Here is a 72,089-nt window from a genome sequence, read left to right on the forward strand (position 1 = left end):
CGCATCTCTGCTCTGTACTCCGGCCACTCACTCATTCATATTTCCCTCAGAGCTGTGATTGGCTGCAACCATCGGGCCAATCACCACTCTGGGTGGAAAATATGAGTGAATGATGTTCTATTCACATCACTGGCCAGAGTACAGAGCAGAGATGTGAGCGCTGTATAGAGCCGCATCTCTGCTATATTATGGACGCTTGCATCGGGTGTCAGGACTGACACCCGGAGCGATATGTCTATAGTACAGGTACTACTACTCTCAACATGGAACAGTGTGTTCCATGCTGGGAGTAGTAGTACTACCTAAAAAACAGAGAGAAAAAAGTGAAAACACACACACTTTATTAAAAAATAATAAAAATTTTGTTATAAAATATATGCATTTCGTTTAAAAAAAATTTTTCCATCACTGCTGCATCTTTTTTTTTTTTTCTTTTTTTTTGGTACCCAACAAATTTTGGGTACCGAAAAAAAAACTGCCAAGGTGCAATTTCCACACAAATGAAAACACGCCAGAAAAAATGCCAGACGCAGGGCGTTTTTTCAGGCATTTTTTTTATCCCAAAAAACGCAGCACAAAAAACAAGTGGAATCCTAGTCTTAGGGAAAAAAAGTAGCATTTTTATACTGCATGTTTCCTTGCATTTTTATAGTGTATTTTCCCTGCAAAAAAAAAAAAAAAAACGCTACAGCTAGAAGATTTCTGGAAGCCAACAATGAAATTAAAATCCCATCACAGATTTATTTTTTATTTTTTGGTTTGCAGCATTTTTACTTTGGTATAGTCTTTCTCATAGTATATGAAGAACTCAAGAAGAAGAATGTGTTAAAAATGCACATATTTAAAGAAAGTTCAACAAAAAAAGAGGTATAAAATGGATGAAATTTAAGCCATAAAAGGACTAAACTTTTTTTTACTGTCTTTTTTAATTTTCTTTATTTTGTCACCAAGTTTTTTCACCTTAGTTTTTTAGCTCGTAAATATGGTGCACTTTTCAAGCCCCATTATAACGCAATATCCATACAATATTGTATGCAGTACAATGCATGAATACTTTGAATAGCAAACATCATCCTAAACTATGAATGAATACACAATACAGTACAAACTGTAGAAACAGCCTGTGCTCATTTAAACTTGTTATATTCATCAAGCCATGAAGAACGTCTGTGAAGTTCCACATCTGCAGATTCTCAGCACACTCTTCTGATGACTATCTATTCTAGGACTTTCATCTTTGTATTTATTATTTCAACACTAAAAACTATGTGCTGATCTATGCTTTGACCTCAACAATTAAAGGGGTATTCCAGGAAAAAACTTTTTTTTATATATCAACTGGCTCCAGAAAGTTAAACAGATTTGTAAATTACTTATATTAAAAAATCTTAATCCTTTCAGTACTTATGAGCTTCTGAAGTTAAGGTTGTTCTTTTCTGTCTAAATCCTCTCTGATGACACCTGTCTCGGGAAACACCCAGTTTAGAAGCAAATCCCCATAGCAAACCTCTTCTAAACTGGGCGGTTCCCGAGACAGATGTCATCAGAGAGCACTTAGACAGAAAAGAACAACCTTAACTTCAGAAGCTCATAAGTACTTAAAGGATTAAGATTTTTTAATAGAAGTAATTTACAAATCTGTTTAACTTTCTGGAGCCAGTTGATATATATAAAAAAGTTTTTTCCTGGAATACCCCTTTAAATCAAGGCAGACAAAGACCAGATCACATCTGGAGAGTGCAGTGATACTTGCTATGGCACCAATGTTTTTATTCCAAATACTATTATTTTATTTGCTATATTATTTTTTCATTGTTGTAAAAGATTTATAGGACTATTACGGATTTACATAGAGCTACTAGGTGCAGAATGCTGATCTTATTTAGCCAGTGAATGTGTAACAGAGAAAAGGCCAGTGCTTCATCAAGGCCTAAACTTGTATTAGAAATTACCAAGTGTACCATATCAAGTATATATAATACAATGACTCAGTGTACATATAACCATAAATTAAAGAAGCATTCCTTGAATGCTTTTTCTCTGCTCATGTAGTACAACATAGCCCATTATTAGAAAATAGTGTAGAGGTTCTTGTGTATACCTTGAACTTACCTGGTTTAGCTGATGTGGCAAGCATGAACTTTCAGCCATAGTGATTCTTATTTTTCTGCCTACGTTTCCTATGAAAAGGGGGTAGAGTCTCAACAATGCTGTTCCCCTAATGAGATCATCTGGCAAGACTCCACTCCTAAACTGCTGAGACTCATAAGTGGGTTGGAGTCAGTTCACATTATACACAGATTTGATGTGTTTTCTTATTTAAAGTGTGTTTCTTTTTAGATATCTTGCTTAAAGGGTGAAAGTGATTTAATCTTTAATCACAATTGAGGTGTTTTAGAAAGATTTGAAGTCTTCACTTGTTGCATTTATACTGCATTTTTGTAGAATTTTTACCATGTCTATGCCTTGTTTTTGCAGAGATTTTCCTAAATCAAAGTTAAATTTGCACAGTTACAGTAAAATAGCACAATTTACCCGACTCTTGATTTTGGGAATACCACAGCAAAAACACAACCTAAGAGGAGATGTATTAGGAGGGGTCTGTGAGCAGCCAAAAGGGATCTGATAAGTGATTATATCATTCTGTAGTTCATAGGAAGTCAGCTGACCCAGCACTGACCACTTCTTCTGAAACACTGTGGTTTTCTGTGGGTCAGGCTCATGATCACGTCACCCAGTTACAGCAATAAAATGCATGGATGCAACTGTGCAATAATGAAACCGATGGCGCTGTAGAATTAGTGAGTAAGCATGATATGGGCAAAAAAAATTGCCAAAACAATAAGGCAGCTTCCTTCATAGTACTGCTCAACTCCATAATATATATACATATAAATAAACTAGGAAATATAGGTGCATTCTGCAAAGTTGCCTTTCTATAGTTTCCAGCTTAAACTGTAGCATCACGGCTGCAAAATCTGGTGCCAAAGCTATCATGGTAATTGAAACCAATTTAAAGGAGAAGTCTCATGCCTGGAATTACAGGAATACTTATCCCCTATCTGCAGGATCAGTTTTAGATTGTGGGGAGGGGGATTTCAAGCATGAGACTTCTCCTTTAAAGAGAACCTGTCATCAAACCATATTTTCTAAACTAACTCAGATTATATTCCCTAACTACTCCTAACAACCCTCCTGCCCTTAAAAAAAATTCTGAGCTTTAAAAAGCTGTGTATCATACCTTTCCCCTTGCTCTCATTGTGTGAGCTCCCGGCAGGAGAAAGTGCGCATTCCCAGTAGGCGCAATGTCACTAAAGCCTGGGAGAGCTGTGCCTCGCCATGCCCTGCATGCACTTCCTGAGTTTGGTCTCCTGCTAGGCTGGGATGAGACCAAACTAACTGTTTGACTTGCACAGGGAACAGGAGCCACCTAGTGGCCATTTTTGCAAACACATTTAAAACATATAAAGGTTGAGAATGTTAACATGAAGGAAATAGCAAAGTATCTTACAATTACATAAGGAACAATATATTAAAAGTTTAGTTTGGTGACAGGTACTCTTAAAGTATTTACAGTTTATATGACTACTTAGGTTGAACAACCCATAATACCGCCCTTAATCCAGACTTCTAGATACAGATATAGCTAACCAGTGGCAAACCACATAGTGACATAACACCAACCTGATAAAATCTATAGTAACACTGAGACTACACCTACCAAAACAGGAAACCCAACAAGACAAGACACCATGTATCTAGCAGCAGTTTTGTTTTTAAAGGAAGGAATAGCATTGTACCCATCAATATAATATAAATTGTTGTTTTGTTCCGTTCTCAGGTGTAAAGGCAAATTAAAAACACCAGTTATATAAGTAATAAAATTGTATACAGTGTTGCTTGAAAGTTTGTGAACTTTTCTATTTCTGCATAACTTTAACCAAAAACGACATCAGATTTTTACACGCCTCCCAAAAGTAGATCAAGAGAACCACATAAGTAACTAAGTAAAACATATAAGACTTGAAAAGAAAAATAATCTAATATCACAGAAGGGAACGGAGCATCTGACTAGAAGAGAGAACTGCCTACAGGATGTATCCCATAGCAAAAAGCAAAAAAACAAGAGAGCATCCAGTCTATATTGGTAGGGCTGCCTTTCAAAAGTGATTTGATTTCTGATAATTACTTGTATTTGCAAATATATGTAATTTCACATAATGCATCAGTTTACACCTATTTATCTTCATGGTAAAGCAAAAAAACCAAACAGGATTATCAAACCCTGTGTAAAGTTCTCAGGTCAGGTATAGGTCCCCTGGACTTTTGGTGCTGTTGAGCCATAACGTATAGTGTAAAGTGTAATCTACACAGAAGAGAAAGCCACAGTAATAAACCTCAGGCATAACTATGGCCTAGAGATTACATTTCCAGATATCTCAGCAGTCTTCCAGACATTTGTATTGATTATTTCTTCTATGAGTCATGTTTCTTTAAAACACAATGAAACATAAATGTCTGATAAGGTAGGGTGACACGGAGTCCATTAAAGAATGATTTTCCAAATGTACTCAGTGTATTCAAAGGGGATCTTAATATGCTATGTCCAGGGCAGGGCTGTGGAGTCGGAGTCGAGGAGTCGGAGTCGGACGAAATTTTGGGTACCTGGAGTCGGAGTCGGCAAACAATGCACCGACTCCGACTCCTACTAAATTTAGATTGGAATAAAAAAAAAAAAAGCAAGTTTAAATGTCCCAATTCACAAAAAGTTATAATTAATGAGTTCTCTACTTTAAGAATAAAGACCAATGCATGCAGTGCCTCACATAACCGCAAAACGAACACATTAAGTGACCGTGAAGAAGCATGCTTTTCATGTGCTTTACTATATGGCACACAACGCACAATTAGGAGCGGCAATACTTATACCTTCCATAGTGTTGTGTTCTGCTGGTATAGGGAACCCATGGGTAACCTAGCCTCTCACTGATAAGGGGTTAAGGAAATATGTTTTTTGCAGGACTAGAGACACTTGTATAAGTGAAGGGAATGGAGGGTCAATAGTCCAAAACTGAAGCTGTAAACCATTGGAAAAACTGCTGCCATTCAGCTAAGGCTGTTAAAACTTGTAAACTCGATTGTTAGCTTAAAGGGGTACTCCGCACCTAGACATCTTATCCCCTATCCAAAGGATAGGGGATAAGATGTCAGATCGCCGGGGTCCCGCTGCGGCACCGTGCTATCATTACTGCACAGAGCGAGTTTGCTCTGTGCGTAATGACGGGCGATGCAGGGGTTGGAGCACCGTTACGTCATGGCTCTGCCCCTCGTGATGTCACGGCCAGCCCCCTCAATACAAGTCTATGGGAGGGGGCATGGCGGTCTTCACGCCCCCTGCCATAGACTTGCATTAAGGGGGCGGGCCGTGATGTCATGAGGGGCGGAGCTATGACATTACGCTGCTCCATCCACTGTATCACTCTGTATCCGTCCCCCAAACTCGCTCTGTGTAGTAATGAAAGCGCGGTGCTGCAGCGGCGATCCTGGGGGTCACCAGCAGCGGGACCCCGGGGATAAGATGTCTAGGGGCGGAGTACCCCTTTAAACTTTAAACATGACTATGGGATTCTACTAGGGAAATCATGTTTTATAATAAATGCCCCTTCCTTGATCCTCCCACATCCCTATCTTCAGCAGCAGATCAGCACACAAACTGTTCAATACAGTAGACTGTTGGCTTCCCAGCCAGTAGTCCTGTGGTAATGACAGGTATGTTACCTTTCTTTCCTTCAAAGAATGTATAAAATACATTCGCATATTAATACAGAGGAGTCAGGGAGTCGGAGTCGGAGTCGGAGTTGGAAGAACAGAAAACTCCGGAGTCGGAACATTTATCTACCTACTCCACAGCCCTGGTCCAGGGGCATCGCCAGGGGGGGCTAATGGGGCTATAGCCCTGGGTGTCCCGCCAATAGCACCGGGTTGCAAAACTACAACTCCCAGCATGTCCAAAAAGAGAAAGGCTGTTTGAGCATGCTGAGAGTTGTAGTTTTTCAATTGCTTGAGGTACTTTGGTTGGGGAATGCTGCCTTTTGAAGCCTTTTAGGGCAGTGTTCCACAACCAGGGTGCCTACAGGTGTTGTAAAACTACAAAGGCTGTTTGAGCATGCTGAGAGTTATAGCTTTGCAACAGCTGAAGGCACCCTGGTTGGGAAACACTCATCTACTGTCATACCGGCCTACTTAACTTATCTACACCAAGGGGGAATTTTTTATAGTGTGGAGGCCTATAGATTGGGAGATTGTGTAGAGGGGGGCACTAGAAAAAGGCAGAGTCTAACATGTTTGTCCTGCAGATGTCAAAGAGATGAAGTTTTAACTGGAGGAAGCTGTCATGTTGGTCTGATCCGAATGGAGAAGAAAAAGAAAGAGGACGCCGCTGATCAGAAAAGATGTAATTGTGAGTCCCTAAATGTAATTTTATGTCTACGTTCACACGTACGTATTTTCTGCTGCAGATTTGCTTTAGTAGATTTTGCTGTCCACTGACTTTAAGGAGTAGCAAAATCTGCAGCAGAAAATATGCAAGTGTGAACGTACCCTTAATCACTTATGGAGTCCAACTCCAGGTTTCGGTGTTCAAATCAGGTGCTTTGTTTTATGGTGCAATAAATCTTCAGCCCTGATTTGAACACCACCAAATATATTTCAGATGGATTGGGGTATGTGTATATATCTCGAAGGTCAAATGCTAATGCACTGCTTAGCCCCAAAGATAAAGATGCTATATGGTCTCCCAAATTACATAAACACTTAGAAAGGATATGGAGTCATTTACCAAAAATATATTTTCATATAACATATTTTATTTAAACACATAGGTTAAAAGATGGGGAGGATTCCACCCAGGGGGGGCTGCAAAGAAGACACTGGTGTCGCTCAGGTAGCCATTATATGTCTATGCAGGAAATCTCAGCTAACACAATAATGTATTGAATATACTTAAGAGCCCAGTCACAGTGCAAAAACAGCATCATACATTGAACCATCGACGTGGGTCATAAGGCACTATACATTACCACAAGTAGTAACAAGACCGGCACCAAAGCGACACCACCCCAACGCTGGGTTTCGGCAAATGCCTTTGTCGAGAGGGGGACAAAGGCATTTGCCGAAACAAAGGCATTTGCCCCTCGACAAAGGCATTTGCCGAAACTCCAGCGTTGGGGTGGTGTCGCTACGGTGCCTGTCTTGTTACTACTTGTGGTAATATATAGTGCCTTATGTCCCACGTCGATGGTTTAATGTATGATGCGTTTTTTTGCACTGTGACTGGGCTCTTAAGTATACATTATTGTGTTATAAGATAAATTATATGTGGATGTACTCAATCTGTGTGGAGGTCCGAGAACTTTCACCTGGTGGTATCCTCAACCCACCTTAAATATTTAGAAAAATAGAAAGTAGAGAAATGGCGTACCTCCCATTATATTTAATTATATCTGCCTATATACATATACCCACACTCACATAATCCACACAATGCATACAACATCCCATTTTTTCAATCCAATCCAGACTTTCCATTCACCCTCATTACACACTTCCAGTCCAAGGAACCATTCCTGTTTTTTCTAATTCCCACCAAATTTGGCTACTTAAACCCAGACATCTGCTTACCCTCCATGATCACTCAGGATGGACCACGTAGGTCCGAAACGCGTCTGATCTCAGCTTGTCACCCACCACAGTCACTACAATCACTAATCAGAGCATCAACCAACATCCAGGACAACATCACCCTGCGATTTGCTGCACCTCTAACTCCGGGACCGGCACCACACTTTCCACCACTGCCGCTACCACCACCACCATTTGCACTCTCTTACAGCAGAAGCCGCAAGCCACAGACACCATGAGGACCGAGGACAGGAGCACTGGAGGCCTGACTTAGGAGATGGCGAATATAGCTGACGACTGGCCTGTCAGGAGACAGACCGCATCGCCTAACCACTACATCGCCGGAACCACCAGGTCACCAGAGACTCACCAGTCACCCACGGTCGGGTAAGCGGTACATAGTACCGAACGGCTTTTTGCTTTCTGCGGCCGCCGAGCAGCTTTACATCTACTGCTAGTATTATTACCATCTGCTGGCCGTGACCGCCGAGTCACCACCAGGGAGTTTGTGACCGCCTTGTCACTGCATCACTGTACCAGGCGAGAGAGTTCGCCGAAACGCGCCTGTGATCCACATTTTGTGTCCGTGTGTTTATATGCAATAAACAGCTTCCTTGCGTTGGACCTGCAGTGCTGGATTCTTCGTTTCGTTTGGGCCTGCATCACTGTACCACTACCGATGTACTATTGAAACAATCTTAACACAAATTGAATCACCCAATTCAGGATTATAAACTGTTCGAACCAAAGAACAGTGGACTAATATATCTTTAAGGACATTCTGTGTGGCATTAATATATATATATATATATATATATATATATATATATATATATATATAATTTATTTTAACCCTATATTAACCTTTTTTTTATCTTTGTATTTTCTTTACCCCATGTACATTTTTTGGAGGGGATTGCAAGGGCCCTGCATATCCCTTTCCTGCATGTATGTTTTTTTATGTTTTATATGCTTTATAGAACTTAATAAATCACCATTGTACCCTGGACAGCTTTTGATTATTCAGTCATACAGATACATTACGGAGCTACATTATTTACCAGTTTTTCACCAGACAAGAACATAGTAACATTCGGGACATTAGATACATTCTCACTGACACTTATACTGTTATCTAAACATCTACATTTACTATTGTCTCCTGACCATCCTCACACTATCTCTATTACTGTTACCACACATAACCCCACCACCTATCCATTTTTCTTTACACATTACACACGCCACTGATTGTATACTCAACAGATACAACTACTGATACAGTTACATTCCATTTCCCACAGTTACATTAAACATTCTACACATCACCTGCTTCACATGTTACTGATACAGTTACTGATACAGTTACACTCCACATCCCACAGTTATACCACACACTATACATACAAATTGGTATATACTGTAAAACATTCTATTTCACCAATACTTTTTTTCTATATAAATCTATACCACTTCTCAGGTCTAAATACTATGTATTAATTCTCACACACTATACATAGATTAATTTCCCCTACATAAACCAACCCACAGTCCTTGAGTACCTCGCCATTTCGCTACATTATTGTGTTAGCTGAGATTTCCTGCATAGACATATAATGGCTACCTGAGCGACACCTGTGTCTTCTCCCCCATGGTCTTTTGTATATTTTACAGTGGGGATCAAAAGTTTGGGCACCCCAGGTAAAAATTTGTATTAATGTGCATTAAGAAGCCACAGAAAGATGGGAAGAATCTCCAAAAGGCATCAAATTACAGATTAGACATTGTCACACACTGCTCTTTTAAGGTCTATCCACGATTTTCAATTATATTAAGGTCAGGAGATTGTGAAGGCCATGGCAAAACCTTCAGTTTACGCCTCTTGATGTAATCCCCCGTGGATTTCGAGGTGTGTTTAGGATCATTATCCATTTGGAGAAGCCATCCTCTCTTTAACTTCAGCTTTTTCACAGATGGCATCAAGTTAGCATCCAAAGTTTGCTGAAATTTTATTGAATCCATTTTTTTCTTCTACTCGTGAGATGTTCCCTGTGCCACTGGCTGCAATACAACCCCAAAGCATGATTGATCCACCCCCATGCTTAACAGTTGGACAGAGGTTCTTTTCATAAAATTTTGTTCCCCTTCTTCTCCAAACGTACCTTTGTTCTTTCCGGCCAAAAAGTTCAATTTTAACCCCTTAAGGACCACGGGTTTTTTCATTTTTGCACTTTCGTTTTTTCTTCCTCACCTTTTAAAAATCATAACCCTTTCAATTTTGCACCTAAAAATCAATATGATGGCTTATTTTTTGCGCCACCAATTCTACTTTGCAGTGACATCAGTCATTTTACCCAAAAATCTACAGTGAAACAGAAAAAAAATCATTGTGCGACGAAATTGAAGAAAAAACGCCATTTTGTTACTTTTTGGGGCTTCCGTTTCTACGCAGTACATTTTTCGGTAAAAATGACACCTTATCTTTATTCTGTAGGTCCATACGATTAAAATGATACCCTACTTATATAGGTTTGATTTTTTTGTACTTCTGTAAAAAATCATAACCACATGCAGAAAAAATTATACGTTTAAAATTGTCATCTTCTGACCCCTATAACTTTTTATTTTCCGCATATGGGGCGGTAAGAGGGCTCATTTTTTGTGCCGTGATCTGAAGTTTTTAGAGGTACCATTTTTTTATTGATCGGACTTTTTGATTGCTTTTTATTCATTTTTTCATGATATAAAAAGCGACCAAAAATACGTTATTTTGGACTTTGGAATTTTTTGGAGCTTACGCCATTGACCGTGCGCAATTAGCCCCGGGTCCTGGCATCAGATACATGCCGGGAACGACCCGATATGACGCGGGGTCACCGCCTGACCCCGCGTTACATCGCTGGAGCCGGCCAAGGACGTAAATATACGTCCTTGGTCGTTAAGGGGTTAACCTCATCGGTCCACAGAACTTGTTTCCAAAATGCATCAGACTTATCTATATGTTAATTTGCAAAGTTCAAACGCTGATTTTTGTGGTGAGGACGTAGAAGAGGTTTTCTTCTGATGACTCTTCCATGAAGACCATATTAGTACAAGTATCTCTTTATAGTGGAATAGTGTACCACAACTCCAGTGTCTGCCAGATCTCTTTCTGGAGGGATTGTGCAGTCAAATGTGGGTTTTGAATTGTTTTTCTCACAATTCTGCGATCTGTTCTGTCTGATATTTTTCTTGGTCTTCCAGATCTTGCTTTAACTTCCACTGTTCCTGATGACTGCCATTTGTTAATTACATTCCGAACAGAGGATATTGACATCTGTAAACATTTTGCTATCTTCTTATAGCGTTTTCCAGCTTTGTGAGCGTCAACTATTTTCAGTTTCAGATTTCTTAGAAGAACCCATGGTGCTGATTGTTGGGGCAAGGTCAGATGAGTCTGGGGATTTAAAACCTTTGAGATTGACATCACCTGGTCTTCCCAGATGATGATTGAGAACAATCCATGACACTAGCCGATCTCAGCTTTGCAAAGGGGGTAGTGCAAGCTGTAAATTCTGCAGGGTGCCCAAACTTTTGCAGATGCCATTTTTTTGTTTTCTGTTATTTTGAAAATGTAAATGATGTGTTACGCTGAGCGCTCAGGGCCCCCTGCTGGCCTCAGAGCGCTCACAGCATGTGTCCCCAGGCAGCACTCCGGCGTCACAGCGTGTGCATCCCCGCTCTCTAGGGCGCGCGTGCACCGGGACTCTTAGATCTAAAGGACCAGTGCACAGGTGATTGGTGCCTGGTCCAATGTGGTTCATTAAGGGTTAAGCTTTGTGAGAGGGAGTGCTGTTTGGACTTAACTAGGCATCACCTGTGCACTGCCTACAAGTACCGTTTCCTCCCACAGCCTTCTGCAGGATCTTTGTTGCCTTTGTGACTGAGAGAAAGCATTTCTTGTTCCTGTGTTACCCTGCCTGTTGCCGTTCCCGTTGCTACTGACTTCCGCCTGTGAACCTGAGCCGCCTGCCCTGACCATTTGCTATGTCTGACTACACCTTTGCCTTATCCTCTTGTACCTTGCCTTATCTAAGCAGCCAGAGAGGTTGAGTCGCTACTGGGTGGAACGACCTGGGGGTTACTTGCCACAGCAAGTCCATCCCGCTTTGCAGCGGGCTCTGGTGAAAACCAGTAACTCCTTAGACTCCGTTCCCCTGGTATGGCCCACGTCATCACCTCTCTGGCACAGCGGATCCACCACCAGCCTCCTCTACCAGCTACCAGCCCGGATCCTGACATGATGGAAATAAAATCTAACTTTTGTTGACACATATATAAGAATGTCTAATCTGTAATTTGGTGCATTTTGGAGATTTTCCATCTTTCCTTGGCTTCTTCATGCACATTAATATAAATTTTTACCTGCCCAAACTTTTGAATATGTATGGTGATAATATTTCTCATTGTATACTGGTATACTGTGCCCGATTAGGTGTGAATGAGTGTGTGATTAGGGGTGTGATTGGGGTGTGGTTAGGGGCGTGGCTTGGACTATGGGCTCAAGCCCCCGATCTTTTCAGACCTAGCAATGCCCCTGGCTATGTCAACATTTTTTTGCTTTGTTTAGGAATATCTATAGAACATAAGTAGTTCTCAAGTTATCCAAAAGTCAGCGATGAAGCGTTTGGCATATGTATATCCTTAAAAAGGTGCAAACTGGATCAAAAAGTGGCAAGTGACATTATCTCTTGTTGTTTTGAATGTTGAAATGAAATAAAATCTAACATCAACATGTAAACTACTTGTGTACTGTGGATATTCCTATGCAGTGAATTTGGGGCTTCAAATTCTTTCCGTGCTGCGCCAATCATTTCTAGACTTCTGCAGATTGAATATAAAAAAACTTTGTTGCAAGTTCTCAGCCCGCCATTCAATACAGGCTGGCCAAGGCAATGAATTAGTGTGAATGGCAGAAGATCTAATGTACATAGAGACAGCCAGACAATTCCCAGACACAAATATAAAGAATAATAACATGCCCAATCCTTTCTTCCCACAGGAAGTAATCTTCTGCCAGAGTGTGGCTTATTCCTGTTATCCTATTGAAATTAAAATGTCTGCAAGGCCCAGCGTAGAGGCATAGCTATGGACAGTAGGAGCTTGAAGGGAGGGGAGTGATGTTACTTACATGGTGAATTTAGATAGAAAAAAAACAGACATGGTCACACATGTACAACGTGCACCTTCATCTTAGGCTTCTAAGAAGCATTTATTAAACTAACAGGTCATTAGGATACTTTATCATCATTAAGTGTAAGCCCGCTAGCCACGGCCACCTGTAAGTAACGGGTCCCTAACATCCCTAGCATAAAATGGCACCGCACTGAGTGGCGACCACCACCACCACAACACCAGTGCCCACAGGTGGAATGGCCCACTGTCAGACCAGCCCCAATGCTGCCTGGTGCGGTGCCATTTTATGCTAGGGATGTTAGGGACCCGCTACAACCTGTTAGTTTAACGAATGTTGCTGAGAAGCCTTAGATCAAGGTGCATGTTGTACATGTACGACCAAGTCTGTTTTTTTCTCTACTTGAATTTACATGTTACTTACATGGGACTGCTCAAAAGAGGCTGTTGGGAGGGGTAGTGATTTTATTTACATGGGACTGTATGTTACTGGTAGGGGAGTGATGTTATTTACATTGGACTATTTGTTAAACGGAAGGGGGATTGCTGTTTTTCACATGCGACTGTATGTTAGTGGTAGGGGAGTGATGTTATTTACAGTGGATTGTAATGTTGAATGAAGGCGGAATGTGATGTTATTTACATGGGACTATGTGTTTGGGAGCCTGAAGGGAGTGATGTTATTTTTATGGGACTGTTTATTAGGTTATAGGGAAGGTAGATGGTATTTACATGGGGCTGTCTGCTGGAGGAGGTTGTGACTGGCTTGTGCTGCTGTCTGCCTGCTAGAGGGAGGGATGCAGTAAATGGAGTTAGGGTGGTTTTACATAGACATATGTGGTGTCCCAGTACGGGAGTTGTTACCCCGTACCCTTGTCGACCTGTCAGGCAGCCTCCGTCCAGTTTCCCCTGGGTCCCCCTTACACCTGTCCCTTCATGTACAAATGTTTTGCTATTTGTTATGCTGTAAAGTATGTAAAGAAGTGTTATAACTTTAAGAAATATTCCCAAGTGATCTTCAGTTGTCATGTGACTTATCAAGTGATTGTTAACCAGGAGGTATCAGTGACCAGGTGTCTTAAGGGTGACCAATGGGACCCCACCAGAGTCTCCCTCATAAAAGCCATTGGAGGAATCTCTTCTCTCAAGTCCTGCAGCCACCAGCTACAAGTAAGCTAGTCACAGCATTGTCAGTCACAAGTCAAGTCAGTCACAGTCATCTGTCCTGCACTAAATTGTCCAAAACCAAAGTCCCAGCAAGCCCTAAAGGTCTCTGAAGTCACTGGTCACCTCCGTGGGCCTGGCTACACTGTATAAACTGTACCATCTGTCCCTCAGTAAAGTTACCCTTGTCCGTAACTTGGCATCGGAGTCATTATTGCCCCCCGTGGCTAGCCCAGGATCCAGCGGTATACCTTCGGGTGGTATTGAGGATAAACCACACCCTGGCATCACGAATACAAGGGGTTAATGCCATCTGCCCCTAGGGTAATATCATCTGCTCTGTATCTCACACCCCATACCACACATATGACTGTGGGTCATACAGAGATGATATCAGAACATACAGAGGCCATATGTACATCCAGAGGTCATATCAAAACATGCAGAGGCCATATGGACATCCAGAAGTTATATAAGCTCCAAATGAGTTCATATGTACATCCAGAGTTCATATCAGTCTCTGAGGCCACATGTAAATGCAGAGCTTATATCAGCCCCTACAGAGGCCATGTGTACATACAGAGGTCAGCTTCTGCAGGGCATGACGTGACCTCAGTAGAGGCTAGAGATGAGCAACATTTTGAAAAATTAGATTACATTTTCAGAAGAAATTTGGTTCGGTCCAAATTTATTTGCGATGAATCGCTATTATAAAATGGCTATTTCTGGGCTACAGAGAGCCTCAATAGGGGTGTAGAACACTTTGCCATAGGGAGTGTGCTGGGGTAGTAAAATAATACTGTTATTCAGTATGACATGCAGATCACAGGTGTCACTATTAGAATCACTGCCGCACAGTGGCACAATGACAAAGCCTGGTAATTGGAATGAGCAAACTTTAAATTCTTTTTTGAGGACCCATTGAAGGGCAAGTCTGGCGCCAGGTCCAGTAGTAATTCCAGCTCCAATAGCTAGAGGGAGGTTGTGTGTCTTTTAAGCTCCAGACTTCCAGGAACTAGGCCAAAGCCAGCAGAGTTTCCAACTAGCATCTTCCCAGGAGTGTGGCAGCCTCCTGGGAAGGGCCTCCTACATGGAGTCCCGGGCCTCCACTTCCCATTCTAGGCTGGCGGGGGGTGGAGAGCAACCTGCTACAGCCAGCATTCCGGCCGGTGGGAGAAAATCAAGCAGAGTCTGCAGTAATACAGGCTCTGCTTCCTAGGCTAAGACAAAGAAAAAGCCAAGTAAGAAGATTGTGGTTGATATGGAGATGTGGGGGAACAGAGGGCCCAGAGAACCTACAGACAACTTTTGTTTCCGCATGACTGTAAGATTCAAAGAATGTTCCAAAAAGTTCCAAAAAGAAGAGGCCAGAACTTAAAATCTGCATGGAGGCTCTAAAACTGGAGATTAAAAAGCTGGAGGAGAGGAGGCAAGAGCTTGTGGAAGGCAGCAGCATTTTCAGGGAGAAGCTGCTGAATGATGACAGATTCGCCACCATAAAAACCCCAGGTAAGGAGGTTGTGGTGGAGGATGATTGGGAGAGTAGTGGCAGGGAAGATGAAGTGCTGTTGGTGAAGGAGCATGTGGAAAAACTGGTGGAGGCTATGGAAGATAGAAATGGTGGAGAAGATGGTGAAGTGGCTAGGGGAGGTGTGGGGGGTGCAGAAGCTAATGCAGTGGCTAGCAATAGTGTGGCTGCTGGTGTCTGTGTCACCCCCATCCCTGCTTTTCCCCTCAGTGAAGGTAATGGCAGTAAAGAAGGAGAAGGTGGTGAAGTGGCTGGGGGTAGTAAGGGGGGTGCAGAAGCTAAAACAGTGAATGTCGAGGCTGTGCCTGTTGGTGCCCGAGTCACCCCCCACTCCCAGTTTTCCTCTCAGTGAGGATCATCTGGATGCAATCCGGAGGGTCACCCTGCCTTCCTCCTTGGATGATAGTGAATATGAGATGGACAGTAACAGCGGTCTCCGGGAGGGTGGGGTGCTCCAGGCCATCGTCATGCAGGAGTCCCCCACTTGGTTTGAGAACTTCTTGGTAATGAGATGGGATCTGACAAGACTGGGAAGAAGAGGAAGAAAGGAAAGACAAAACAGAAAAAAGATGAAGTAACCAAGATGTTTATTCTTCTTTCCAGCAGTCTGGACCACCTGGTCAGTGGGTTCAGGCTGCTGGGCCCCCCAAATTGCCAGACTCCATTTCTGAAGTGGAACGGGTACAGTGATGGCTCAAGATGGCTGCAAGTTCTACAGTGGGTGCCAGAGACCCCACCAAGTGTCTTGTTGGTAGGGATGGGCAGGGCATGCTCGGCATCTCTGCGCGTTCCCAGACTGGCTTACGGGGCGGTCCCCTGAGCGGCTCTGGTGCTATGCAGCATCCCTCTGTGAGGGCGGGGGCAGGGGGGATGGGGAGTCCTGGCGCCGGGGTCTCTAGACAGAATCACCCTTTCGGGTTGCAGTCCTCTCGGTGAGAAATGCAGTGCTGGTCATGGTGCTCATGGGGGGTGTCCGGGCGTCGGACCTTGTCGGTTCGGGGAGGATGGACCAGGTGTCGCAGGTCTCACCGGCTTGGGGAGCGGTCCCCTAAGTTAGGTTTCCGGCAGTGATCCTGACGCTGCAGGGCGCTCCTCTGTGAGGGGGGGGAGTGCCCAGGCAGCTGGCGCTACAGAGCTTCCTCCACCCATGGAGGGGGTTTCTTGTGTGTCAGCAGAGGGGCAGATCCTGCTCAGGTCAGTGATGCCGGCGGCAGTGTCAAGAAAGGTGGCGGGGCACCTGCGCCCATGCCAGAAGATGTCCCTGAGCCCGTGTTTTCGGAGGTATCCAACAAACCTGCTGAATAAAAAACAGAAGAAGATAGAGGCCGGACCACTAGTAAAGGTGAAGGTGTAAAGAAGAGCTGTGAATCTAATAAAGGGAAGGTGGAGGCTGGGAGTAGAATGAGTGATTGCATTGTGCAAGTGATGGGTGGCAGCAGTATGAAGGAGAGGGGTGCTAATGGAGTGAATGAGAGGGGTGCTTGTTACAATATCATGACCTGGTCGGGAGGTACGGTGATGTGACGGACATGCCTAAAAAGAATTTTGATGAGTTTGGGATCTGGTCTGGGGCCTGGACGTTTTCCGTGAAATTAAAACATTTGGGGAGCACTGTTGCCCACTGTCACGATCCCGGCTGGTAGGAGGTGGATCCTCTGTGCCAGAGAGGGATTGGCGAGGACCGTGCTAGTGGACCGGTTCTAAGTCACTACAGGTTTTCACCAGAGCCCGCCGCAAAGCGGGATGGTCTTGCTGCGGCGGTAGTGACCAGGTCGTATCCACTAGCAACGGCTCAACCTCTCTGACTGCTGAAGATAGGCGCGGTACAAGGGAGTAGACAAAGGCAAGGTCGGACGTAGCAGAAGGTCGGGGCAGGCAGCAAGGATCGTAGTCAGGGGCAACGGCAGGAGGTCTGGAACACGGGCTAGGAACAAACAAGGGAACGCTTTCACTAGGCACAAGGGCAACAAGATCCGGCAAGGGAGTGCAGGGGAAGTGAGGTATAAGTAGGGAGTGCACAGGTGGAAACTAATTAAGCTAATTGGGAAGATTGGGCCAGGCACCATCATTGGTGCACTGGCCCTTTAAATCGCAGAGACCCGGCGCGCGCGCGCCCTAGGGAGCGGGGCCGCGCGCGCCGGGACAGGACCGACGGAGAGCGAGTCAGGTACGGGGACCGGGGTGCGCATCGCGAGCGGGCGCCACCCGCATCGCGAATCGCATCCCGGCTGGAGGCGGGACCGCAGCGCACCCGGTCAGTGGATCTGACCGGGGCGCTGCAACAACGAGGATGAGGCGAGCGCTCCGGGGAGGAACGGGGACCCGGAGCGCTCGGCGTAACAGTACCCCCCCCCTTGGGTCTCCCCCTCTTCTTGGGGCCAAAGAACCTGAGGAAAAAAAACTCAATTTTTCCGTGATGAGGTCCGATGCACATTAGGAGGGGTTCCGTGCGGTAACGCACGAGACAGTCCAATCTTTCATTGTAAACACAATTGATGTAGAGGGGTCTGGCGAGACTGGTCACAGGGACGTTGAACCTGTTGATAAGAGAGGCCAAAAAAAAATTTCCTGCAGATCCGGAATCCAAGAAGGCCATAGTAGAGAAGGTAGAGGCAGATATCCGCACAGGCACAGTAAGGCGTGGAGAAGCAGAGTTGACATCAAGAGCTGTGTCACCTTTGTGCGGAGTCAGCGTACGTCTTTCCAGGCGGGGAGGACGGATAGGACAATCCTTCAGGAAGTGTTCGGTACCGGCATAGTACAGGCAAAGATTCTCCATGCGGCGTCGTGTCCTCTCTAGAGGTGTCAAGCGAGACCGGTCAACTTGCATAGCCTCCGCGGCGGGAAGCACAGGAACGGATTGCAGAGGACCAGAGGAGAGAGGAGCCGGGGAGAAAAAACGCCTCGTGCGAACAAAGTCCATATCCAGGCGGAGCTCCAGACGCCATCCGGAAGAACGCATGTCAATGCGAGTGGCAAGATGAATGAGTTCATGTAGGTTAGCAGGAGTTTCTCGTGCGGCCAGAACATCTTTAATGTTGCTGGATAGGCCTTTTTTAAAGGTCGCGCAGAGAACCTCACTATTCCAGGACAACTCGGAAGCAAGAGCACGGAACTGAATGGCGTACTCGCCAACGGAAGAAACACCCTGGGCCAGGTTCAGCAGGGCAGTCTCGGCAGAAGAGGCTCGGGCAGGTTCCTCAAAGACACTTCGAATTTCCGAGAAGAAGGAGTGTACAGAGGCAGTGACGGGGTCATTGCGGTCCCAGAGCGGTGTGGCCCATGACAGAGCTTTTCCAGACAGAAGGCTGACTACGAAAGCCACCTTAGACCTTTCAGTAGGAAACTGGTCCGACATCATCTCCAAGTGCAGAGAACATTGCGAAAGGAAGCCACGGCAAAACTTAGAGTCCCCATTAAATTTGTCCGGCAAGGACAGGCGGAGGCTAGGAGTGGCCACTCGCTGCGGAAGGGGTGCAGGAGCTGGCGGAGGAGATGATTGCTGCTGAAGTTGCGACTGAAGTTGCTGCACAATGGTGAATACTTCCGACAGCTGGTGGGTTAGATGGGCGATCTGTCGGGATTGCTGGGCGACCACCGTGGTGATATCAGAGATATAAGGCAGAGGGACGTCAGCGGGATCCATGGCCGGATCTACTGTCACGATGCCGGCTGGCAGGAGGTGGATCCTCTGTGCCAGAGAGGGATTGGCGAGGACCATGCTAGTGGACCGGTTCTAAGTCACTACAGGTTTTCACCAGAGCCCGCCGCAAAGCGGGATGGTCTTGCTGCGGCGGTAGTGACCAGGTCGTATCCACTAGCAACGGCTCAACCTCTCTGACTGCTGAAGATAGGCGCGGTACAAGGGAGTAGACAAAGGCAAGGTCGGACGTAGCAGAAGGTCGGGGCAGGCAGCAAGGATCGTAGTCAGGGGCAACGGCAGGAGGTCTGGAACACGGGCTAGGAACAAACAAGGGAACGCTTTCACTAGGCACAAGGGCAACAAGATCCGGCAAGGGAGTGCAGGGGAAGTGAGGTATAAGTAGGGAGTGCACAGGTGGAAACTAATTAAGCTAATTGGGAAGATTGGGCCAGGCACCATCATTGGTGCACTGGCCCTTTAAATCGCAGAGACCCGGCGCGCGCGCGCCCTAGGGAGCGGGGCCGCGCGCGCCGGGACAGGACCGACGGAGAGCGAGTCAGGTACGGGGACCGGGGTGCGCATCGCGAGCGGGCGCCACCCGCATCGCGAATCGCATCCCGGCTGGAGGCGGGACCGCAGCGCACCCGGTCAGTGGATCTGACCGGGGCGCTGCAACAACGAGGATGAGGCGAGCGCTCCGGGGAGGAACGGGGACCCGGAGCGCTCGGCGTAACACCCACATCCCTTCGGCTGCTTTTCTTGGGGGGGACAGGATCAAGGTCTTCTACCAGGGGCAGCCCAAGGTCTGTCACAGATGTGGCAGCCCCACCCACTTTAGAGCGGCCTGCACTGTATAGGTCTGTGCTTTGTGTGGTGGGGGTAGGTCATCTTGTTGCCTCCTGTAGGCAGATCAGGTGCCATCTGTGTGGTGTCTTAGGGCACCCGTTTAGTCATTGTCCTAGTGCCTTTGCCCATGCGACGGTCGCTTCAGTGGGGGAGATCAGTAACTGGAGGCGGCTTCTGTTCCTGCTCCAGGAGTTAGTCCTGTAATAGCTGAGGCCCCAGAGGATAATGTTCTGGATGAGGAGAATGTCTAAAGAGGAAGGCGATGGGGCCATTCTTTCCAATTCCTCCCAATATGAAAGTGTGGATGAGGATAGGGAAGGGCAATTAAAAGGGGAAGAAGGGGAAGAAGAGGTCAGTGCCCTCTGTAAAGCCCCGTGCTGCGGACTGGGTCCCGAGTGGAAACCTACCGCCCACCCCCTCTGAATGACTTGTCTAACCGGTACTCCGTCCTTGAAAGTATCTCCTCCCCCTCCTTGGAGGGGGGGCCGGGGTGCCTGTAGTGAAGGAGCCTCTGGGAGTAACTGGGCCCTGTCCGTCTGTGGGGGTTTATCTGGGGGTGGGGCCAACCAGGAGCCAGGCGGAGACGAGGACCCAATAATGGATCAGTGTTACGCCTTGTGCTCCGGCCGCATTGTCCCCCTCTCCTCTACTGCCGGTGTGGCTGGGATTCACATCGCGGGAGTCCCAGCCCGTCAATTACCTTGTGCCTCTGCTTCCTCCTCTCCTGCCTCACAGCTCCGGCGCATGTGTCCTCATCTCCTAGGGCGTGCCCGCATCGGAGCTCTGAGATTTAAAGGCCAGTACGCCCAGAATTAGGTGTAACACCTGTGCATTGTCTATAAGTCCCTGCACCTCCCACACTTCCCTTCCAGATCTTTGTTGCCTTGTGCCTGAGAGAAATAGTTCCTTAGAGTTGCCTTGCCGTATTTCTGACCCTTGTTCCGTGACCTGACCTTAATCCCTTGCCACCTGCCTACTACTTCCTGCTACGTCCCTGACTACACTTCTGTGCCACCTGCCCCGACCTTCTGCTATCCTGAGCCCGAGCTTGCCATACCCTACCTGTGCCACTTTATCTCCTCAGCCGTCTGTGTAGTTGAGCCGTAACAAGGGTAGCGACCTGGGTGCCGCTTGCTGCAGCAAGTCCATCCCGCTTTGTGGCAGGCTCTGGTGAAAACCAGTGGCACCTTAGACTCCGCTCCCTGGTGTTGTCCGAGTCATCTGCCACACAAATCCAGCGGATCCACTACCACAAGTATTCCAGTCTACTGAACCATGAGTGTTACAATCAGTCAGAATCTAAAAAAAGGGCCAAAGACAAGGAGGCCTCTTCCTCTGGTGATCAAGGGGCCAAGAAAAGGCATAAATGAGGGAGTTAAGACCGTCTAACTCAATCACCAATGATGGCGGCACTCACCCCACTGATGCTGGCATCTATTAATTGTGCTAGTCTGATATGGCTAGATTTTCAGCCTTTGATTTTCTTGGCCGTGTTGAAGCCGACATTTTCTTTTTACAGGAGACCAGCCTGTCAGATCTAGCCTCTCTGGTTGAAGCCAGGAGAGAGTGGAGGCGCAGGCCCTCCCACTGGTCTATTGCGGCTGAGCCGTAATTGCCATATTGTGGGTTGAATGCCGACTGGTTATTGAGTTAGAAATGGGGAGGTGCCTGATCTTGGATGTCCTCATGAAGGGACAGGAGCTTCGGCTCATTAATATCTATGCCCTGCCGACAAAATGGGGGCGAAAGGATCTCTTTATGATGATTAAGCCCTTCCTTTTTACGAGCCGATAGGGGATCTTTGGAGAGTATTTCCATAATGTCATGAGATCCCAAGCTAGGAGAGGCTCCAATGATCGGTTGGCTTATGATAGCATAGCCCTCAAAAGCATAGTTAGGGAAGCTCGCCTAGAGGATGCCCACATCCGGAGCCCCTCAAGCCACACGGGTTTCACCTATCATCGAGGTAGCTGTAGGTCTAGACTAGACAGGTTTTATTTAAAGGAGGAAGCTGTCTCTTCTGCAGTGTCCATGGTTGAGGTTGAGTTCTCCGACCACTGTTTGATTTCTTTTTCTTTGAATGTTTCAGAAACTCCTCGGATTGGCAAAGGTTACTGGAAGCTTAATTAATCTCTCCTGGAGGAAGTGGAGATAACACAGTCCTTTGAGGATTTTCTTCAGAGTCAGGTACCTCTACTGGGCCTTTGTAGTAATAAGCTGGAGTGGTGGGAGATGTTCAAGAAACGTGTTGTGGGGTTCTTCCACCAGCTCTCGAACCTCAGGTCCCTGAACAGATACCGCCTGTATCGGGGTCTGAGGAGGAAACTCGAGCTCCTTGTCTCGACTGGAGGTAGCCGAGAGGATATCTCCAGAGTGAAATCCTTGCTGATGAAGTGTCAGTACGATAGGCACACATCTTTGGTTTTTAAGAGGGATTTTGGGAGATACCGCTCGCCCGACCCTTACAGAAACTGCAAGATGTCAATGAGTAGTAAGTTCATTCCGAGACTGGTTGATAGTACGGGATCCTTCAATCGGTCCAGATCAGGGATCTTTGAGGTTGTCAGATCCTTCTACTCACACCTCTTGGGAAGGAAGGATCTAGATCGAGACAGGATGTCGGCTTTCCTGGCTGAAATTATTCCTGAGCCAGGGGTAGTAGATTCCTCTCTTGACGTTTTGGCCGAGGAAATCAGGGAAGAGCAAATGAGACTGGCGATCATGGGGCTCGCCCCTAAGAAGTCGCCAGGTCCAGATGGCTTAATATCTGAGTGGAGTCTTTAGCTCCCCTCTTGACCGAGGTTTATAATGAGTGTCTTTCCTCGGGCACTCTGAGGAGGTCAGCCCTGATTCTTCTGTCAAAGGGTAAAGATCCTAGTCGGATTGAGAACTGGAGGCCCATAGCTATTCTCAATGTGGATAGGAAGCTTCTGACCAAAATAATGTTTAATCGGTTGGTTAAGTTTGCACCCCGGCTCCTTTATGAAGCTCAGCACTGCTCCTTTCCAGGCCGTAGCACCTTAAGTGCTGTTCTCAATGTCTGAGAGGCAGTGGAGTGGGGTAGGGGTGGGGGCCTTTAGAAGTGGTACATGCTGTCCTTGGATCAGGCCAAAGCGTTTGATCGGGTGAACCACACGAGTACCTCTGGTCTGTCCTTCTGAGATATGGCTTACCGGGTACTTTTGTGAAATGGCTTGTGACTTTAACCCCTTAACGACAATGGACGTAAATGTACGTCATGGTGACGTGGTACTTAGCGCACCATGACGTACATTTACGCGCCACCATGATCGCGAGCACCGGAGCGGTGCTCGCGTCATGCCCGGCAGGTCCCGGCTGCTGTCAGCAGCCAGGGACCCGCCGGTAATGGCGGACATCCGCGATCACGCAGATGTCAGCCATTAACCCCTCAGATGCCGTGATCAATACAGATCACGGCATCTGCAGCAGTGCAAAAAACAATATGTGGGATGAACCACCCAGCCCCTGCTCCTCAGACTTCATCAGCACCGATGAAATCTAAAAAGGAAATTCATGCACCACGGATTATCCAGACATTTTTGCCTGGCACATGATGGGGAACCTGGCACACTCTCCATCACACCTTTAGAACACATTCCACCAGAAAACAGAAATAGGTTAGAGACTCTGGCCCGCAAATAAATGTTCTGGATAGTCTCCAAACTTTACAGCCATATGGCCCGAATGAATCCGTTGAATTAATATGCTAATAAGTTCACAAGAACAATATTTCTTGCATCTCCTCGTTCTCATATTATCTCCTATTTCCTTTTCACTGAAAATATGGTTTGTTTACATGCACCAATTCAGCATATTTTAATTTTTTCCAGCACAGACTGATTTTTATTCAATAATCTAGTGGTTAACTTATTATTATTATTAATATATATATATATCATCTAGTACATGCGGATGTTCATCCATCCATTCATTTACCGTCATTTTTACTTACCTACCTATATCTTTTAGTAATCCATGCTTCCAGTAAATTTTATGTCCCTTTTTTTAATTTGAAATAAGTGAAGGTTTACAGATACCCACTGCCCTATATATGTTTTTTAGGCAGCATTACTGGCTGCCAATTCGCAGCCCTGCTTCTTTTCACGGACCACCACATACATAACATTCCACTATGTACTCCTATTTCATTTCATTAGAGTTATTAGAGCTTACCGTCACCATTAATATAGTACGTTCAAAACAATGAGGTTTTTCAGACATATCCCATTGGACACGAGACCCTCCCATTGCCGGTCAGTGTCATGATTCCTCCGCCGGCCGTCTCCCCACAGCCCCGTCCTTTTTATGAAGCGCTGCATGAACACCTTTCTCTGCCCACTATCCCGGCAGCTATCTTCACCCACAGTGCGAAACCCCTTCTGCCAACTCCGGACATTGTGGTTGTCTCCCATTCTTTTCACTGCCGGACTTACATCTGTCTAGGAAAAGGGAACCAGCTTGAGTAACCAAGAGCATCTACTGTCGGCTGTGCAAACGGAACACTCTGCTTGACAAGCCACCGCCGTGACAATTGTAATTCAGATCATACTGATTTTTAGAAACACTAGTTTTTATTTCCACAAAAGAAGATTTCAAAGCACAATAGAAATAGCAAGAGGTTTTTGACATTTGTATGACTTGTAACTGTTTTTACTGAATGTATCTTATGTAAAACTATGTTATGTAAAACTTATGTATGATTTTCGTGGGCTTGAACGAATATAAAAGGAGCGTCACATCCAACCCCCAATCAGAACCTGATGAAGAGGGGGTCCCGCCCCTCGAAACGCGTTGTTCTGTTGCATGCCCTCAATAAACCATTTGTTGTTTTTATAAAAAGTCAGTTTCTTGCCGGTTATTGCTTAATAGCCCCCTGAGCATTCAGAGTAGATCGCCGCTTAGAACACCACTTTAGGAGAATCTTCTTCTCCCCTCTTCTGCATTCTACAGACCGTCCTCTACAAGTGGGACCGGTGTAGGCTACACTCCTCTGTCACACCACTGATTGTGTAAACAAACCCTCTATGGTGTTGTGCTCATAGTACAACGCCCAAAGGTAAGCACACTTTTTACCTTCATGCATACGATTCATCTCTGAAAAAGGATAATTACCCTTAGATGCGCATTGGTCTATTCTGCTTTTTCTTGTTTCAAAAACCACTTCAAAAGGGATGGACTGCTGTCCCAGCAACTTGGGCAGGAGCACATTCAGCTTCTGCACCGCTGGATGAGTGGGCGCATACTGCTAGATGTTGCTGCAGTGAAAAAGCTCATACTTGTATCTTAAAATCGAGCTGACGGTCCGCCGCGAGGCCAGCTACCGCCTGTCCCTGCCCCTGCCTTTAACCCCCCCATGCTCATGACTGAGTGTCCCAGGTGCCCAAATCGCTTTGAAAAAAATACTGTCATACTACAAGATCAACATAACAAGATCACATGGCGGCACAACGAATAACAGAGCCTAGAGGTTGCAGCAGCATGAGGAGACCATAGAGCGGCACTATGATAGAGCCTGGATATGGTAGCAGTATGAGGAAACCATATGGCAGCACAATGACACAGTCTGGAGGTGGTGGCAGCCTATGTAGGCCGCAGAGAGGCACAATTTTAGAGTAGTGTATTAGTTTGTACTCCTCTTAGTGGTGCAGGCCTGACCCAGGAGGGCTACTGGGTAGATCCTGGCAGTAAGAAATGCTTGTCCAAAATATCAAGCCATGCACGTGTAAGTAAACACGGCTGGTACTGCGAAACTGCGTATCAAACTTTGAATGTCTCATTTAATCAGTTATGGTTTAATTTTCTCGTTCCAACCTGTTTCTTTGGATTCTTGTGGTAATTCCAGAAATAATATATGAGGACTAGCAATGATCAAATTTTATTAAAAATTTCATTTGTCTTATTAGCAGAATTTTCTGGAATTTTTTTTTGGTCGATATGAATTTATTTGAATCGAAAACCTATAAAAAACTGACATGAGCCAGTTGAGACCAAATGGTGGCAGAATGACACAGCCTGGAAGTGGCAGCAGCATGAGCAGACCATATAGTGACAGAATGACAGCCTGGAAGTGGCAGCAGCCTGACGAGACCATAGGGCCTCATAACTGAAAAGATTAAAGATATATTTTAAAATTTAAATTGAAGATTTTAAATAGATTAACATAAAAAAATGTATTTAATGTGTCAGCATGAGGAGACCATATAGTGGCAGAATGAAAGCCTGGAATTGGCAGCAGCCTGACAAGACCATTGGGCCTTTTTAATTGAAAAGATTAAAAATATATTTTAAATTGAAGATTTTAAATAGATTAACATAAAAATATTTTCAACTGGGCATTATTATGACCCACCGCATCACTAAACACCCGCTCTGATGCGCACTATTGGCCGGGCAGGACAGCTTTTCCAGGGCAAACTGATCATTGCGGCCCCAAATCAAGTTTGGCTCCCCAGAAGTCCAGCGGATCTTCAAAGTGTGTTGGCAGGGTCATGTCAAGGTATGCCACCACCTGCTGGTTCAGGTCCTGCTCCAGGTCTACCTGCTGCTGATGAGTTGCTTTACTATGCGGGTGAAGAAAGCCACTCATCAGCGACTGTAGACTCAGGCTGCTGCTGATGGAGCTGGTACTGCTCCTGCCATCTCACCCCTCCCCAGCATCCATGGCAGTGGGAGGTCCCCCGAGTCAGACCTGCGAGAGGATGGACGATGGCGCAAATAGGCATCGGCCAACTGACTACGTAGGATGTCTCTGTAGTAGGTCAGTTTGTCCTTTCTCTCAGTGGGTGTGCCGGTAGCGAAGGTCCAATAATGTGGAGAGCCAGAGTTCATTCCACTGCCGAATGGTGACAATTCGGCGGTCACTACGCAAGCAAGTGAGCATGTATCATGGGACTCTCTGTCTCCATCTCCACTGCATACTACCATGGCTTGTCTCGGTCATCTGTCTCGTCTTCCTAATCACCCTCTAGCTCCTCTGGCTGCTCCTGTTCCTCCTCTCCTGTCAGATGACTATAAAAACCACCAATTTCGCAAAACATAAACTGTGCTCCACTGTCCCCTCCTCCTCTTCCAGTTCAGCCCCCACAGGGCTCATGTGGTCATGAGATGTAGGCTGTGTAGATGTGTTGTAGTAAATGAAGCAATGGAATGATGTTGTTCATCCCATATTCCTGGCGACTGACTAATAATGTATGAGCTGCCACTGGTTGACATTGAAGTTACACAGGGGATTCCCCCAAAACGCTTGGATCATCAAGAAATCGGTGATGGCTTTTCTCTGTTTGTATAGTTGGTCCAACATGGAGGGTGGAATTCCAACGTGTGGAAATGTTGCAAATCAGACTATGCTGTTCTGATGTTGCAGCTCAAGGAGGGTGTGCTTTGCGGTGTACGAGTGGCTGAAGTGCATGCAAAGTTTCCTTCCCCTTGTTAAGTTGTTGTTACGCCAAGCGCTCCGGGTCCCCGCTCCTTCCCGGAGTGCTCACGGCGTCTCTCTCCCTGCAGCGCCCCGGTCAGTCCCGCTGACCGGGAGCGCTGCACTGACATGGCCGTCGGGGATGCGATTCGCACAGCGGGACGCGCCCGCTCGCGAATCGCATCCCAAGTCACTTACCCGTCCCGGTCCCCTGCTGTCATGTGCTGGCGCGCGCGGCTCCGCTCTCTAGGGCGCGCGCGCGCCAGCTCTCTGAGACTTAAAGGGCCAGTGCACCAATGATTGGTGCCTGGCCCAATTAGCTTTATTGGCTTCCACCTGTTCCCTGGCTATATCACATCACTTCCCCTGCACTCCCTTGCCGGATCTTGTTGCCTTGTGCCAGTGAAAGCGTTTAGTGTTGTCCAAAGCCTGTGTTACCAGAACTCCTGCTATCCATCTTGACTACGAACCTTGCCGCCTGCCCCGACCTTCTGCTACGTCTGACCTTGCCTCTGCCTAGTCCTTCTGTCCCACGCCTTCTCAGCAGTCAGCGAGGTTGAGCCGTTGCTAGTGGATACGACCTGGTTGCTACTGCCGCAGCAAGACCATCCCGCTTTGCGGCGGGCTCTGGTGAACACCAGTAGCCTCTTAGAACCGGTCCACCAGCACGGTCCACGCCAATCCCTCGCTGACACAGAGGATCCACTACCTGTAAGCCGAATCGTGACAGTAGATCCGGCCATGGATCCCGCTGAGGTGCCGCTGCCAAGTCTCGCTGACCTTACCACGGTGGTCGCTCAGCAATCGCAGCAGATTGCCCAACAAGGACAGCAGCTGTCGCAGTTGACCGCCACGTTACAGCAACTTCTGCCTCTGCTACAGCAGCAACCATCTCCTCCGCCAGCTCCTGCACCTCCTCCGCAGCGAGTGGCCGCTCCTAGCCTCCGCTTGTCCCTGCCGGACAAATTTGATGGGGACTCTAGACTCTGCTGTGGATTTCTGTCTCAATGTTCCCTGCATATGGAGATGTTGTCGGACTTGTTTCCTACAGAACGGTCTAAGGTGGCGTTCGTAGTGAGCCTTCTTTCAGGAAAGGCCTTGTCTTGGGCCACACCGCTCTGGGACCGCAATGATCCTGCCACAGCCACAGTCCAGTCCTTCTTCGCTGAAGTCCGTAGTGTCTTCGAGGAACCAGCCCGAGCTTCTTCTGCCGAGACTGCCCTGCTGAACCTGGTCCAGGGTAATTCTTCAGTGGGCGAGTACGCCATCCAATTTCGTACTCTTGCTTCCGAATTATCATGGAATAACGAGGCTCTCTGCGCAACCTTTAAAAAAGGCCTATCCAGTAGCATCAAGGATGTGCTGGCCGCACGAGAGATTCCTGCCAACCTGCAAGAACTTATCCATTTGGCCACCCGCATTGACATGCGTTTTTCTGAGAGACATCAGGAGCTCCGCCAGGAAAAAGACTTAGATCTCTGGGCACCTCTCCCACAGCATCCTTTGCAGTCTACGCCTGGGCCTCCCGCCGAGGAGGCCATGCAAGTGGATCGGTCTCGCCTGACCCAGGAAGAGAGGAATCGCCGTAGGGAAGAAAATCTTTGTCTGTACTGTGCCAGTACCGAGCATTTCTTGGTGGATTGCCCTATTCGTCCTCCACGTCTGGGAAACGCACGCACGCACCCAGCTCACGTGGGTGTGGCGTCTCTTGGTTCAAAGTCTGCTTCTCCACGTCTCACGGTGCCCGTGCGGATTTCTCCTTCAGCCAACTCCTCCCTCTCTGCCGTGGCCTGCTTGGACTCTGGTGCCTCTGGGAATTTCATTTTGGAGTCTTTGGTGAATAAGTTCTGCATCCCGGTGACCCGTCTCGTCAAGCCGCTCTACATTTCCGCGGTCAACGGAGTTAGATTGGATTGCACCGTGCGTTACCGCACAAAACCCCTCTTAATGTGCATTGGACCCCACCACGAAAGGATTGAATTTTTCGTCCTCCCCAACTGCACCTCTGAGGTCCTCCTCGGTCTGCCATGGCTCCAGCTTCATTCTCCCACCCTTGACTGGACCACCGGGGAGATCAAGAACTGGGACTCTGCTTGCCACAAGAAATGCCTCTCCCCCCCTCCCAGTCCCGTCAGGCAAGCCTCAGTGCCTCCTCATGGCCCCCGTCCTGGTGTCACCCTGCCCCGGGCCAAGCTTCACCCTCTGCCCTCCCTCCCCATTCCCACTCCTGCTGTACGGCCTGCCTTTGAGGAAACCCTTCAATCACTCCCGGTGTCCTCATCCCATGGGAAACAGTTACCGGACAAAGAAAGGGGGAGACCTAAGGGGGGGGGGGTACTGTTACGCCGAGCGCTCCGGGTCCCCGCTCCTCCCTGGAGCGCTCACGGCGTCTCTCTCCCTGCAGCGCCCCGGTCAGTCCCGCTGACCGGGAGCGCTGCACTGACATGGCCGTCGGGGATGCGATTCGGACAGCGGGACGCGCCCGCTCGCGAATCGCATCCCAAGTCACTTACCCGTCCCGGTCCCCTGCTGTCATGTGCTGGCGCGCGCGGCTCCGCTCTCTAGGGCGCGCGCGCGCCAGCTCTCTGAGACTTAAAGGGCCAGTGCACCAATGATTGGTGTCTGGCCCAATTAGCTTTATTGGCTTCCACCTGTTCCCTGGCTATATCACATCACTTCCCCTGCACTCCCTTGCCGGATCTTGTTGCCTTGTGCCAGTGAAAGCGTTTAGTGTTGTCCAAAGCCTGTGTTACCAGAACTCCTGCTATCCATCTTGACTACGAACCTTGCCGCCTGCCCCGACCTTCTGCTACGTCTGACCTTGCCTCTGCCTAGTCCTTCTGTCCCACGCCTTCTCAGCAGTCAGCGAGGTTGAGCCGTTGCTAGTGGATACGACCTGGTTGCTACTGCCGCAGCAAGACCATCCCGCTTTGCGGCGGGCTCTGGTGAACACCAGTAGCCTCTTAGAACCGGTCCACCAGCACGGTCCACGCCAATCCCTCGCTGACACAGAGGATCCACTACCTGTAAGCCGAATCGTGACAGTTGTCTTGCAGATGGGGGAAAACTTCTGGAATTGCTTGACAACCAGATTGAACACGTGTGCCATGCAGGGCGCATGGCTCAGGCTTCCTTGACACAACTAAGACAAGATGTTCTTCCCGTTGTCGGTCACCATGGTTCCCATTTCCAGTTTTCGTGGAGTAAGCCTTGATTAGATTTCTTGATGAATGACACAGCCTGAAGGAGGCGGAACATGAGGAGACCATATAGTGACAGAATGACACAGCCTGGAGGTGGCATGAGCATAAGAATACCATATAGTGGCAGAATGACCAAGCCTGGAGGTGGTAGCAGCCTTACAAGACCATAGGGCTTCACAATTGAAAAGATTAAGGATATATTTTAAAATTTAAATTGAAGATTTTAAATAGATTAACATAAAAATTCTTAAGTAATGTGCCAGCAGCATGATGAGACCACATGGCGGCACAATGACACAGCCTGGAGATGGCACCAGCATGAGGAGACCAAAATGTGGCAGAATGACCAAGCCTGGAGGTGGCAGCAGCAAGAGGAGACCATATGGTGACAGACGGATACAACCTGGAGGTGGCGGCAGCCTGACGAGACCATAGGGCCTCACAATTGAAAAGATTAAAGATATTTTTTTTAAGTGCATGTGGCCATGTTAGCATCCTACGAACATCCTGCCACACCGCAGAAAAGCTGATTTCCCCCCCAACAGTCCGCACTGACTGACTGCTACTGCCGCCGACTCCAGGGACCCCTGTTCCACTACCTCCCGGGCAGCTAGGCTGCCGCGAAACAGGTGGTCTATCCCGGACACGTTTGGCTTCAGACTTTCCACTGCTGCCACCATGCTGATTCCCAACCATGCTACCACCTTGCTGGCTCAACTGTGGCCTCACGGGCAACCTGCCACCCTCTTCTTCTGATGATGATGAAGCCCCTTCTGCACCCGGCTTCCAAGTGCGATCAGTTTCATCATCATCGAGTTGTGTCTGCACGTCACTGATTTCCTCCTCAGGTTCCTCAACAGTGTCTGCTTCAGGAGCCTGAACGCTCCCAACACCACCTTCCACGCCACTCTCTTCATTACTACTGTCACAATGCCGGCTGGCAGGTAGTGGATCCTCTGTGCCAGAGAGGGATTGGCGTGGACCGTGCTAGTGGATCGGTTCTAAGTCACTACTGGTTTTCACCAGAGCCCGCTGCAAAGCGGGATGGTCTTGCTGCGGCGGTAGTGACCAGGTCGTATCCACTAGCAACGGCTCAACCTCTCTGGCTGCTGAAGATAGGCGCGGTACAAGGGAGTAGACAGAAGCAAGGTCGGACGTAGCAGAAGGTCGGGGCAGGCAGCAAGGATCGTAGTCAGGGGCAACGGCAGGAGGTCTGGAACACAGGCTAGGAACATACAAGGAAACGCTTTCACTGGCACGATGGCAACAAGATCCGGCAAGGAAGTGCAGGGGAAGTGAGGTGATATAGGGAAGTGCACAGGTGATAACACTAATTGGAACCACTGCGCCAATCAGCGGCGCAGTGGCCCTTTAAATCGCAAAGACCCGGCGCGCGCGCGCCCTAGGGAGCGGGGCCGCGCGCGCCGGGACAGGACTGACGGAGAGCGAGTCAGGTACGGGAGCCGGGGTGCGCATCGCGAGCGGGCGCTACCCGCATCGCGAATCGCATCCCGGCTGGAGGCGGTATCGCAGCGCCCCGGGTCAGTGGATCTGACCGGAGCGCTGCAGTGAGGAGAGTGTAGCGAGCGCTCCGGGGAGGAGCGGGGACCCGGAGCGCTCGGCGTAACAGTACCCCCCCCCTTGGGTCTCCCCCTCTTCTTAGAGCCTGAGAACCTGAGGAGCAGACTTTTGTCTAGGATGTTGTCCTCAGGTTCCCAGGATCTCTCTTCTGGACCACAACCCTCCCAATCCACTAAAAAAAAGGTTTTCCCTCTGACCTTTTTAGATGCCAGAATCTCTTTGACGGAGAAGATGTCCGAGGAGCCGGAAACAGGAGTGGGAGGAACAGATTTGGGAGAGAAACGGTTAATGATAAGTGGTTTAAGAAGAGAAACGTGAAAGGCATTAGGAATACGAAGAGAAGGAGGAAGAAGAAGTTTGTAAGAGACAGGATTAATCTGGCACAAAATTTTGAAAGGACCAAGATAGCGTGGTCCCAACTTATAGCTAGGGACACGGAAGCGGACATATTTAGCGGAGAGCCATACCTTGTCTCCAGGGGAAAAAATGGGAGGAGCTCTTCTTTTCTTATCCGCGAACTTCTTCATGCGTGATGAAGCCTGTAAGAGAGAATTTTGGGTCTCTCTCCATATGATGGAAAGATCACGAGAAATTTCATCCACAGCGGGCAGACCAGAGGGCAAGGGGGTAGGGAGGGGGGGAAGAGGGTGACGGCCGTACACCACGAAAAATGGGGATTTGGAGGAAGATTCAGAGACTCTGAAGTTATACGAGAATTCGGCCCATGGTAGAAGATCTGCCCAGTCATCCTGGCGGGAGGAAACAAAATGTCGTAAATAATCACCCAAGACCTGGTTAATTCTTTCTACTTGTCCATTGGATTGAGGATGATATGCAGAAGAAAAATTTAATTTAATCTTGAGTTGTTTACAGAGAGCCCTCCAGAATTTAGACACGAATTGGACGCCTCTATCCGAGACGATCTGCGTGGGCAACCCGTGAAGACGAAAAATGTGTACAAAAAATTGTTTAGCCAACTGAGGCGCTGAAGGAAGACCAGGAAGAGGGATGAAATGTGCCATTTTGGAGAATCGATCAACGACCACCCAAATAACAGTGTTGCCATGGGATGGGGGTAAGTCAGTAATAAAATCCATACCAATCAGAGACCAAGGCTGTTCGGGGACAGGCAGAGGATGAAGAAAACCAGCGGGCTTCTGGCGAGGAGTCTTATCCCGGGCACAGATAGTGCAGGCTCGCACAAAGTCCACAACATCCGTCTCCAGAGTCGGCCACCAATAGTAGCGAGAGATGAGTTGCACAGATTTCTTGATGCCCGCATGACCTGCGAGATGGGAAGAGTGGCCCCATTTGAGGATTCCGAGGCGTTGGCGTGGAGAAACAAAGGTCTTTCCTGGAGGAGTTTGCCTGATGGAGGCTGGAGAAGTGGAAATCAGGCAGTCAGGAGGAATGATGTGTTGCGGAGAGAGTTCAACTTCAGAAGCATCCGAGGAACGAGAGAGAGCATCGGCCCTAATGTTCTTATCGGCAGGCCGAAAGTGAATTTCAAAATTAAATCGGGCAAAGAACAGAGACCACCTGGCCTGGCGAGGATTCAGCCGTTGGGCAGACTGGAGGTAGGAGAGGTTCTTGTGATCGGTGTAAATAATAACTGGAAATCTTGATCCCTCCAGCAGATGCCTCCATTCCTCAAGTGCTAATTTAATGGCTAGGAGCTCTCGATCCCCGATGGAGTAGTTCCTCTCCGCCGGAGAGAAGGTCCTAGAAAAAAAACCACAAGTAACAGCATGCCCGGAAGAATTTTTTTGTAGAAGGACAGCTCCAGCTCCCACAGAGGAGGCATCAACCTCCAATAGGAAGGGTTTAGATGGGTCAGGTCTGGAGAGCACGGGAGCCGAAGAAAAGGCAGACTTGAGCCGTTTAAAGGCGACTTCCGCTTGAGGAGGCCAAGACTTGGGATCGGCATTTTTTTTGGTTAAAGCCACGATAGGAGCCACAACGGTAGAAAAATGTGGAATAAATTGTCTGTAATAATTGGCGAACCCCAAAAAACGTTGGATAGCACGGAGTCCGGAGGGGCGTGGCCAATCTAAGACGGCAGAGAGTTTGTCTGGATCCATTTGTAGTCCCTGGCCAGAGACCAAGTATCCTAGGAAAGGAAGAGATTGGCATTCAAACAGACATTTCTGTTACGCCAAGCGCTCCGGGTCCCCGCTCCTCCCCGGAGCGCTCGCTACACTCTCCTCACTGCAGCGCTCCGGTCAGATCCACTGACCCGGGGCGCTGCGATACCGCCTCCAGCCGGGATGCGATTCGCGATGCGGGTAGCGCCCGCTCGCGATGCGCACCCCGGCTCCCGTACCTGACTCGCTCTCCGTCAGTCCTGTCCCGGCGCGCGCGGCCCCGCTCCCTAGGGCGCGCGCGCCGGGTCTTTGCGATTTAAAGGGCCACTGCGCCGCTGATTGGCGCAGTGGTTCCAATTAGTGTTATCACCTGTGCACTTCCCTATATCACCTCACTTCCCCTGCACTTCCTTGCCGGATCTTGTTGCCATCGTGCCAGTGAAAGCGTTTCCTTGTATGTTCCTAGCCTGTGTTCCAGACCTCCTGCCGTTGCCCCTGACTACGATCCTTGCTGCCTGCCCCGACCTTCTGCTACGTCCGACCTTGCTTCTGTCTACTCCCTTGTACCGCGCCTATCTTCAGCAGCCAGAGAGGTTGAGCCGTTGCTAGTGGATACGACCTGGTCACTACCGCCGCAGCAAGACCATCCCGCTTTGCGGCGGGCTCTGGTGAAAACCAGTAGTGACTTAGAACCGATCCACTAGCACGGTCCACGCCAATCCCTCTCTGGCACAGAGGATCCACTACCTGCCAGCCGGCATCGTGACAGTAGATCCGGCCATGGATCCCGCTGAAGTTCCTCTGCCAGTTGTCGCTGACCTCACCACGGTGGTCGCCCAGCAGTCGCAACAGATAGCGCAACAAGGCCAACAGCTGTCTCAACTGACCGTTATGCTTCAGCAGTTACTACCACAGCTTCAGCAATCATCTCCTCCGCCAGCTCCTGCATCTCCTCCGCAGCGAGTGGCCGCTTCTGGTCTACGACTATCCTTGCCGGATAAATTTGATGGGGACTCTAAGTTTTGCCGTGGCTTTCTTTCCCAATGTTCCCTGCACCTGGAGATGATGTCGGACCAGTTTCCCACTGAAAGGTCTAAGGTGGCTTTCGTAGTCAGCCTTCTGTCTGGAAAAGCCCTGTCTTGGGCCACACCGCTCTGGGACCGCAATGACCCCGTCACTGCCTCTGTACACTCCTTCTTCTCGGAAATTCTAAGTGTCTTTGAGGAACCTGCCCGAGCCTCTTCTGCTGAGACTGCCCTGTTGAACCTGGTCCAGGGTAATTCTTCCGTTGGCGAGTATGCCGTACAATTCCGTACTCTTGCTTCAGAATTATCCTGGAATAATGAGGCCCTCTGCGCGACCTTTAAAAAAGGCCTATCCAGCAACATTAAAGATGTTCTGGCCGCACGAGAAATCCCTGCTAATCTACATGAACTCATTCACCTAGCCACTCGCATTGACATGCGTTTTTCCGAAAGGCGTCAGGAGCTCCGCCAGGATATGGACTCTGTTCGCACGAGGCGTTTCTTCTCCCCGGCTCCTCTCTCCTCTGGTCCCCTGCAATCTGTTCCTGTGCCTCCCGCCGTGGAGGCTATGCAGGCCGACCGGTCTCGCCTGACACCTCAAGAGAGGACACGACGCCGCATGGAGAATCTCTGCCTGTACTGTGCTAGTACCGAACACTTCCTGAAGGATTGTCCTATCCGTCCTCCCCGCCTGGAAAGACGTACGCTGACTCCGCACAAAGGTGAGACAGTCCTTGATGTCTACTCTGCTTCTCCACGTCTTACTGTGCCTGTGCGGATGTCTGCCTCTGCCTTCTCCTTCTCTGCTGTGGCCTTCTTGGACTCCGGATCTGCAGGAAATTTTATTCTGGCCTCTCTCGTCAACAGGTTCAACATCCCGGTGACCAGTCTCGCCAGACCCCTCTACATCAATTGTGTAAACAATGAAAGATTGGACTGTACCATACGTTTCCGCACGGAGCCCCTTCTAATGCACATCGGACCTCATCACGAGAGGATTGAACTTTTGGTCCTTCCCAATTGCACTTCTGAAATTCTCCTTGGACTTCCCTGGCTTCAACTTCACTCCCCAACCCTGGATTGGTCCACTGGGGAGATCAAGAGTTGGGGGCCCTCTTGTTCCAAGGACTGCCTAAAACCGGTTCCCAGTAACCCTTGCCGTGACTCTGTGGTTCCTCCCGTAACCGGTCTCCCTAAGGCCTATATGGACTTTGCGGATGTTTTTTGCAAAAAACAAGCTGAGACTCTACCTCCTCACAGGCCTTATGATTGTCCTATCGACCTCCTCCCGGGCACTACTCCACCCCGGGGCAGAATTTATCCTCTGTCCGCCCCAGAGACTCTTGCCATGTCTGAATACGTCCAGGAAAATTTAAAAAAGGGCTTTATCCGTAAATCCTCCTCTCCTGCCGGAGCCGGATTTTTCTTTGTGTCCAAAAAAGATGGCTCTCTACGCCCTTGCATTGACTACCGCGGTCTTAATAAAATCACGGTTAAGAACCGCTACCCCCTACCTCTCATCTCTGAACTCTTTGATCGCCTCCAAGGTGCCCACATCTTTACCAAACTGGACTTAAGAGGTGCTTATAATCTCATCCGCATCAGAGAGGGGGATGAATGGAAAACGGCATTTAACACCAGAGATGGACACTTTGAGTATCTGGTCATGCCCTTTGGCCTGTGCAACGCCCCTGCCGTCTTCCAAGACTTTGTTAATTAAATTTTTCGTGATCTTTTATACTCCTGTGTTGTTGTATATCTGGACGATATCCTGATTTTTTCTGCCAATCTAGAAGAACACCGCCAGCATGTCCGTATGGTTCTTCAGAGACTTCGTGACAATCAACTCTATGCCAAAATAGAGAAATTGTCACGATGCCGGCTGGCAGGTAGTGGATCCTCTGTGCCAGAGAGGGATTGGCGTGGACCGTGCTAGTGGATCGGTTCTAAGTCACTACTGGTTTTCACCAGAGCCCGCCGCAAAGCGGGATGGTCTTGCTGCGGCGGTAGTGACCAGGTCGTATCCACTAGCAACGGCTCAACCTCTCTGGCTGCTGAAGATAGGCGCGGTACAAGGGAGTAGACAGAAGCAAGGTCGGACGTAGCAGAAGGTCGGGGCAGGCAGCAAGGATCGTAGTCAGGGGCAACGGCAGGAGGTCTGGAACACAGGCTAGGAACATACAAGGAAACGCTTTCACTGGCACGATGGCAACAAGATCCGGCAAGGAAGTGCAGGGGAAGTGAGGTGATATAGGGAAGTGCACAGGTGATAACACTAATTGGAACCACTGCGCCAATCAGCGGCGCAGTGGCCCTTTAAATCGCAAAGACCCGGCGCGCGCGCGCCCTAGGGAGCGGGGCCGCGCGCGCCGGGACAGGACTGACGGAGAGCGAGTCAGGTACGGGAGCCGGGGTGCGCATCGCGAGCGGGCGCTACCCGCATCGCGAATCGCATCCCGGCTGGAGGCGGTATCGCAGCGCCCCGGGTCAGTGGATCTGACCGGAGCGCTGCAGTGAGGAGAGTGTAGCGAGCGCTCCGGGGAGGAGCGGGGACCCGGAGCGCTCGGCGTAACAACTACTTGCCCACCTAGCGAAGGAAGGGGGGGATTTCTCCTCCACTTCTTGAAGCAAAAAACAGATCTCTCCAGGACAGCACAGGATAGAGCTGGCGCACAAGACTTGAGAGATAAAAACTGATTTATTTTACCCGTCCAGGGTTTTATGCCTACACCAGTGTTGTACTTGGTCTCAGTACAACCAACATCGGTGAGCAAGTTTGCTTATAGCCCATTTTTTTATTATCTTACGATATCACACTAGGAGCGCTGTCTCCCTTTGTCTATAGTTCCTCCACTTCTTGGCTGGGAAGTAGCTGCTGACTGTCCTCTAGTAGATCATCATGACTAAAAAGTGGAGCTGAACCCACAGCATAGGATACTTCTATGGGGAAGGGAAAAGCATAAGAAAGAGGCAATTGGAGGACAGGGACTACTCCCGGGCCATGCCAACTGAGGGTTGTGTCTGAGGAACCCACCGACTGTTGACTGTTAACCAATGACGACAGATGGGTTGCTGGCCGAGACACGACCGCTAGCTGATACCCGGAGCTCAGGCCTCTCGCTGCGACTCCTGCTGCCACTCGCCCCTAGTCTGCTGGGACCTCTTCCTGTGGCCTCTGTGCATGTCCTGGCACTTCTCTGCCTGACATACTTAATGCGTATATGAGGGGAAGAAGAGAAGGAGGATACGCTCCACTACGCTGAAAACAGTATTTGTCTAGAACAGCAGCAGGTGTGTACTTGTGGCTGGGCATTCACAGTAACTAGGCCCTTAAGACTTTAACAGGAACAAAATGGTACACCAGGTAGATGTAAGTACGTGGTATGCACTTATGAGGGGAGGACAATACGCTCCATTACACTTTAAACAGTATTTGTCTAGAATAGCAGCAGGTGTGTACTTATGGCTGACCTTTCACAGTAACTAGGCCCTTAAGACTTTAACAGGAACAAAATCGTACACCACCTATGTACGCACAGGTTACACTTAATAGAGGACAATATGCTCCGCTACACAACCTGTATTAGGCACTAATAGCAGGTGATTTTGGCTTTCAGTGCTCTGCTCACCCTAACTGAATGGCTACTATTAGCTTTTCAGTTGTTGTACACACCAGTGCTGTAGCACACAGTCGCTGTGTAGTACACCCAAAATTGCACGTTCTCTCTCAATCTCTCTCCCTTCCCTATCAGTGCTTCTAGGCTGGATTTGGGCTTGAGGTGAATCACTGCTGTAAAAATGCTTTTCTGTGCAACACACTTCTCTCTGTCCCTCTCTCTCTCTCTGCAATAAAATGCTGAAGTGACTGGCTGCAAGATGGCTGCCAATTATATGGGGCTGTGACACCACAGGGGTGGCTGCATGCTGCATGTGATTCAGGGTCATCTCGCCTACCCGTCTTTTCACATTCCTAGGTGTTCCTGACATGTGGAGCTGCCATCTTTGATGCCCTGGAGCCTGGACCACACTAAATGGAGTTTAATGAGGCAATTTGTGCAATCGAATCGGGCGACAGTCGAATTCGCTGTAAAGCTAACTTTTCCTGAAATTCGTAACTAATTCGGATTCATCAGATTTAATTTGCTCATCCCTAGTAGAGGCTATTAGCTTTGTGGGGGCTGATCAGGCCCAGCCTGGAGCATGCCCAGATTGGCCTACTGGAACACTGGGAAAATACCCGGTAGGCCACCCAGTCTGCGGGCCACAGAGCAGCGGAGCCCAGCCACTCACTCTAGCAGGGCCGCTGTAAAGGGGGTATAGCAGCACCTGTAGTGGCCAGCAGCCATCACTATAAGGGCTGCCATTAGGATTCAGTGGTGCCCAGAAAAAACAAAACTGCTGTGCTCAGTCATTCCTCCAGGCAGCCACTGTGGCCCTTTAAAGTACAGCAGTGGCTGCCTGGGAGAAGAGCAAACACACTCTAGGTGATGTGCGGCAGAGGGGAATAAACCAATGGCCTGTTGCCTGTCTGCTGGCTGCCTGAAATGCTGTGCTGCTAAGTGACTTTGTTGCCTGGGCTGTGAACAACATCCTCGGTCCTCCTGACACTGGTAGGTGGTACCTACCTACCTACCAACCCCCACCTACCCCCTATCACCCCCCTATCCACCCCCCACCCCCCCCCCCCAGCTACCTACCTAAACCCCCACCACCACCTACCCCCTTCTCCTCACCTACCTACCCCCATCTCCCCCACCAGTCTACCCACCCCCTGGACCTAACCCCACTTAATTATTTTTGTTGCAAAACTGAGTTAAAAAAAAAACTTGTAACTTTTGGGGGCCTTCCTTTCTATGCAGTGCACTTTTCTGTAAAGATGGCACCAGTGTGCGTGAAACATGTTGCCAGCCCTATAACACCCCCTGCTTCCCCTGTGATGTGTATTGTACGCTTGCCAAAAAAAAGCTTGAATACTGCCGCAGAAGCCTCTGGTGAGTGCGTTATCCGTTTTCTCATTCCTTATATATATGATTGTGTCACGGACTCTATCTATTCTTGTTGGATAAGTGCACCTCCGCAGCTTCCCTACTTCACACACAGTGACATGTGCTGTATGCTTTATCTATAGTACTTGGATTTCCTGTGCGGTTTGCACTAAGCGGTGCTGGACTACACTTCTATGCATCTCTGGAGCTAATATTTATACTGTTGGTCCATACGATAACAACGATACCCAATTTTTATTGCTTTTGTTTTATTTTACTACTTAAAAAAAAGTATCACTGCTTAAAATTGTCCTCTTCTGACCCCTATAAGACTTTTATTTTCCATATACCGGACTGTATAAGAATCCTCTTTTGCACCATGATCTGTAGCTTTAATGGTACCATTTTTGTTTTGATGGGAATTTTGATCGCTTTTTAATAAATGACAGTGCCATCCAATTAACCTTATATTTTAATAGTTTGGACATTTACACATGTCTTAATATCTTTAAGGACTCTGGTCTTTTTTCAACCTTATGAACTATGTTTCTATGTTATTTTTGTTTACATTATTTTATTTAAAATTAAGAAATTGGGAGTGATTCAGACTTTAATTAGGAAAGGGGCTTATTCACATTTATTAAAATTACATTTTATTCACAATTTTTTAGACTCCATAGGAGACAATTACATGGAATCTTTTGATTGCATACACTGAACCGACATTTGCCAGGAGTCCCGGCTGCAACTGGCTATGAAGCGAGCTCAGCTCCAGAGCATGCTTCATGCACTGGAAGCAGATGCAGAATGTATACTATCGCCCTGCATCCTTAGGGACTTAACCACCCCCAACACACCCGCCTACCAAATATACCAGCTTACTGATATCAGGGGGATCTACCTGGCTAATGTAAGAAGAAGGGAGCTAATATGGGGGAAATTGGGGAGTCTTCATATAGTGAAAAACAGTGGCAGCATATATATATATATATATATATATATACAGTGGGGATCAAATGTTTGGGCACCCCAGGTAAAAATTTGTATTAATGTGCTTAAAGAAGCCAGGGAAAGATGGAAAAATCTCATAAAAGGCATCAAATTACAGATTAGACATTCTTAAAATATGTCAACAAAAGTTAGATTTTATTTCCATCATTTACACTTTCAAAATAACAGAAAACAAAAAAATGGCGTCTGCAAAAGTTTGGGCACCCTGCAGAATTTATAGCATGCACTGCCCCCTTTGCAAAACTGAGACCGGCCAGTGTCCTGGATTGTTCTCAATCATCTGGGAAGACCAGGTGATGTCAATCTCAAAGGTTTTAAATGCCCAGACTCATCTGACCTTTCCCCAACAACCAGCCCCATGGGTTCTCCTAAGCAGTTGTCTAGAAATCTGAAACTGAAAATAGTTGACGCTCACAAAGCTGGAGAAGGCTATAAGAAGATATAAAAACGTTTTAAGATGTCAATATCCTCTGTTCGGAATGTAAATAAGAAATGGCAGTCATCAGGAACAGTAGAAGTTAAAGCAAGATCTGGAAGACCAAGAAAAATATAAGACAGAACAGCTCGCAAGATTGTGAGAAAAACTATTCAAAACCAACGTTTGACTGCACAATCCCTCCAGAAAGATCTGGCAGACACTGGAGTTGTGGTACACTATTCCACTAATAAAGAGATACTTGTACTGATATAGTCTTTATGGAAGAGTCATCAGAAGAAACCCCTTTCTACGTCCTAACCACAAAAATCAGCATTTGAACTTTGCAAGTGAACATATAGACAAGCCTGATACATTTTGGAAACAATTTCAGTGGTCCGATGAGGTTAAAATTGAACTTTTTGGCCGGAATAAGCAAAGGTACGTTTGGAGAAGAAGGGGAACAGAATTTCATGAAAATAACCTCTGTCCAACTGTTAAGCATGGGGGTGGATCAATCATGCTTTGGGGTTGTATTGCAGCCAGTGGCACAAGGAACATCTCACGGGTAGAAGGAAAAAAGGAAAAATGGATTCAATAAAATTTCAGCAAATTTTGGATGCTAACTTGATGCCATCTGTGAAAAAGCTGAAGTTAAAGAGAGGATGGCTTCTACAAATGCATAATAATCCTAAACACACCTCAAAAACCACGGGGGATTACCGTATATACTCGAGTATAAGCCAAGTTTTTCAGCACGATTTTTCGTGCTGAAAACACCCCCCTCGGCTTATACTCGAGTGAACTCTCCACCCGCAGTGGTCTTCAACCTGCGGACCTCCAGAGGTTTCAAAACTACAACTCCCAGCAAGCCCGGGCAGCCATCGGCGGAGGTGAGTACTGTACAGAACTAAAGGGGGTGAGAGGGGGCTGGATGATGTCGAAGGCCGCAGTGGTCTTCAACCGCAGTGGTCTTCAACCTGCGGACCTCCGGACCTCAACCTGCGGACCTGCGGACCTCCGGACCTCAACGGACCTCCGGACCTCAACCTGCGGACCTCCGGACCTCAACCTGCGGACCTCCGGAGGTTTCAAAACTACAACTCCCAGCAAGCCCGGACAGCCGATGGCTGCCCGGGCTTGCTGGGAGTTGTAGTTTTGAAACCTCTGGAGGTCCGCAGGTTGAAGACCACTGAGGGCGGATGATAAGAGGATGATGAAGGGGGGGTGTGGGATGATGACAAGAGGATGATGAAGGGGGGTGGGGATGATGACAAGGGGATGATGAAGGGGGGGGGTGTGGGATGATTACAAGGGGATGATGAAGGGGGGTGGGGATGATGACAAGGGGATGATGAAGGGGGGGTGTGTGGGATGATGACAAGGGGATGATGAAGGGGGGGTGTGGGATGATGACAAGGGGATGATGAAGGGGGGTGTGGGATGATGACAGGTGATGATGATGAGGGTCTGGATGATGACAGGCGGTGATGATGATGAGGATGTTAATGACGGGGGTCTGGATGATGACAGGGGGGATGATGTATTTCCCACCCTAGGCTTATACTCGAGTCAATAACTTTTCCTGGGATTTTGGGTTGAAATTAGGGGCCTCGGCTTATACTCGGGTCGGCTTATACTCGAGTATATACGGTACATCAAGAGGCGTAAACTGAAGGTTTTGCCATGGCCTTCACAATCTCCTGACCTCAACATAATTGAAAATCTAGGGATAGACCTTAAAAGAGCAGTGCGTGACAGACAGCCCAGAAATCTCAAAGAACTGGAAGACTTTTGTAAGGAAGAATGGGCAAAGATATCTCAAACAAGAATTGAAAGACTCTTGGCTGGCTACAAAAAGCGTTTACAAGCTGTGATACTTGCCAAAGGGGGCAGTACATGCTATAAATTATGCAGGGTGCCCAAACTTTTGAAGACACCATTTTTTTGTTTTCTGTTATTTTGAAAGTGTAAATGATGGAAATAAAATCTAACTTTTGTTGACATATTATAAGAATGTCTAATCTGTAATTTGATGCCTTTTGGAGATTTTTCCATTTTTCCTTGGCTTCTTTTTGCACATTAATACACATTTTTACCTGGGGTGCCCAAACTTTTGATCCCCACTGTATATATGTAGATATGTAAATATATGGCAGCATAAAGTATTGCGGTCAGTGGCTGGCACAATGACTCAATGCCGTGGGGCCGGTATGCAGTTATTTCCAGGGATCGATTTTATCCCCAGTCCGGCCCTGAATGCGGCTGCAGTTCCGGCTGTCATTTTCGTAAAAATGCCTCCACAATTGTAAAGTCAATAGGGAAGATTTATCAAAACCTGTCCAGAGGAAAAGTTGCTGAGTTGCCCATATCAACCAGATTGCTTCCTTCATTTTAAACCAGGCCTCTGCAAAATGAAAGAAACGATTTGATTGGTTAATATTGGCAGCTCAGCAACTTTTCCTCTGTACAGGTTTTGATAAATCTCCCTCAAAATTTCTGTGAGAGAATAAACATATCTACCAAACCTTATGTACAGTGAGGAAAAAAAGTATTTTTCAGCCACCAGTCGTGCAAGTTCTCCCACTTAAAAAGATGAGAGGCATGTAATTTTCATCATAGGTATACTTCAGCTATAAGAGACAGAATTAATTGGTAAATTCTAATGAATTAATTGGTAAATTACTCGGTAAAATAAGTATTTGGTCACCTAAAAAGAAGCAAGATTTCTGTCTCTCACAGACCTGTAACTTCTTCTTTAACCTGTTAAGGACCAAGGGTGTACAGGTATGCCTTTGCTCCTTGGTACTTAAGGACCAAGGGCGTACCTGTACGCCCGTGGGAATTTCGGTCCCCACCACGCGCCGGGCGGGGACCGGACCGGGGTGACTGTTGATATCGATCAGCAGGCACCCCACGCAAATGCCCAGGGGGGTCATCAGACCGATGACTTCACACTTGCGATTTGCGCGATTCCGAGTCATTACGGATCTATGGTGACCCGGAATATAAGGGGGATCGCGGTTGTCTAAGACACCTACGATCCCCCTGAAGAAAAAGTAGTGAGGTGGAAGGGGTGCCACCCCTCTTATCCCTGCTATTGGGCTTCTAGAAGTGACCTCCTATAGCAGATCGGGGACAGGGGGGGGTTAACTTTTGTTTTCCACGTTCTGCCCACTCACAATAGGCGGGGCAGAATGGGGAAACGACAGAGGACTTACGCCGAAGTCCACTTACCCTGCGGGCAAGGCTGCGGACGACGATCGGTGTCGGAGATCGGCGGGTGGCATGTTGTGCGGCTGGCTAGAGGGCTACAGTCTGAGACCACTATACAGTGGTCTCTACACTGTTGCCCTCCAGATGATGCAAAACTACAACTCCCAGCATGCCCAGACAGCTGTCATGCTGGGATTTGTAGTTTTGCAAGAGCTGGAGGGCTACAGTTTGGATATCACTGTGCAGTCAACTGTGGCCATCTAGATCTTGCAAAACTACAACTCCCAGCATGCCCACATAGCAGTTTGCTGTCTGGGCATGCTGGGATTTGTAGTTTTGCTACATCTGGAGGGTCACAGTTTTGAGATCACTGTGCAATGGTTTCTAAACTGTAGCCCTCCAGATGTTGCAAAACTGCAAATCCCAGCATGCCCAAACAGCTGTCTCGCCATGCTGGGAGTTGTCGTTGCGTACCTTCAGCTGTTGCATAACTTCATCTCCCAGCATGCCTTTCTGTGATCAGTACATGCTGGGAGTTGTAGTTTTGCAACAGCTGGAGGCACACTGGTTGGAAAATACTGAGTTAGGTAACAGAACCTAACTGATGATTTTCCAACCAGTGTGCCTCCAGCTGTTGCAAAAGTACACCTCCCAGCATTCATGGTCCGTCAGTGCATGCTGGGAGTTGTAGTTTTGAAACAGCTGGAGGTTTACAGTAAGTTTCCTGCTTCAAGTATGAGCTATGGCAAATTTTTCGCTGCAGCGCAAACTCCTAGCGGTAAGCTCACTGTAAACCTCCGCCAGTGCGATTGTACCCTAAAAACACTACACTAACACATAATAAAGGGTAAAACACTACATATATACCCCCTTACACTGTCTCCCCCCCCCCCCCAATAAAAATGAAAAACATATTGTACAGCAGTGCTTCCTAAACAGAGCCTCCAGCTGTTGCTAAACAACAGCTCCCAGCATTTCCGGACAGCCACTGACTGTCCAGGCATGATGGAAGTTTAGCAACAGCTGGAGGCACCCTGTTTGGGAATCACTGGCATAGAATACCCCTATGTCCACTCCTATGCAATCCCTAATCTAGTCCTCAAATGCGCATGGCGCTCTCTCACTTCGGAGCCCTGTCGTATTTCAAGGAAACAGTTTAGAGCCACATATGGGGTATTTCCGTACTCGGGAGAAATTGCACTACAAATTTTGGGGGGCTTTTTCTTCTTTTACCCCTTATGAAAAGGAAAAGTTGGGGTCTACACCAGCCTGTTAGTGTAAAAAAATGTAAAAAATTTACACTAACATGCTGGTGTTGCCCTTTACTTTTTATTTTCACAAGAGGTAAAAGGAAAAAAAGACCCCCAAAATTTGTAACACAATTTCTCCTGAATACAGAAATACCCCATATGTGGGCGTAAAATGCTCTGCAAGCGCACAACAAGGCTCAGGAGTGAGAGCGCAACATGTACATTTGAGGCCTAAATTGGTGATTTGCATAGGGGTGGCTGATTTTACAGCGGTTCTGAAATAAACGCCAAAAAATACCCACATGTGACCCCATTTTGGAAACTACACCCCTCATGGAACGTAACAAGGGGTATAGTGAACTTTAACACCCCACAGGTGTTTCACGAATTTTCATTAAAGTTGGAAGGGAAAATTAGGAAAAAAAATGTTTTTCACTAAAATGATGGTGTTACCCTAAATTTTTCATTTTCAAAGGGAAAATAAGAAAAAAGCCCCCCAAAATTTGTAACCCCATTTCTTCTGAGTAAGAATATACCCCATATGTGGATGTAAAGTGCTCTGTGGGTGAACTACAATGCTCAGAAGAGAAGGAGCGACATGGGGATTTTGAAGAGAAAATTTGTCCGGAATTGAAGGCCACGTGTGTTTACAAAGCCCCCATAGTGCCAGAACAATAGACCCCTCCCACATGTGACCCCATTTTTGAAACTACACCCCTCACATAATGTAATAAGGGGAACAGTGAGCATTTACGCCCCACAGGTGTCTGACAGATTTTGGAACAGTGGTCCGTGAAAATGGAAAATGTAATTTTTCATTTGCTCAGCCCACTGTTCCAAAGATCTGTCAAACGTCAGTGGAGTGTAAATTCTCACTGCATCCCTTATTAAATTCTGTGAAGGGTGTAGTTTCCAAAATGGGGTCACATGTGGGGGAGTCCACTGTTCTGGCACCACGGGGGGCCCCGGACTTCCATTCCAAACAAATTCCCTTTCCAAAAGCTCAATGGCGCTCCTCTTCTTCTGAGCATTGTAGTGCGCCAGCAGAGCACTTGACGTCCCCACATGGGGTATTTCCATACTTAGAAGAAATGGGGTTTCAAATTTTGTGGGTCATTTTCTCCTATTACCCCTTGTAAAAATGTAAAATTTGGGGAAAACCAGTATTTTAGTGAAGAAATTTTTTTTTTCATTTAGACATCCAACTTTAACAAAAAGTCGTGAAACACCTGTGAGGTGCTCAGGCTCACTGTACCCCTTTTTATGTTCCTTGAGGGGGTGTAGTTTCCAAAATAGTATGCCAATTTTTTTTTTTTTTTTTGCTGTTCTGGCACCATAGGGGCTTCCTAAATGTGACATGCCCCCCAAAAAACCATTTCAGCAAAATTTGCTTTCAAAAAGCCAAATGGGACTCCTCTTCTGAACATTATAGTTTGCCCGCAGAGCATTTTACGTCCTAACATGGGGTATTTCCTTACTCTGAAGAGATGGGGTTACAAATTTTGGGGGGCATTTTCTCCCATTACCCTTTATAAAAATGGTAGATTTGGAAAAAAAACTGCACTTTAGTGAAAATTTTTCATTTTTTATTTACACATCCGACTTTAACGAAAAGTCATCAAACACCTGAGGGGTATTAAGGCTCACTGGACCCCTTGTTACATGCCTTGAGGGGTGTAGTTTCCAAAATGGTATGCCATGTGGTTTTTTTTCTGCTGTTCTGGCACCATAGGGGCTTCCTAAATGTGACATGCCCCTTAAAAACCTTTTCAGAAAAACTCACTCTCCAAAATCCCATTGTCACTCCTTCCCTTCTGAGCTCTCTACTGCGCCCGCCGAAACCTTGACATACACATATGAGGTATTTCCTTACTCGAGAGAAATTTGGTTACAAATTTTGAGAGGGTTTGGCTCCTTTTACCTCTTGTAAAAATTCAAAAACTAGGTCTACAAGAACATACATTTCTGCTTTATTTTGCTGTTATGCCTGTGAAACACCTAAAGGATTAACACACTTACTGAATGTCATTTTGAATACTTTGAGGGGTGCAGTTTTTATAATGGGGTCATTTGTGGGGTATTTCTAACAGGAAGGCCCTTCAAATCCACTTCAAACCTGAACTGTTCCATGAAAAATTCCGATTTTGAAAATTTTGTGAAAAATTGGAAAATTGCTGCTGAACTTTGAAGCCCTCTGATGTCTTCCAAAAGTAAAAACATGTCAACTTAATGATGCAAACATAAAGTAGACATATTGTATTTGTGAATCAAAATATAATTTATTTGGAATGTCTATTTTCCTTACAAGCAAAGAGCTTCAAAGTTAGAAAAATGCTAAATTTTCTATTCCTTCATGAAATTTTTGAATTTTTCACTAAGAAATGATGCAAGTATCGACAAAATTTTACCACTAACATGAAGGAGAATATGTCACAAAATCATCAAACGGAAAATGGAAAAGGACCTCATTCATCCAGGCGCTGCCGGTTAGGTCATCAGGTGCACAAAATGATGCAATGTATACCTTGGAATATTGTATACATGAAAGTTTATTAAAAAATAATAAACAACATACAGATTACGCGTTTCGAGGGTGACTCCCCTCTTCCTCAGATCAGGTGTGCTGTCATACAACAAACAGGAAAGTATTTATGTGAAAAAAGGGCGCCAAAACACCTAAGGGGGCGTGGCCAGGAAGTGGGATGTAACCAAAAAGCAAGTGTAAACAGGTAAAATAAAGTAAAGAAAAAAAAAAAAAAAAAAAAAAAAAAGGTCTGTATAACGCGATGCGCTCATGTTTCCAAGGACGCGTCGCTAAGGTGAGCGCACTGGTGCGCGTGCGCCATCCCCGTCTGTATCTGCCGGAGAGGCTGTAAAACGCGATGTGCCCATCCCCGTCTGTATCTGCCGGAGAGGCTGTACAACGCGATGCGCCCATGTTTCCAAGGACGTGTCGCTAAGGTGAGCGCTCGGCTTTTGCTGCTCCGAGCGAGAGATATTATAAAGCATAACTGTGAGGCAGAAACATGGAAAAAATAAAAATAAATAAAAATAAATTAAAAAAAAAAAAAAAAAAAAAATGTATGTGTGTGTGTATCTATAATTAACATATCTATGTAGAAAGCAATCTAGTAGAGAAAATTGAAAAGAATGTAAAGAGCAAGGGGAACGCATTGCAGCGTGATTCACAGGCTCTATAGGAGTATAGTAGCCAGCCTGATGAATGAGTGTTGGCATTAAAGGGGTATATATAAAAAAAAATAAAATAAAATAAAATAAAAAATGCATAAATGCATAACATATAGAATGCATAACATAGTAAATTATGAAATATAAAAAATATACATATAAAATATATAAATAAATGTCAATAAATAATAATAATAATAAAAATACATAAAGATGGCATATAAAAGATAAAAAAATAAAAAAATACAGATCCATGTATGTATACACATACATCCACACATCCACATGCACAACTACTCAGAATTATTGAATAACGACAATAGGATTGGGAGATACACATATCAAAATTAGGGCTGTAATGGATTAAAAAAAAAAAAAAAAAAAAAAAAAAAATTATTAATAATAATAAAATAATATACATATAAATATATATATACATACATATATATACATATATATATACATATATATATATATACATACACACATACACTACATAAAGAGCACTGAATGGATGATAAAAAGACAACGGAGGAAATTAGAAGTTACATTCGATCATTTCGTTTAATCCTGTAGGTATGAGAGTTTTTAATTTATATATCCAAAAATTTTCCCTCTTACGTAGTGTAGCAAATCTATGAGGGTCGTCTTTGGGTATCATTTCTATTGGGGTTAAACGAATACATCCAAAGTCTTGTTTGTGAAGTTCCGTGAGATGCCTAGAGACACTGTGTAAAAGGAAACCATTGTTTGTATTGCTCCTATGCTTGTTAATCCTTTCTCGGAGACTTCTGATGGTGCGCCCCACATATTGAAACCCACAGGGGCATTCCAGCAGATAAATAATGTATTGGGAGGCACAGTTTATATAGGATTTAATCTCAAAGGATTCTCCTGTCCTATTTGAGGAGAAGGACTTGCATTTATTTGTAATATTTGCACAACATTTGCATTTTGTGGAGGAGCATTTGTATGACCCAGTTGAAGATAGAAAGGTCAACTTACTAACTTTCTGGGAGCGCAATCTACTGGGTGCAATAATGTTGCGAAGGGTCCGTCCCCTCCGGAATGTGACTGCAGGTTTGGGTGGGAGAATATCTCGCAAGTAAGGGTCTTTTAAAAGGATCGCCCAATGTTTGTGTAGGATTCCTTTAATAAGTTTGTTCTCTTTAGTGAAAGTGGTGATAAAATTTAATGACCACTTGTCACACATGTCATCCTTAATAGAATTCTTATTTTCCAGACATTCCTGTTGGGATAATTTTTCTGCCCTCTGAAATGCAGAGTCTATTATAATTTTTGGGTATTTTTTTGCTTTAAACCTTGATTTTAAAATTTTGCTCTGTTCGCAGAAATCTCCAGGCTTGGTGCAATTGCGTCGGATACGTTTGAATTGTCCGAAAGGTACGTTTGTCAGCCATTTTTTATAGTGGGCACTGGAAAAGTCCAAGTAGCTATTGCTATCCACCTTTTTGAAATAGGTCTTGGTGTTAAACAAGCCATTTTCATCAATATAAACCAACACATCTAAAAATTCGGCGTTATTGGTATAAACTGTATGTGTGAAATTAAGACCAGAGCAGTTGCTATTAATATGCGCTAAAAAGTCATCTAAAATATCCCGAGGACCTTGCCAGATAAAAAATATATCGTCGATGTAGCGTTTATAGAAGCGACAGTATTGAAATAAAACATGTGGATAGATGAATGTTTCTTCGAATAGGCCAACAAAAAGATTTGCAAAAGTTGGTGCTACTTTGGAGCCCATTGCGGTCCCTGTATGCTGAGAATAAATTTTTCCTTCAAATTCAAAATAATTGTGCGTGAGTATATATCTCAAGCCTTTTAAAATAAAGTCACGCTGTTCTTGAGGCATATTAGGATCGTTATATAAAAAAGATGCAACAGCTTTTATCCCTTGCTCGTGGTTAATCACTGTATAAAGAGAGGTGATGTCCATTGTGACTAAAAGACATTCTGGGGACAATTCAGCTTTTAAAATAGAGTTAATAAAGTCAGTTGTGTCTTTCAGGTAAGATTTTAAGTTTAAAACGTATTTCTGAAGCATAATATCTAGATAATGAGATAGATTAGATGATACTGAATTAATACCAGAGACAATAGGCCGTCCTGGGGGGTTAGTGAGGTTCTTGTGTATCTTTGGTAGATAATAAAAGATAGGTAATGCAGGTTCTGTTACTGTTATATAATCGTGTTCTTTTTTACTCAGAACACCTCCCTTGAGCCCTTCAGCTGTTAAAATTTTCAATTCTTGTACGTATTGAGTAGTGGGATTGTAAGATAAAATTTTATAAAACTGGGTATCAGAAAGAAGACGATTGGCTTCCATGATGTAATCCGTTAGGTTCAGCAGAACAATCCCACCCCCTTTGTCTGCAGAACGGAACACTAAATCATGATTTTTTGCAAGATTCTTCATAGCATCCAATTCTTTTTTGGTGAGATTATTATTGTATTTCTGTTTTGATGTAGTAAGTGTTTCCAGATCATCTGAAACTAGACTTGAAAAGGTGTCAATAAAACTGCCTTTGGATTGCAGAGGATAAAAATTGGATTTTGGTCTCAGATCCGTATGTATAGCAGGTGGATTCAAACCTTCATGTTCATCTTGGATTACATTCTGCTTTCCCCCATCCAAATCTTTCATATTAAAAAATCTTTTAACAGTGAGTTTTTTTATATATTTGTTTAGATCCAGGAAAAGTTCAAAGCTGTCGGCAGTGTTTGTAGGACAAAAAGAGAGTCCTCTCTGTAGTAGCTTGTTTTCTATGTCGTTTAGGACATAGGACGAGAGGTTAAAGATTCTTACGGTGTCTAGACCGTTGGATTTTGGTTTCTTCTCTTTCCTCTCCCTTTTCTGTCCTCCCCTGCATCCTCTTCTCCTCGGTCTTTTCTCTTTGTACTCAGGGAGGGAGCAATATGTATTTGTTCTACTGTTGGTGATTCCAAAAGGGGAGGGAGTGTGGGTTGTTTGATTAGATTGGTGGGAAGCTCTAAAAAAGTAGTGGCATTATGTAGGGTAAATTGATCAGGGTTCGAGCAGTCTCCTAGTGTTGGTATAGAGGAGATATTGGTGTTGGGCCCTATAGGCGTGAAAAAAAGTTGGTCCGATATGAACTCTCCTGTGGTGGCTGGGGATTCCACATGTACAGTAAGGAGGGAATCATCAAATGAAGACTGAGAGAAAGAATTGAACCGCCCGGGAGGTAGGGGATTCGTGGGGGAAGTATGTGTGGTAATTTGCTGCATATACTCCACAAGTTCCTGGGGTGGGATTGAGAGGGCTGCAGTAGATGGATTACGGGTGAGAGAGGCCTCAATGCGGTTGTTTTTATTGATATTTGGTACAGGTTGTTTATGGGATGGTTTATGAGAATGATTAGGAATGAATGGGGCAAAATGCTTTATGGCTGATCTAGGAATGTTAGGTGGATTATTTTGACAAGGATTAACAGATGATTGTGTGTTTGTAATACGGGAGATTGGGTTGCTTACTGAGGTAGTGGTGATGGAATGGTTGAGCCTTACAGGTATAGGAACAGGGTGGTGAGTGGAAACTGCATGAAAATTTATATTGTGGTGTTTAGAGTGTTGTGTTGGGGTGTGACCGGATGGTAATTGGGTATTATTATGGTTGTGAGATTTATTATAAGAGGCTCTAAAAGTCATAGATGGGCCCTTATGTTGGTAGTGTTTGAACGGTGTTCTCTTATATGTGGAATTATTACGTCCAGAATGATTATTATTAGTGTTGGATTGTGGAGGGGTAATAGAAGTATGGGTGTGTTTTTTCTTCAACCAGTATTTAATATTATTAGTCTGATAATCATGTCGATCTCTGTTCAATTTATTCATTTTTTTCTTCATAATGTCTTGTTCAAGTTTTTGAGTTTTCAAGTTGTGTGTAGACAACCATTCATCATATTCTGCCAGGTGTTGAAATTTAGAAAGAGCAAAAATACATGCGTCGATTTTATCTGAAACAGTCTCTACTATAGTAGTTGTCACGATGCCGGCTGGCAGGTAGTGGATCCTCTGTGCCAGAGAGGGATTGGCGTGGACCGTGCTAGTGGATCGGTTCTAAGTCACTACTGGTTTTCACCAGAGCCCGCCGCAAAGCGGGATGGTCTTGCTGCGGCGGTAGTGACCAGGTCGTATCCACTAGCAACGGCTCACCTCTCTGGCTGCTGAAGATAGGCGCGGTACAAGGGAGTAGACAGAAGCAAGGTCGGACGTAGCAGAAGGTCGGGGCAGGCAGCAAGGATCGTAGTCAGGGGCAACGGCAGGAGGTCTGGAACACAGGCTAGGAACACACAAGGAAACGCTTTCACTGGCACGATGGCAACAAGATCCGGCAAGGAAGTGCAAGGGAAGTGAGGTGATATAGGGAAGTGCACAGGTGATCAGACTAATTGGAACCACTGCGCCAATCAGCGGCGCAGTGGCCCTTTAAATCGCAAAGACCCGGCGCGCGCGCGCCCTAAGGAGCGGGGCCGCGCGCGCCGGGACAGGACCGACGGAGAGCGAGTCAGGTACGGGAGCCGGGGTGCGCATCGCGAGCGGGCGCTACCCGCATCGCGAATCGCATCCCGGCCGGAGGCAGTATCGCAGCGCCCCGGGTCAGTGGATCTGACCGGAGCGCTGCAGTGAGGAGAGTGCAGCGAGCGCTTCGGGGAGGAGCGGGGACCCGGAGCGCTCGGCGTAACAGTACCCCCCCCCTTGGGTCTCCCCCTCTTCTTGGAGCCTGAGAACCTGAGGAGCAGACTTTTGTCTAGGATATTGTCCTCAGGTTCCCAGGATCTCTCTTCTGGACCACAACCCTCCCAATCCACTAAAAAAAAGGTTTTCCCTCTGACCTTTTTTGATGCCAGGATCTCTTTGACGGAGAAGATGTCCGAGGAGCCGGAAACAGGAGTGGGAGGAACAGATTTGGGAGAGAAACGGTTGATGATGAGTGGTTTAAGAAGAGAAACGTGAAAGGCATTAGGAATACGAAGAGAAGGAGGAAGAAGAAGTTTGTAAGAGACAGGATTAATCTGGCACAAAATTTTGAAAGGACCAAGATAGCGTGGTCCCAACTTGTAGCTAGGGACACGGAAGCGGACATATTTAGCGGAGAGCCATACCTTGTCTCCAGGGGAAAAAATGGGAGGAGCTCTTCTTTTCTTATCCGCGAACTTCTTCATGCGAGATGAAGCCTGTAAGAGAGAATTTTGGGTCTCTCTCCATATGATGGAAAGGTCACGAGAAATTTCATCCACAGCGGGCAGACCAGAGGGCAAGGGGGTAGGGAGGGGGGGAAGAGGGTGACGGCCGTACACCACGAAAAATGGGGATTTGGAGGAAGATTCAGAGACTCTGAAGTTATACGAGAATTCGGCCCATGGAAGGAGATCTGCCCAGTCATCCTGGCGGGAGGAAACAAAATGTCGTAAATAATCACCAAAGACCTGGTTAATTCTTTCTACTTGTCCATTGGATTGGGGATGATATGCAGAAGAAAAATTTAATTTAATCTTGAGTTGTTTACAGAGAGCCCTCCAGAATTTAGACACGAATTGGACGCCTCTATCCGAGACGATCTGCGTAGGCAACCCGTGAAGACGAAAAATGTGTACAAAAAATTGTTTAGCCAACTGAGGCGCTGAAGGAAGACCAGGAAGAGGGATGAAATGTGCCATTTTGGAGAATCGATCAACGACCACCCAAATAACAGTGTTGCCACGGGAAGGGGGTAAATCAGTAATAAAATCCATACCAATCAGAGACCAAGGCTGTTCGGGGACAGGCAGGGGATGAAGAAAACCAGCGGGCTTCTGGCGAGGAGTCTTATCCCGGGCACAGATAGTGCAGGCTCGCACAAAGTCCACAACATCCGTCTCCAGAGTCGGCCACCAATAGAAGCGGGAGATGAGTTGCACAGATTTCTTGATGCCCACATGACCTGCGAGATGGGAGGAGTGACCCCATTTGAGGATTCCGAGGCGTTGGCGTGGAGAAACAAAGGTTTTTCCTGGAGGAGTTTGCCTGATGGAGGCTGGAGAAGTGGAAATCAGGCAGTCAGGAGGAATGATGTGTTGCGGAGAGAGTTCAACTTCCGAAGCATCCGAGGAACGAGAGAGAGCATCGGCCCTAATGTTCTTATCGGCAGGCCGAAAGTGAATTTCAAAATTAAATCGGGCAAAGAACAGAGACCACCGGGCCTGGCGAGGATTCAGCCGTTGGGCAGACTGGAGGTAGGAGAGGTTCTTGTGATCGGTGTAAATAATAACTGGAAATCTTGATCCCTCCAGCAGATGCCTCCATTCCTCAAGTGCTAATTTGATGGCTAGAAGCTCTCGATCCCCGATGGAGTAGTTCCTCTCCGCGGGAGAGAAGGTCCTAGAAAAAAAACCACAAGTGACAGCATGCCCGGAAGAATTTTTTTGTAGAAGAACAGCTCCAGCTCCCACTGAGGAGGCATCAACCTCCAATAGGAAGGGTTTGGAAGGGTCAGGTCTGGAGAGCACGGGAGCCGAAGAAAAGGCAGACTTGAGTCGTTTAAAGGCGTCTTCCGCTTGAGGAGGCCAAGACTTGGGATCGGCATTTTTTTTGGTTAAAGCCACGGTAGGGGCCACAACGGTAGAAAAATGTGGAATAAATTGCCTGTAATAATTGGCGAACCCCAAAAAGCGTTGGATAGCACGGAGTCCGGAGGGGCGTGGCCAATCTAAGACGGCAGAGAGTTTGTCTGGATCCATTTGTAGTCCCTGGCCAGAGACCAAGTATCCTAGAAAAGGAAGAGATTGGCATTCAAACAGACATTTCTCAATTTTGGCATAGAGTTGATTGTCACGAAGTCTCTGAAGAACCATACGGACATGCTGGCGGTGTTCTTCTAGATTGGCAGAAAAAATCAGGATATCGTCCAGATATACAACAACACAGGAGTATAAAAGATCACGAAAAATTTCATTAACAAAGTCTTGGAAGACGGCAGGGGCGTTGGACAGGCCAAAGGGCATGACCAGATACTCAAAGTGTCCATCTCTGGTGTTAAATGCCGTTTTCCATTCATCCCCCTCTCTGATGCGGATGAGATTATAAGCACCTCTTAAGTCCAGTTTAGTAAAGATGTGGGCACCTTGGAGGCGATCAAAGAGTTCAGAGATGAGGGGTAGGGGGTAGCGGTTCTTAACCGTGATTTTATTAAGACCACGGTAGTCAATGCAAGGACGTAGGGAGCCATCTTTTTTGGACACAAAGAAAAATCCGGCTCCGGCAGGAGAGGAGGATTTACGGATAAAGCCCTTTTTCAAATTTTCCTGGACGTATTCAGACATGGCAAGAGTCTCTGGGGCGGACAGAGGATAAATTCTGCCCCGGGGTGGAGTAGTGCCCGGGAGGAGGTCGATAGGACAATCATAAGGCCTGTGAGGAGGTAGAGTCTCAGCTTGTTTTTTGCAAAAAACATCCGCAAAGTCCATATAGGCCTTAGGGAGACCGGTTACTGGAGGAACCACAGAGTCACGGCAAGGGTTACTGGGAACCGGTTTTAGACAGTCCTTGGAACAAGAGGGCCCCCAACTCTTGATCTCCCCAGTGGACCAATCCAGGGTTGGGGAATGAAGTTGAAGCCAGGGAAGTCCAAGGAGAATTTCCGAAGTGCAATTGGGGAGGACCAAAAGTTCAATCCTCTCGTGATGAGATCCGATGCTCATTAGAAGGGGCTCCGTGCGGAAACGTATGGTACAGTCCAATCTTTCATTGTTTACACAATTGATGTAAAGGGGTCTGGCGAGACTGATCACTGGGATGTTGAACCTGTTGACGAGAGAGGCCAAAATAAAATTTCCTGCAGATCCAGAGTCCAAGAAGGCCACAGTAGAGAAGGAGAAGGCAGAGGCAGACATCCGCACAGGCACAGTAAGACGTGGAGAAGCAGAGTAGACATCAAGGACTGTCTCACCTTTGTGCGGAGTCAGCGTACGTCTTTCCAGGCGGGGAGGACGGATAGGACAATCCTTCAGGAAGTGTTCGGTACTAGCACAGTACAGGCAGAGGTTCTCCATGCGGCGTCGTGTCCTCTCTTGAGGTGTCAGGCGAGACCGGTCGACCTGCATAGCCTCCACGGCGGGAGGCACAGGAACGGATTGCAGGGGACCAGAGGAGAGAGGAGCCGGGGAGAAGAAACGCCTCGTGCGAACAGAGTCCATATCTTGGCGGAGCTCCTGACGCCTTTCGGAAAAACGCATGTCAATGCGAGTGGCTAGGTGAATGAGTTCATGTAGATTAGCAGGAATTTCTCGTGCGGCCAGAACATCTTTAATGTTGCTGGATAGGCCTTTTTTAAAGGTCGCGCAGAGGGCCTCATTATTCCAGGATAATTCTGAAGCAAGAGTACGGAATTGTACGGCATACTCGCCAACGGAAGAATTACCCTGGACCAAGTTCAACAGGGCAGTCTCAGCAGAAGAGGCTCGGGCAGGTTCCTCAAAGACACTTCGGATTTCCGAGAAGAAGGAGTGTACAGAGGCAGTGACGGGGTCATTGCGGTCCCAGAGCGGTGTGGCCCAAGACAGGGCTTTTCCAGACAGAAGGCTGACTACGAAAGCCACCTTAGACCTTTCAGTGGGAAACTGGTCCGACATCATCTCCAGATGCAGGGAACATTGGGAAAGAAAGCCACGGCAAAACTTAGAGTCCCCATCAAATTTATCCGGCAAGGATAGGCGTAGACCAGGAGCGGCCACTCGCTGCGGAAGAGGTGCAGGAGCTGGCGGAGGAGATGATTGCTGAAGCTGTGGTAGTAACTGCTGTAGCATAACGGTCAGTTGAGACAGCTGTTGGCCTTGTTGCGCTATCTGTTGTGACTGCTGGGCGACCACCGTGGTGAGGTCAGCGACAACTGGCAGAGGAACTTCAGCGGGATCCATGGCCGGATCTACTGTCACGATGCCGGCTGGCAGGTAGTGGATCCTCTGTGCCAGAGAGGGATTGGCGTGGACCGTGCTAGTGGATCGGTTCTAAGTCACTACTGGTTTTCACCAGAGCCCGCCGCAAAGCGGGATGGTCTTGCTGCGGCGGTAGTGACCAGGTCGTATCCACTAGCAACGGCTCACCTCTCTGGCTGCTGAAGATAGGCGCGGTACAAGGGAGTAGACAGAAGCAAGGTCGGACGTAGCAGAAGGTCGGGGCAGGCAGCAAGGATCGTAGTCAGGGGCAACGGCAGGAGGTCTGGAACACAGGCTAGGAACACACAAGGAAACGCTTTCACTGGCACGATGGCAACAAGATCCGGCAAGGAAGTGCAAGGGAAGTGAGGTGATATAGGGAAGTGCACAGGTGATCAGATTAATTGGAACCACTGCGCCAATCAGCGGCGCAGTGGCCCTTTAAATCGCAAAGACCCGGCGCGCGCGCGCCCTAAGGAGCGGGGCCGCGCGCGCCGGGACAGGACCGACGGAGAGCGAGTCAGGTACGGGAGCCGGGGTGCGCATCGCGAGCGGGCGCTACCCGCATCGCGAATCGCATCCCGGCCGGAGGCAGTATCGCAGCGCCCCGGGTCAGTGGATCTGACCGGAGCGCTGCAGTGAGGAGAGTGTAGCGAGCGCTCCGGGGAGGAGCGGGGACCCGGAGCGCTCGGCGTAACAGTAGTCCTCTTACTTAGTAGAAGTTTCAGCAGAGTGGAGGAGCAAAAATCCAAAGCTTTTTCCCATTCCTTGGAAAAGGACATATCATCTATGAAGGAGGCTATAGGTCTCAATCTCAGGCCCCTTGGGACCATTTTTTCAGCTAGATAAATTTTCAGAAAGGAACTATCAAGTTGTTGTTGTGTCTCTTCTGTGGACAGTTTGTCAAGTTCAAAAAATAGGTTCTTCATTTTTTCAAAGTCATTCAGAGTTACAGTACCTGAAGTGGTGTTATCAGACATAGCATTCGTAACTGTTTTAGGCAAAGAAGAGATAAGAGTATCAAACATCATGGATCTCTTATTAAGCCTTGTATTCTTTAGATCCATGGTGGCAAACATCAGAGGGGTATCCACAGTCGCCTCGGTCATGGCACGTTACTAAGAGAACTGCCTTTAAAGCTGAAATAAATAGAAAGAAAAAAGACCGGGGAACGGCGCCTCGTGTATTACCCTTAAACACAAACAGCAAGTGTAAATGTGGGAGAAACCCACGGCACTTATAGGTGGCTGCTCACCAGATGTAAATAGAAGTAACGCATATCACCCCAAATAGGGGTACTCACTGATGTCCAAAGGAGGGCTGCAAGCCGGAGGTCACAGGCACATACGTCCTGACGTAGTCATCAAACGGAAAATGGAAAAGGACCTCATTCATCCAGGCGCTGCCGGTTAGGTCATCAGGTGCACAAAATGATGCAATGTATACCTTGGAATATTGTATACATGAAAGTTTATTAAAAAATAATAAACAACATACAGATTACGCGTTTCGAGGGTGACTCCCCTCTTCCTCAGATCAGGTGTGCTGTCATACAACAAACAGGAAAGTATTTATGTGAAAAAAGGGCGCCAAAACACCTAAGGGGGCGTGGCCAGGAAGTGGGATGTAACCAAAAAGCAAGTGTAAACAGGTAAAATAAAGTAAAGAAAAAAAAAAAAAAAAAAAAAAAAAAGGTCTGTATAACGCGATGCGCTCATGTTTCCAAGGACGCGTCGCTAAGGTGAGCACACTGGTGCGCGTGCGCCATCCCCGTCTGTATCTGCCGGAGAGGCTGTACAACGCGATGTGCCCATCCCCGTCTGTATCTGCCGGAGAGGCTGTACAACGCGATGCGCCCATGTTTCCAAGGACGTGTCGCTAAGGTGAGCGCTCGGCTTTTGCTGCTCCGAGCGAGAGATATTATAAAGCATAACTGTGAGGCAGAAACATGGAAAAAATAAAAATAAATTAAAATAAATTAAAAAAAAAAAAAAAAAAAAAAAATGTATGTGTGTGTGTATCTATAATTAACATATCTATGTAGAAAGCAATCTAGTAGAGAAAATTGAAAAGAATGTAAAGAGCAAGGGGAACGCATTGCAGCGTGATTCACAGGCTCTATAGGAGTATAGTAGCCAGCCTGATGAATGAGTGTTGGCATTAAAGGGGTATATATAAAAAAAAAAAAAAAAAAAAAATGCATAACATATAGAATGCATAACATAGTAAATTATGAAATATAAAAAATATACATATAAAATATATAAATAAATGTCAATAAATAATAATAATAATAAAAATACATAAAGATGGCATATAAAAGATAAAAAAATAAAAAAATACAGATCCATGTATGTATACACATACATCCACACATCCACATGCACAACTACTCAGAATTATTGAATAACGACAATAGGATTGGGAGATACACATATCAAAATTAGGGCTGTAATGGATAAAAAAAAAAAAAAAATTATTAATAATAATAAAATAATATACATATAAATATATATATACATACATATATATACATATATATATATACATATATATATATACATACACACATACACTACATAAAGAGCACTGAATGGATGATAAAAAGACAACGGAGGAAATTAGAAGTTACATTCGATCATTTCGTTTAATCCTGTAGGTATGAGAGTTTTTAATTTATATATCCAAAAATTTTCCCTCTTACGTAGTGTAGCAAATCTATGAGGGTCGTCTTTGGGTATCATTTCTATTGGGGTTAAACGAATACATCCAAAGTCTTGTTTGTGAAGTTCCGTGAGATGCCTAGAGACACTGTGTAAAAGGAAACCATTGTTTGTATTGCTCCTATGCTTGTTAATCCTTTCTCGGAGACTTCTGATGGTGCGCCCCACATATTGAAGCCCACAGGGGCATTCCAGCAGATAAATAATGTATTGGGAGGCACAGTTTATATAGGATTTAATCTCAAAGGATTCTCCTGTCCTATTTGAGGAGAAGGACTTGCATTTATTTGTAATATTTGCACAACATTTGCATTTTGTGGAGGAGCATTTGTATGACCCAGTTGAAGATAGAAAGGTCAACTTACTAACTTTCTGGGAGCGCAATCTACTGGGTGCAATAATGTTGCGAAGGGTCCGTCCCCTCCGGAATGTGACTGCAGGTTTGGGTGGGAGAATATCTCGCAAGTAAGGGTCTTTTAAAAGGATCGCCCAATGTTTGTGTAGGATTCCTTTAATAAGTTTGTTCTCTTTAGTGAAAGTGGTGATAAAATTTAATGGCCACTTGTCACACATGTCATCCTTAATAGAATTCTTATTTTCCAGACATTCCTGTTGGGATAATTTTTCTGCCCTCTGAAATGCAGAGTCTATTATAATTTTTGGGTATTTTTTTGCTTTAAACCTTGATTTTAAAATTTTGCTCTGTTCGCAGAATACAAGGCTTAATAAGAGATCCATGATGTTTGATACTCTTATCTCTTCTTTGCCTAAAACAGTTACGAATGCTATGTCTGATAACACCACTTCAGGTACTGTAACTCTGAATGACTTTGAAAAAATGAAGAACCTATTTTTTGAACTTGACAAACTGTCCACAGAAGAGACACAACAACAACTTGATAGTTCCTTTCTGAAAATTTATCTAGCTGAAAAAATGGTCCCAAGGGGCCTGAGATTGAGACCTATAGCCTCCTTCATAGATGATATGTCCTTTTCCAAGGAATGGGAAAAAGCTTTGGATTTTTGCTCCTCCACTCTGCTGAAACTTCTACTAAGTAAGAGGACTACTATAGTAGAGACTGTTTCAGATAAAATCGACGCATGTATTTTTGCTCTTTCTAAATTTCAACACCTGGCAGAATATGATGAATGGTTGTCTACACACAACTTGAAAACTCAAAAACTTGAACAAGACATTATGAAGAAAAAAATGAATAAATTGAACAGAGATCGACATGATTATCAGACTAATAATATTAAATACTGGTTGAAGAAAAAACACACCCATACTTCTATTACCCCTCCACAATCCAACACTAATAATAATCATTCTGGACGTAATAATTCCACATATAAGAGAACACCGTTCAAACACTACCAACATAAGGGCCCATCTATGACTTTTAGAGCCTCTTATAATAAATCTCACAACCATAATAATACCCAATTACCATCCGGTCACACCCCAACACAACACTCTAAACACCACAATATAAATTTTCATGCAGTTTCCACTCACCACCCTGTTCCTATACCTGTAAGGCTCAACCATTCCATCACCACTACCTCAGTAAGCAACCCAATCTCCCGTATTACAAACATACAATCATCTGTTAATCCTTGTCAAAATAATCCACCTAACATTCCTAGATCAGCCATAAAGCATTTTGCCCCATTCATTCCTAATCATTCTCATAAACCATCCCATAAACAACCTGTACCAAATATCAATAAAAACAACCGCATTGAGGCCTCTCTCACCCGTAATCCATCTACTGCAGCCCTCTCAATCCCACCCCAGGAACTTGTGGAGTATATGCAGCAAATTACCACACATACTTCCCCCACGAATCCCCTACCTCCCGGGCGGTTCAATTCTTTCTCTCAGTCTTCATTTGATGATTCCCTCCTTACTGTACATGTGGAATCCCCAGCCACCACAGGAGAGTTCATATCGGACCAACTTTTTTTCACGCCTATAGGGCCCAACACCAATATCTCCTCTATACCAACACTAGGAGACTGCTCGAACCCTGATCAATTTACCCTACATAATGCCACTACTTTTTTAGAGCTTCCCACCAATCTAATCAAACAACCCACACTCCCTCCCCTTTTGGAATCACCAACAGTAGAACAAATACATATTGCTCCCTCCCTGAGTACAAAGAGAAAAGACCGAGGAGAAGAGGATGCAGGGGAGGACAGAAAAGGGAGAGGAAAGAGAAGAAACCAAAATCCAACGGTCTAGACACCGTAAGAATCTTTAACCTCTCGTCCTATGTCCTAAACGACATAGAAAACAAGCTACTACAGAGAGGACTCTCTTTTTGTCCTACAAACACTGCCGACAGCTTTGAACTTTTCCTGGATCTAAACAAATATATAAAAAAACTCACTGTTAAAAGATTTTTTAATATGAAAGATTTGGATGGGGGAAAGCAGAATGTAATCCAAGATGAACATGAAGGTTTGAATCCACCTGCTATACATACGGATCTGAGACCAAAATCCAATTTTTATCCTCTGCAATCCAAAGGCAGTTTTATTGACACCTTTTCAAGTCTAGTTTCAGATGATCTGGAAACACTTACTACATCAAAACAGAAATACAATAATAATCTCACCAAAAAAGAATTGGATGCTATGAAGAATCTTGCAAAAAATCATGATTTAGTGTTCCGTTCTGCAGACAAAGGGGGTGGGATTGTTCTGCTGAACCTAACGGATTACATCATGGAAGCCAATCGTCTTCTTTCTGATACCCAGTTTTATAAAATTTTATCTTACAATCCCACTACTCAATACGTACAAGAATTGAAAATTTTAACAGCTGAAGGGCTCAAGGGAGGTGTTCTGAGTAAAAAAGAACACGATTATATAACAGTAACAGAACCTGCATTACCTATCTTTTATTATCTACCAAAGATACACAAGAACCTCACTAACCCCCCAGGACGGCCTATTGTCTCTGGTATTAATTCAGTATCATCTAATCTATCTCATTATCTAGATATTATGCTTCAGAAATACGTTTTAAACTTAAAATCTTACCTGAAAGACACAACTGACTTTATTAACTCTATTTTAAAAGCTGAATGGTCCCCAGAATGTCTTTTAGTCACAATGGACATCACCTCTCTTTATACAGTGATTAACCACGAGCAAGGGATAAAAGCTGTTGCATCTTTTTTATATAACGATCCTAATATGCCTCAAGAACAGCGTGACTTTATTTTAAAAGGCTTGAGATATATACTCACGCACAATTATTTTGAATTTGAAGGAAAAATTTATTCTCAGCATACAGGGACCGCAATGGGCTCCAAAGTAGCACCAACTTTTGCAAATCTTTTTGTTGGCCTATTCGAAGAAACATTCATCTATCCACATGTTTTATTTCAATACTGTCGCTTCTATAAACGCTACATCGACGATATATTTTTTATCTGGCAAGGTCCTCGGGATATTTTAGATGACTTTTTAGCGCATATTAATAGCAACTGCTCTGGTCTTAATTTCACACATACAGTTTATACCAATAACGCCGAATTTTTAGATGTGTTGGTTTATATTGATGAAAATGGCTTGTTTAACACCAAGACCTATTTCAAAAAGGTGGATAGCAATAGCTACTTGGACTTTTCCAGTGCCCACTATAAAAAATGGCTGACAAACGTACCTTTCGGACAATTCAAACGTATCCGACGCAATTGCACCAAGCCTGGAGATTTCTGCGAACAGAGCAAAATTTTAAAATCAAGGTTTAAAGCAAAAAAATACCCAAAAATTATAATAGACTCTGCATTTCAGAGGGCAGAAAAATTATCCCAACAGGAATGTCTGGAAAATAAGAATTCTATTAAGGATGACATGTGTGACAAGTGGTCATTAAATTTTATCACCACTTTCACTAAAGAGAACAAACTTATTAAAGGAATCCTACACAAACATTGGGCGATCCTTTTAAAAGACCCTTACTTGCGAGATATTCTCCCACCCAAACCTGCAGTCACATTCCGGAGGGGACGGACCCTTCGCAACATTATTGCACCCAGTAGATTGCGCTCCCAGAAAGTTAGTAAGTTGACCTTTCTATCTTCAACTGGGTCATACAAATGCTCCTCCACAAAATGCAAATGTTGTGCAAATATTACAAATAAATGCAAGTCCTTCTCCTCAAATAGGACAGGAGAATCCTTTGAGATTAAATCCTATATAAACTGTGCCTCCCAATACATTATTTATCTGCTGGAATGCCCCTGTGGGCTTCAATACACGAGGCGCCGTTCCCCGGTCTTTTTTCTTTCTATTTATTTCAGCTTTAAAGGCAGTTCTCTTAGTAACGTGCCATGACCGAGGCGACTGTGGATACCCCTCTGATGTTTGCCACCATGGATCTAAAGAATACAAGGCTTAATAAGAGATCCATGATGTTTGATACTCTTATCTCTTCTTTGCCTAAAACAGTTACGAATGCTATGTCTGATAACACCACTTCAGGTACTGTAACTCTGAATGACTTTGAAAAAATGAAGAACCTATTTTTTGAACTTGACAAACTGTCCACAGAAGAGACACAACAACAACTTGATAGTTCCTTTCTGAAAATTTATCTAGCTGAAAAAATGGTCCCAAGGGGCCTGAGATTGAGACCTATAGCCTCCTTCATAGATGATATGTCCTTTTCCAAGGAATGGGAAAAAGCTTTGGATTTTTGCTCCTCCACTCTGCTGAAACTTCTACTAAGTAAGAGGACTACTATAGTAGAGACTGTTTCAGATAAAATCGACGCATGTATTTTTGCTCTTTCTAAATTTCAACACCTGGCAGAATATGATGAATGGTTGTCTACACACAACTTGAAAACTCAAAAACTTGAACAAGACATTATGAAGAAAAAAATGAATAAATTGAACAGAGATCGACATGATTATCAGACTAATAATATTAAATACTGGTTGAAGAAAAAACACACCCATACTTCTATTACCCCTCCACAATCCAACACTAATAATAATCATTCTGGACGTAATAATTCCACATATAAGAGAACACCGTTCAAACACTACCAACATAAGGGCCCATCTATGACTTTTAGAGCCTCTTATAATAAATCTCACAACCATAATAATACCCAATTACCATCCGGTCACACCCCAACACAACACTCTAAACACCACAATATAAATTTTCATGCAGTTTCCACTCACCACCCTGTTCCTATACCTGTAAGGCTCAACCATTCCATCACCACTACCTCAGTAAGCAACCCAATCTCCCGTATTACAAACACACAATCATCTGTTAATCCTTGTCAAAATAATCCACCTAACATTCCTAGATCAGCCATAAAGCATTTTGCCCCATTCATTCCTAATCATTCTCATAAACCATCCCATAAACAACCTGTACCAAATATCAATAAAAACAACCGCATTGAGGCCTCTCTCACCCGTAATCCATCTACTGCAGCCCTCTCAATCCCACCCCAGGAACTTGTGGAGTATATGCAGCAAATTACCACACATACTTCCCCCACGAATCCCCTACCTCCCGGGCGGTTCAATTCTTTCTCTCAGTCTTCATTTGATGATTCCCTCCTTACTGTACATGTGGAATCCCCAGCCACCACAGGAGAGTTCATATCGGACCAACTTTTTTTCACGCCTATAGGGCCCAACACCAATATCTCCTCTATACCAACACTAGGAGACTGCTCGAACCCTGATCAATTTACCCTACATAATGCCACTACTTTTTTAGAGCTTCCCACCAATCTAATCAAACAACCCACACTCCCTCCCCTTTTGGAATCACCAACAGTAGAACAAATACATATTGCTCCCTCCCTGAGTACAAAGAGAAAAGACCGAGGAGAAGAGGATGCAGGGGAGGACAGAAAAGGGAGAGGAAAGAGAAGAAACCAAAATCCAACGGTCTAGACACCGTAAGAATCTTTAACCTCTCGTCCTATGTCCTAAACGACATAGAAAACAAGCTACTACAGAGAGGACTCTCTTTTTGTCCTACAAATACTGCCGACAGCTTTGAACTTTTCCTGGATCTAAACAAATATATAAAAAAACTCACTGTTAAAAGATTTTTTAATATGAAAGATTTGGATGGAACCTCACTAACCCCCCAGGACGGCCTATTGTCTCTGGTATTAATTCAGTATCATCTAATCTATCTCATTATCTAGATATTATGCTTCAGAAATACGTTTTAAACTTAAAATCTTACCTGAAAGACACAACTGACTTTATTAACTCTATTTTAAAAGCTGAATGGTCCCCAGAATGTCTTTTAGTCACAATGGACATCACCTCTCTTTATACAGTGATTAACCACGAGCAAGGGATAAAAGCTGTTGCATCTTTTTTATATAACGATCCTAATATGCCTCAAGAACAGCGTGACTTTATTTTAAAAGGCTTGAGATATATACTCACGCACAATTATTTTGAATTTGAAGGAAAAATTTATTCTCAGCATACAGGGACCGCAATGGGCTCCAAAGTAGCACCAACTTTTGCAAATCTTTTTGTTGGCCTATTCGAAGAAACATTCATCTATCCACATGTTTTATTTCAATACTGTCGCTTCTATAAACGCTACATCGACGATATATTTTTTATCTGGCAAGGTCCTCGGGATATTTTAGATGACTTTTTAGCGCATATTAATAGCAACTGCTCTGGTCTTAATTTCACACATACAGTTTATACCAATAACGCCGAATTTTTAGATGTGTTGGTTTATATTGATGAAAATGGCTTGTTTAACACCAAGACCTATTTCAAAAAGGTGGATAGCAATAGCTACTTGGACTTTTCCAGTGCCCACTATAAAAAATGGCTGACAAACGTACCTTTCGGACAATTCAAACGTATCCGACGCAATTGCACCAAGCCTGGAGATTTCTGCGAACAGAGCAAAATTTTAAAATAAAGGTTTAAAGCAAAAAAATACCCAAAAATTATAATAGACTCTGCATTTCAGAGGGCAGAAAAATTATCCCAACAGGAATGTCTGGAAAATAAGAATTCTATTAAGGATGACATGTGTGACAAGTGGTCATTAAATTTTATCACCACTTTCACTAAAGAGAACAAACTTATTAAAGGAATCCTACACAAACATTGGGCGATCCTTTTAAAAGACCCTTACTTGCGAGATATTCTCCCACCCAAACCTGCAGTCACATTCCGGAGGGGACGGACCCTTCGCAACATTATTGCACCCAGTAGATTGCGCTCCCAGAAAGTTAGTAAGTTGACCTTTCTATCTTCAACTGGGTCATACAAATGCTCCTCCACAAAATGCAAATGTTGTGCAAATATTACAAATAAATGCAAGTCCTTCTCCTCAAATAGGACAGGAGAATCCTTTGAGATTAAATCCTATATAAACTGTGCCTCCCAATACATTATTTATCTGCTGGAATGCCCCTGTGGGCTTCAATATGTATATTATTATTTATTGACATTTATTTATATATTTTATATGTATATTTTTTATATTTCATAATTTACTATGTTATGCATTCTATATGTTATGCATTTATGCATTTTTTTTTTTTTTTTTTATATATACCCCTTTAATGCCAACACTCATTCATCAGGCTGGCTACTATACTCCTATAGAGCCTGTGAATCACGCTGCAATGCGTTCCCCTTGCTCTTTACATTCTTTTCAATTTTCTCTACTAGATTGCTTTCTACATAGATATGTTAATTATAGATACACACACACATAAATTTTTTTTTTTTTTTTTTTTTTAAATTTATTTTAATTTATTTTTATTTTTTCCATGTTTCTGCCTCACAGTTATGCTTTATAATATCTCTCGCTCGGAGCAGCAAAAGCCGAGCGCTCACCTTAGCGACACGTCCTTGGAAACATGGGCGCATCGCGTTGTACAGCCTCTCCGGCAGATACAGACGGGGATGGGCACATCGCGTTGTACAGCCTCTCCGGCAGATACAGACGGGGATGGCGCACGCGCACCAGTGCGCTCACCTTAGCGACGCGTCCTTGGAAACATGAGCGCATCGCGTTATACAGACCTTTTTTTTTTTTTTTTTTTTTTTTTCTTTACTTTATTTTACCTGTTTACACTTGCTTTTTGGTTACATCCCACTTCCTGGCCACGCCCCCTTAGGTGTTTTGGCGCCCTTTTTTCACATAAATACTTTCCTGTTTGTTGTATGACAGCACACCTGATCTGAGGAAGAGGGGAGTCACCCTCGAAACGCGTAATCTGTATGTTGTTTATTATTTTTTAATAAACTTTCATGTATACAATATTCCAAGGTATACATTGCATCATTTTGTGCACCTGATGACCTAACCGGCAGCGCCTGGATGAATGAGGTCCTTTTCCATTTTCCGTTTGATGACTACGTCAGGACGTATGTGCCTGTGACCTCCGGCTTGCAGCCCTCCTTTGGACATCAGTGAGTACCCCTATTTGGGGTGATATGCGTTACTTCTATTTACATCTGGTGAGCAGCCACCTATAAGTGCCGTGGGTTTCTCCCACATTTACACTTGCTGTTTGTGTTTAAGGGTAATACACGAGGCGCCGTTCCCCGGTCTTTTTTCTTTCTATTTATTTATGTCACAAAATAACAGTCTCAGAATCAGAATGAAAGGTAAAAGCATCCCAGAGTTATTAATGCTTAAAGTGAAAGTGGTCAGATGTGCAAAAAACGCTCTGGTCCTACCGTGAAAATTGTCCTTGTCCTTAAGGGGTTAAGAGTCTCATCTGTCCTCCACTTGTTACCTGTATTAATGGCACCTGTTTGAACTTGTTATCAGTATAAAAGACACTTGTCCACAACCTCAAACAATCACACTCCAAACTCCACTATGGCCAAGAGCTGTCGAAGGAAACCAGAAACAAAATTGTAGTCCTTTACCAGGCTGGGAAGACTGAATCTGCAATAAGAAAGCAGCTTGGTGTGCAGAAATCAACTGTGGGAGCAATTATTAATAAATGGAAGACATACAAGACCACTTATAATCTCCCTCGATCTGGGGCTCCATGCAAGATTTCATCCCATGGTGTCAAAATTATCACAAGAATGGTGAGCAAAAATCATGGGGGGACCTAGTGAATGACCTGCAGAGAGCTGGGACCAAAGTAACAAAGGCTACCATCAGTAACACACTATGCCGCCAGGGACTCAAATCATGCAGTGCCAGACATATCCCCCTGCTTAAGCCAGTACATGTCCGGGCCCATCTGGAGATTGCTAGAGAGCATTTGGATGATCCAGAAGAGGATTGGGAGAATGTCATATGGTCAGAAGAAACCAAAGTAGAACTTTTTGGTAAAAACTCAACTCGCCATGTTTAGAAGAGAAAGAATGCTGAGTTGCATCCAAAGAACACCATACCTACTGTTTAGAATGGGGTTGGAAAAATCATGCTTTGGAGCTGTTTTTCTGCTAAGGGACCAGGACGACTGATCCGTGTAAAGGCATGTATAGAGAGATTTTAAGTGAAAACCTCCTTTCATCAGCAAGGGCATTGAAGATGAAACGTGGCTGGGTCTTTCAGCATGACTATGATCCCAAACAGACCGCCTGGGAAATGGAGGAGTGGCTTCGTAAGAAGCATTTCAAGGTCCTGAAGTAGTCTAGCCAGTCTCCAGATCTCAACCCCATAGAAAACCTTTGGAGGGAGTTGAAAGTCCATGTTGCCCAGAGAAAGCCCCAAAACATCACTGCTCTAGAGGAGATCTGCATGGAGGAATGGGTCAAAATGCCAGTAACATTATGTGAAAACCTTGTGAAGACTTACAGAAAACGTTTGACTTCTGTCATTGCCAACAAAGGGTATATAACAAAGTATTGAAATGAACTCTTGTTATTGACCAAATACTTATTTTCCACCATAATTTGCTAATAAATTCTTAAAAAATCAATGTGATTTTATGGATTTTTTTTTCTCACTATGGCCCTGATTTACTAAGAGCGGAGTGTTTATTCTGGAGTGATTTCAATATCACTCGTCTTTTTTTTCAGGCTTATTTACTATTCTGTCGCACATGTCGGTTATTTTTGTGTCACACGTTTTTTTGTGTCGCACTAGTCAATTGTATCGCACAAACTCTGAGCTAAAGAAATTAGTTGTGTGAGTCAAAATGGTTTAGACTTGTTTGTTTAAAAATGTTTCCATGAATCAAAAGTATTCATGTGTTATAATTTTTCAAACATTACTACAATTATCCTTGTTTATCAGCTTGGTGTTAAATTGATTTAAACCTAATATTGCAAATGTGTTAAAAAGAAAAAAATATATATAAACATTAACTATCACAAAAGCATTCAATATTTTATTTATAAAAGTGTTGAACTGAAAAAGACAATGGCAAACAGTCCCTTGTTAGAAATCACTCCATTTTTGGAATTTCACTCGGCCTCTTGGCTGTCGGTTATTGTGTGAGGCAAACTCACACTTTTTCTTGAGTGATTTTGGAAGTACTCCGAGTATTTTTACGTTTTTGTCGGTTAAACGCCCATTTTTGCATAAAACACGCCCATTTCAGAGTGAAAACCCTTCTAAAGTGCCGGTTGTGCGACTAAAATTTGGTCGCATAAATAGTTGCACAGATGTTGCGACTAAAATTTAGGTGCAATAACCAAGGAAAAGAGTCGGTTGGACTTTAGTAAATGAGGGCCTATGTCTCTCATACTTGAGGTATATCTATGATGAAAATGACAGGCCTCTCTCACCTTTTTAAATGGGAGAGCTTGCACAATTGGTGGCTGACTAAATATTAAATATTTATCTTATAGTCACATGTATTAATGTGTTGGAGCATAAAATACACTAATGCACTATAATAAAAAATAACTAAATAAATAAACGGGACTAAAAAAATTTTAATATAATTAATTATACAAAATATATATATTATCAGTTGAAAACTTAAAAAATAAACACTTTTTAATTAACTGTTCTTTGTATTA

Source organism: Hyla sarda, chromosome 11, assembly GCF_029499605.1.
Source record: "Hyla sarda isolate aHylSar1 chromosome 11, aHylSar1.hap1, whole genome shotgun sequence".
NCBI classification, from domain to species: Eukaryota; Metazoa; Chordata; class Amphibia; order Anura; family Hylidae; genus Hyla; species Hyla sarda.